The sequence below is a fragment of the Lactuca sativa genome, chromosome 5 (genome assembly GCF_002870075.4).
Source record: "Lactuca sativa cultivar Salinas chromosome 5, Lsat_Salinas_v11, whole genome shotgun sequence".
In the NCBI taxonomy this organism is placed as follows: Eukaryota; Viridiplantae; Streptophyta; class Magnoliopsida; order Asterales; family Asteraceae; genus Lactuca; species Lactuca sativa.
In genome coordinates this window covers 303,842,959-303,915,047 of record NC_056627.2, presented here as the reverse complement: position 1 = coordinate 303,915,047, position 72,089 = coordinate 303,842,959, and the positions used below count along the sequence as shown (strand labels likewise).

General features: G+C 33.2%; 2 protein-coding genes and 1 long non-coding RNA gene across 19 annotated transcripts; 2 read left to right on the top strand and 1 right to left on the bottom strand.

Moving 5' to 3' along the window:
• The first annotated feature begins 21,960 nt into the window (after positions 1-21,960).
• On the top strand, positions 21,961-22,871 carry LOC128126054 (DNA-directed RNA polymerase subunit beta'-like). Its single transcript, XM_052763779.1, has one exon. The coding sequence runs from the start codon at positions 21,961-21,963 to the stop codon at positions 22,840-22,842; it is 882 nt and encodes a 293-aa protein (XP_052619739.1). The 3' UTR covers positions 22,843-22,871.
• Positions 22,872-36,674: 13,803 nt separating this feature from the next.
• Positions 36,675-37,439, bottom strand: LOC128126053 (uncharacterized). The gene has a single exon (XM_052763778.1). The coding sequence runs from the start codon at positions 37,437-37,439 to the stop codon at positions 36,675-36,677; it is 765 nt and encodes a 254-aa protein (XP_052619738.1).
• A 5,843-nt stretch (positions 37,440-43,282) lies between these two features.
• LOC111892645 (uncharacterized) lies at positions 43,283-61,356 on the top strand. Of its 17 annotated transcripts, XR_008232604.1 has the most exons (16): positions 43,283-43,501; positions 44,149-45,688; positions 45,791-45,853; positions 46,316-46,418; positions 46,722-46,752; positions 47,203-47,339; positions 48,554-48,649; positions 51,058-51,149; positions 53,803-53,865; positions 53,979-54,041; positions 55,623-55,826; positions 56,137-56,196; positions 57,302-57,393; positions 57,527-57,570; positions 58,708-58,755; positions 59,594-59,891. It is a non-coding gene; the product is annotated as an uncharacterized LOC111892645 (long non-coding RNA). The 17 variants fall into 17 exon arrangements; XR_008232608.1 differs by lacking the exons at positions 56,137-56,196; positions 59,594-59,891 and adding an exon at positions 60,793-61,356; XR_008232599.1 differs by lacking the exon at positions 56,137-56,196.
• Positions 61,357-72,089: the final 10,733 nt, after the last annotated feature.

Here is a 72,089-nt window from a genome sequence, read left to right as displayed (position 1 = left end):
GTTGTTGTAGAAGCAAATCCTAAAGAATGAACTTTTTCCTTTATTAGCTCTTTAATTTTGTTATGAATCTTAATATCACATCTTGTTTTTTTTGAAGGGTTTTGATTTTTGAATGTCAGAGGTTCCTTATATAATTCTTTCCAACTTGAAAATTAAGGTCATTGAGTTTCTTGGTTATCGGTTTCTTGTTTTTCATCATGTTCTTCATTTTATACAGAGATAATCTTTTAATTTTTTGGTTTTATTTATTTGTAATATATTTGCTACTCTCTATTCTTTTTAAGTTCATTGTTTGAGTTTCTTTGTCAATCATTTAGAATAAAGAAGATACATAATGAAACATAGTGATTTGATTTGAGTGATGTTTGTATTTGTGGTTCAAGGTTTGGTTTGGGAATATCCCTCAATAGTTGGATTTGTCATGAATTGTATTTGTAGGTGAACTTTATTGTCCCACAAAATGATAAAGTTTTAACATCAAGATAAGTTTCATAAAACCTATATAATAAGCCCATATTTTAAAAACATTATTTTACCTCTTTTTTTTACTATTAAAGTTTTTGATTTCCATATCTGGTATTCCATCTACATATGAGTTCCTCAATCTAAAGGAATGTCTATACTTATTAAAGTGTGTTTTTTTAACTCAAAAGTCTTGACAAAACTACTATGGCTATAAGTTTCATGGTGAAAACTGTTTCTTCTTTTGTTTCTTGTTATACAACCTTAATTAATGTGGTGTGGTTTAGGTTGTTTGCTCTTTCCTCTTCCTTTTGATTTTTAACCGTTCTATTAAGATCATATCACCTCGTTTTTAATAGTTTCTATGATGACTAAATGCATGTATGCTCTACTCATATTTAGTCTTCTCATCAACTCTTTATTCAGACACTCGATTCATAGCAGTGTATAGATTATTATATTAAACTTTTGATTTTTAAGCTTAAGAGCATCTCGTGAATGAATGGTGGAAAATTGCAATTGAGATAGATGGTTTTTTCCTTTCTTATTCACCTACTTGTCTTCCATCCTCTTGAGATGCTTGGGGTCTTTTTCTTTATTTAATGAAAATTTCCATTATTAACCTTTTCATTATGAATCTTAACAACATCTAATTTATTTATACAGAGTCTATAGTGGAGGAAAACACACATATATGCTCACTGAAAGTCAGTTCTTGTCAACTCATGCTTGCTGGTAAATTGCAGTTTGTCTGGTTTGTCCATTCTTATTTACCCTTATTTTATATATTTTACATTTTTTTTTCCTTCAAATTAATCTTCTTTAAATGGTTTATGATCCAATCCCATATTAATATATCTTCATTTGCTTAATAACCTTTTAGATTTGTTCACGAGTAAGCAAGCCCAAAAAATTTATCTTCAACCCATGTCTATGTATTTCATATAAGGCTTTTTGCTTTTAAAAATCTATCATATTTTTCAACATGAAGGCATTTTCTTTTGAAAAATCAAACCAAACATGACATCATATCTTCATTTTTTACATAATAAGCACACTTCCCTTTAAAAACTCAACCCATTTATAGCATTGCACTTTTTAGTTTTATTTGTGTTAAAACGTTGCAACTCTCAATGCATTTTACTTTGGAAAATATTCATCTTTTTCTATGGTTGCTATACCAAATGTACATCATCTGTTTACTTAGATTCAGTTCTTGTCAACTCTTGAATACTGGTAAATTACAATTCAGTTCTTGGAATTTAAGATTATAAGTAACCTTTTGATTTGACCTTGTTTTCCCTTCTTTTTTCGGGTCTCTCTATAAAGTTTTATGTGCTCACATATTTAATAGTTTTTACTAGTTTCCAGTTTATTATTTTCCCTTTTTGAGTTCTTTCCATGACCTTGTTTATGTTGTTATACATGAGCTATGCAGTAATATATCTGCCTTCTTATCTGGAGATGGAAATTGTTCACTTCTCTTGAATGTGTATCATTTTTCTCGAAATCTTGATTGTTAAACTTTTAATTATGAATGCTAAGATCATTTGTGCTTTTTTCTTCAATGCATGTGGAGTTTGTTCTTGTCGATTCATAAATGGTGTTAAATTGCAATTGAGATAGTTTGTTGTTTCTTATTCGCCCACTCTATTCATTTTACTTGCATCCTATCTATGAAGCAGTGCATTGAACTTTTATCATTTTGCATTTAGGAATTTTTATTAATAACCTCATTGTTAGTGTTTGATAACATCTCATTGTTTTTCAAACAGTTTTTTTTTCTTCAGTCCAATTGATTATGAAGCTTGATAACAACTCATCGTTTTTCTGTGGTTATAAATTATTAACCTTTTGATTCTGAATCATGTATGTTTACTCATGTTGAGTTCTTGTTAACTCTTGCATTGTGTTATCCTATCTATTCCATATTAATATATTTTCATTTGTTTAATAACCTTTTGGATTTGTTCATTAGGAAAGGTAGCCCAAGTGTGTGTTCTTCAACCTTAGGAATCCTATCTAGTTATGTACCTATGGTGGAACCTAATAATACATGCATTCATGTTTACTTTGATTTGGTTCTTTTCAACTCATTTGTGGTGCAAAATTGCAATTGAGATGTTTGTTGGTTGTTTCTTATTCGTATTATTTGCCCAGTCTATGATAGCATTGCAAATGAATTTTTTCCATTTTGCACTTGAAATATATATTATTTCATAACTCATCTTTATCTTTTATAATTACTTTTTTATAACTTTTATTCTTATTATATAGTGGGTATCCTTAGCATGTTTATTACATTTTGCTTCTAGTTAATACATTTTACTTGTTTATCTGTTAAATGTGTTGTCCTTATAGAGTTCTTAAGGGGGTAGTAGATGGGGAACTACATGATATTTTGATCTAGAAAATCATAGAAATAACTATTCTATTACTCCACTGTTTTCAAAGTGATACATTGGCATTTTACTTTTAAAAATCTATCGAATTTTTCATTATTAAGGCATTTTTTTTTTGAAAAATCTACCTAGAAACAATAGCATTGTACTTTCTTTTTTATATAATAAGCATATTTCCCTGTAAAAAATGATCCCACTTGTATCATTGCACGTTACAGTTTTATTTGTGTTAAAAACATTGTAACTTTCAAGTATTTTCTTCTCTAAGGCATTTTATTTTGAAAATCATATCATTTTTTTCTTATCAAGGCATTTTACTTTGAAAATTCAACCAATTTATCTTTATGTACTTTGTTGTTGGGGTAGAAATTTAATAAGGGGATAAATGGGTATCACATTTATTTTTATCTCCATTAACTTGTCTATTTTGTGGATATATATACGGAAGAGAGGAGTTAGGTTTTGATTGTTAGAGAAGTCATTTCGTTGGGAGAGATCTGAATGATAGAAGTTGTAATGTAATTTTTTGTGTTGTAGATCTAAAGTAGAGCATATAAATATAAGAGTATTCACCTTTTGATTATAAATCTAAAGATTGCCTCATGCTCATATATTATTATATTCCTGTCAACTCTTGCATGGTGGTAAATTAATTGCAAGTGAGCTGGATCTTTTTTCAACTCTTGGATGATGGTAAATTGTATCCTATCTATTTATAGAAATGTAATAAATTATGTTATTGAAATCTTCTTAATTAATTGTTAAACTTTTGATTATGAATCCTAAGATCATATGAACTCTTTCCTACAATTGCTATTGTGGCATCTAATGCATCTATAGTATATGTATACTCACATTCATTTCTATGCATGATGGTATGTATGTATATTCAGTATTTGCCTTCTTATTTTGGAGATAATATAAGTTGTTTATATATCTCTTGTTAATGTTTTTTGGTAATGATGAAGTCTACCTCTTATAGTGACTTTCTTTTGGTTTTCCGTTTAATTTTTTGGTGAAGCAAAAAAAGCACGTGTAATGAACTTTCACCATTCTATGATTGAAAGAGTTCTTGTCAGATTAGTTATTTTTCAACTATCACACATTTTCGTTAGTTGATTGATGATATTCACCAAAGTGCTAATTACTTGTAATTTATTATAATTTTCTTTTTGGGTTTCTCTAGACAAAACTTGTATTCCAATGCTTCCTATCTGTTTATAGCAGTGTAATGGAATCTAAATTATTAACTACTGATTTGAACTTAAGTTCACTTTTTTTTCCCTCTTAGTTTTTACTAGTTTTCAGTTAAATGTTTTTTCCTTTTTGAGTTCTGGTAAACTCATGGTTTTTTTTACATGCAGGATTTTTTTGGTACTCCTAGTCATTATATCTATTTATAGCAATGTTATGAACTTTCTTCATTTTCCAATTGAGCATTTATAGATTCTTAAACTTTCATCTTTTTTCTGCAGTTGCCACAGAGGCCCCAAAGTCCATGCATGTTTACTCAGATTCCACTCTTGTCAACTCTTGCATGCATCCTGCATATTTAAATCATTCTAATCAACTTTCACCATTCTGTGCTTCATATCTATATCATATTATCAACCTTTTAATTGTAAATCTAAACATATTGCCTCATGCACAGGTTAGGTTATCTTCTTGTCAACTCTTGCAATTGAGCTTTTTGTCTTTTTTTTTTTCCACCTATCTTTAGGCATCCGATCTGTTTATAACAGACTAGTGAAGTTTCACCATTATGTTATTGAAACTTTTAATTTTGGATCATCCTATGAGTTTATCATTTTGCACTTAATGCATGTATATTTACTCTTATGTGTTTTGCTTTTTTGGGTTTGTGGTTGAAAGTTGTGGAGCACAAGCATGAGAGTTCTCTTCCATTTTGGTGAGATGCTTTCTCTCTTTTATTGCAGTGTAATGATTCTGTAAGTCAGTTTTATGGCGAAGCAGCCAAAATATAGTAATGTTGTGAACTTTCATGATTCTATATTTTAATTATATATACCTTTTGTACAGATCCTAAGATAGTTACATTGTTTTTCTACAGGAGAAGGAAAGCTTTGTGAATTATCCTGATGTAGTAAGTTTAATAATATATAGTAAGGGTATCTTGGTCATAAGTCTTAGTAAGTCAGTTTTATTCAAACAGTAAGGGTATCTTTCCATCGTCTTTAGATGCCTGGGGTCTTATTTTAATTATTTATTTCATTATTAACCTTTGTCCCATTTGTTTCACACATGTTTATCCTTGATTTTCTTTTAAATTAGTTTGTTTGTGTCTCATGTCAAGAGAGAGAGAGAGAGAGGGCTTATTTGAATGGCTTTACTATCCTATGTTAGTATATGTAATGAACTTTTACCATTCTATATATAACTGAGAATAAATTTATAAAAGCTTAATTGATTATGAATCTTAAGATCATCTCATCTTTTTTCTGTTGTTGATATGGTGGCACCAAATGTTTTATTCATATTCATAGCTCCATGAACCATTTGAGCCATACTTTTTCTCTGGTTGTGGAATTAGCAATTTCCCTCTTCTTTTAACCTAACTTAAGACTTGTACTCTAAATTTTTAAGAACCATCTAAATCAGTGCACTGTATAATCTCAGAGGAATCGACTACAGATTGTTAATATTGTTCATTTTACTCTGTTTGTGTGTATGTGTGCTTATAGTCTATGGATCAGGAACTGTAGGTTACTTGATTATATGAAATATGAATATAATGGTGTTTATGTGAATGATGATTTGTGGGTTTACTCAAAGTGTGTATAAGGAGGTGCTTTAATGACTCCTGAAAGTCATGCTTTTAGCCCATTGCCTGATTGGTATGTTGAATTTCAAGAATCTGTCTTTTTGTTTTAACTTTTTTTTTTTTCTCTAATAGGTTATTTGTAAGCTTCTCATGAAAAATAATTTGATAGGAGCAACACACTGGGGAGCACATGTTATTATGTATATAGCAAAAATGCAAGGTTCATTTATATGTTTCTTTGTGATTATTAATTCAGTAATGCTCAATGATCAAAATGATTGGTTTCATTTGTGCAGAAAGTTCAAAATCAGGGATTCCTATCCTATCCTCCAAAGCATGTTGAGAGAAACACTTCTTTTTTCCTTCACTGAAGATGAAGGAAACACTTGTTTATCTTATGATAAATGCAATAAATGACAATGTACTTTCATTGATTTGTTTATTATAGCATCATTCTTCCTATTACAACATGGCACTTTGAAATACTTACCCAGTTATAGCAATATCTTACAAATACAAAACAAATTTTACTGTTATTAATTATAATAAGGCATATTTTTCAAAGTATAATGCCCTACTAAATAAGAAAAATATCAATGCTTTAATTGAAAATACAATGTTATGAACTTATAATCGAAGGTAAGATGCTACAATACACAAGTTCAATTCATGAAAGCATTTAGCTATTTGCTTGAACTGAACATTATTGTGTTTCTACTTACAGTCCTCTTCCTTTTGATCATTGATAATACTGATAATGAATTTCTTTTCCTCTCTTTGTTTTATGCATTAATATGATCTTGAATTCCAGTTTTTGTTTCTTGTTATACAACCTTAATTAATGTGGTGTGGTTTAGGTTGTTTGCTCATTCCTCTTCTTTTTGATCATTTATCATACATCAGTCAGCATTGTTAGTTTATGTGCCTCATAGTTGGTGATTTCAGATTTATCCAGTGTACCTCAAGAGTCAAGAGCAATGCAATTTTTCTTAAATATTCAGGAGGACATAATGCTAGAATTTAAGGGGCACAAATAGGTGACTTCTCTTCTCCTCTATTAATTAATGATTTCTATAATACTATGGCGTCTTTCCTTTTTTGTATCCTTATATAGCATGTTTAATTAAGTTTGTGGAGCTGGTTTTTTTACTAATTGGTGAACTTTGAAGCATAATTGGCACCATTTTTATACTTTTACTAATTCTATGTTTGAAGTTATTAACTTTCACAATGGAGCTGGTTTTTTTCTACAGTTACATGGTGTTAAATTGCAATTGAGATAGTTTGTTGTTTCTTATTCACCCACTCTATTCAATTTACTACCATCCTATCAACTTTTATCATTTTTGTACTTAGAAATTTATATCAATAGCCTTATACTACTAAATTACAAATTTTGTCCCTATTATATAACCACTTGTTTTTTTTTAACGCTTCATGCTGCCTAAAGGTAGCCATTAAATCCATGTAAAATGACTATTTTGCCCACATTTTTATATTTTTAACAAGAACTCAGTCACAACAATGAACTTTGAAGCAAATGATTTTTACTTCTCATGAGGTGTGTAGTATGTACACTGTTTTTTTTTCCAACTATTTGTCTGTTGTACACTATTTAGTAGTATATTTCTCTTGTATGTGTATCGATTTTACTTGCTTTGAATTCCTTTCATCTTTTTAATATTTTTTCCAGTGATGTGGAAGTTCAACTCTGTTGCTGACTTTTTCTTCTTGTTTTCCGCGACAACAAAGGAGATTTTTTATGTTGTTTAATCGTTTGATGAAATATATATAAGTGTAATGAACTTTCACTATTCTACAATTAAAAACAATATTATTAACCTTTAGATTATAAATATTAAGTCCATCTCATTTTTTCTACAGTTGTGATTGTGGCACAAAATGCATGTATGTTTGTCGATTCCATGTTTGTTGATTTTAGTTTTTTTTTTTTTTCATTGTACCTCAGGAGCAATGCAATTTTTCTTAAGTATTCAGGACATGATGCTAAAATTTAGGGCACAAACATGTGACTTACCTGCTGTGTTCATATCTCTTTTTAGTAGTATCTTTTTTGCAATTAGAAATTTATATTAATAAAACCTTATAATATGAACAAAATAAAAATCAACATTTAACATTTCCTGTTAGATGAAAGAAATAACTGTATGTTGAATATTAGAATATGACTATCTACAAATCATTTTTTGGATATCTTCAACATGTGTAGTAATTAAAGAGCACAAGGGTATCAAGGAAGTCTTTCATGAGGTAAACTTCTCTAACCTTTTCTATTTTTATTTTTTGTTTGATGTAATTATCCCACCCCTTTTATTCTTTTTAATTTTGAATATTCTTACCTCTTATTTTGTTGTGTGTTCTTAAATCTTGTCAATTATAGTGGGTATGCTGAGAAACAGCAAAACACTTCAATTATTTATGCAGGTATATATTTTGTTGTGTTGTGTGTATTAGTTTACATTGATTGGCATTTCAAACCAAAATATAGCAATGCATTTTACTTATAATAGAAATCTATCAAGTTTTTACCTCATCAAGACATTTTTTTTTTGAAAACAAAAATACTATCTATAGCATTGTACTTTAATTTTTTCTTATTATAAGCATATTAATTTCCCTTTGAAAAGTCAACCCATTTATAGCTTCACACTTCTTTGTTTTCTTTCTGTTGCAAGATTAGTATTCACCTACTTGTCTTCCATCCTCTAGAGATGCTTGGGGTCTCTTTCTTTATCTAATGAATTTTTCCATTATGAATTTTAATAACTCTACTTTGTAAAATGTATTTTTTATCTCTATTTTTTTAAATTTTACTTTGATCTCCTCAACTTTGAACTTTGTAAAATGTCATTGGTTTAATCAATTGTCACTCCTAATACGTAACAAAAAAACATGCTTTATCTATACAGTATTTTTCTCCATACAAACCATTTCACCCATTCAGCCACTTTACCATGTCTGTATTTTTTAAATTTATTTGGATTTTGTTTTTTGTTGATAACAGTCTTTTGGTGAACATGGAGATTGTTTAAGTTGTTGTAGAAGCAAATCCTAAAGAATGAACTTTTTCCTTTATTAGCTCTTTAATTTTGTTATGAATCTTAATATCACATCTTGTTTTTTTTGAAGGGTTTTGATTTTTGAATGTCAGAGGTTCCTTATATAATTCTTTCCAACTTGAAAATTAAGGTCATTGAGTTTCTTGGTTATCGGTTTCTTGTTTTTCATCATGTTCTTCATTTTATACAGAGATAATCTTTTAATTTTTTGGTTTTATTTATTTGTAATATATTTGCTACTCTCTATTCTTTTTAAGTTCATTGTTTGAGTTTCTTTGTCAATCATTTAGAATAAAGAAGATACATAATGAAACATAGTGATTTGATTTGAGTGATGTTTGTATTTGTGGTTCAAGGTTTGGTTTGGGAATATCCCTCAATAGTTGGATTTGTCATGAATTGTATTTGTAGGTGAACTTTATTGTCCCACAAAATGATAAAGTTTTAACATCAAGATAAGTTTCATAAAACCTATATAATAAGCCCATATTTTAAAAACATTATTTTACCTCTTTTTTTTACTATTAAAGTTTTTGATTTCCATATCTGGTATTCCATCTACATATGAGTTCCTCAATCTAAAGGAATGTCTATACTTATTAAAGTGTGTTTTTTTAACTCAAAAGTCTTGACAAAACTACTATGGCTATAAGTTTCATGGTGAAAACTGTTTCTTCTTTTGTTTCTTGTTATACAACCTTAATTAATGTGGTGTGGTTTAGGTTGTTTGCTCTTTCCTCTTCCTTTTGATTTTTAACCGTTCTATTAAGATCATATCACCTCGTTTTTAATAGTTTCTATGATGACTAAATGCATGTATGCTCTACTCATATTTAGTCTTCTCATCAACTCTTTATTCAGACACTCGATTCATAGCAGTGTATAGATTATTATATTAAACTTTTGATTTTTAAGCTTAAGAGCATCTCGTGAATGAATGGTGGAAAATTGCAATTGAGATAGATGGTTTTTTCCTTTCTTATTCACCTACTTGTCTTCCATCCTCTTGAGATGCTTGGGGTCTTTTTCTTTATTTAATGAAAATTTCCATTATTAACCTTTTCATTATGAATCTTAACAACATCTAATTTATTTATACAGAGTCTATAGTGGAGGAAAACACACATATATGCTCACTGAAAGTCAGTTCTTGTCAACTCATGCTTGCTGGTAAATTGCAGTTTGTCTGGTTTGTCCATTCTTATTTACCCTTATTTTATATATTTTACATTTTTTTTTCCTTCAAATTAATCTTCTTTAAATGGTTTATGATCCAATCCCATATTAATATATCTTCATTTGCTTAATAACCTTTTAGATTTGTTCACGAGTAAGCAAGCCCAAAAAATTTATCTTCAACCCATGTCTATGTATTTCATATAAGGCTTTTTGCTTTTAAAAATCTATCATATTTTTCAACATGAAGGCATTTTCTTTTGAAAAATCAAACCAAACATGACATCATATCTTCATTTTTTACATAATAAGCACACTTCCCTTTAAAAACTCAACCCATTTATAGCATTGCACTTTTTAGTTTTATTTGTGTTAAAACGTTGCAACTCTCAATGCATTTTACTTTGGAAAATATTCATCTTTTTCTATGGTTGCTATACCAAATGTACATCATCTGTTTACTTAGATTCAGTTCTTGTCAACTCTTGAATACTGGTAAATTACAATTCAGTTCTTGGAATTTAAGATTATAAGTAACCTTTTGATTTGACCTTGTTTTCCCTTCTTTTTTCGGGTCTCTCTATAAAGTTTTATGTGCTCACATATTTAATAGTTTTTACTAGTTTCCAGTTTATTATTTTCCCTTTTTGAGTTCTTTCCATGACCTTGTTTATGTTGTTATACATGAGCTATGCAGTAATATATCTGCCTTCTTATCTGGAGATGGAAATTGTTCACTTCTCTTGAATGTGTATCATTTTTCTCGAAATCTTGATTGTTAAACTTTTAATTATGAATGCTAAGATCATTTGTGCTTTTTTCTTCAATGCATGTGGAGTTTGTTCTTGTCGATTCATAAATGGTGTTAAATTGCAATTGAGATAGTTTGTTGTTTCTTATTCGCCCACTCTATTCATTTTACTTGCATCCTATCTATGAAGCAGTGCATTGAACTTTTATCATTTTGCATTTAGGAATTTTTATTAATAACCTCATTGTTAGTGTTTGATAACATCTCATTGTTTTTCAAACAGTTTTTTTTTCTTCAGTCCAATTGATTATGAAGCTTGATAACAACTCATCGTTTTTCTGTGGTTATAAATTATTAACCTTTTGATTCTGAATCATGTATGTTTACTCATGTTGAGTTCTTGTTAACTCTTGCATTGTGTTATCCTATCTATTCCATATTAATATATTTTCATTTGTTTAATAACCTTTTGGATTTGTTCATTAGGAAAGGTAGCCCAAGTGTGTGTTCTTCAACCTTAGGAATCCTATCTAGTTATGTACCTATGGTGGAACCTAATAATACATGCATTCATGTTTACTTTGATTTGGTTCTTTTCAACTCATTTGTGGTGCAAAATTGCAATTGAGATGTTTGTTGGTTGTTTCTTATTCGTATTATTTGCCCAGTCTATGATAGCATTGCAAATGAATTTTTTCCATTTTGCACTTGAAATATATATTATTTCATAACTCATCTTTATCTTTTATAATTACTTTTTTATAACTTTTATTCTTATTATATAGTGGGTATCCTTAGCATGTTTATTACATTTTGCTTCTAGTTAATACATTTTACTTGTTTATCTGTTAAATGTGTTGTCCTTATAGAGTTCTTAAGGGGGTAGTAGATGGGGAACTACATGATATTTTGATCTAGAAAATCATAGAAATAACTATTCTATTACTCCACTGTTTTCAAAGTGATACATTGGCATTTTACTTTTAAAAATCTATCGAATTTTTCATTATTAAGGCATTTTTTTTTTGAAAAATCTACCTAGAAACAATAGCATTGTACTTTCTTTTTTATATAATAAGCATATTTCCCTGTAAAAAATGATCCCACTTGTATCATTGCACGTTACAGTTTTATTTGTGTTAAAAACATTGTAACTTTCAAGTATTTTCTTCTCTAAGGCATTTTATTTTGAAAATCATATCATTTTTTTCTTATCAAGGCATTTTACTTTGAAAATTCAACCAATTTATCTTTATGTACTTTGTTGTTGGGGTAGAAATTTAATAAGGGGATAAATGGGTATCACATTTATTTTTATCTCCATTAACTTGTCTATTTTGTGGATATATATACGGAAGAGAGGAGTTAGGTTTTGATTGTTAGAGAAGTCATTTCGTTGGGAGAGATCTGAATGATAGAAGTTGTAATGTAATTTTTTGTGTTGTAGATCTAAAGTAGAGCATATAAATATAAGAGTATTCACCTTTTGATTATAAATCTAAAGATTGCCTCATGCTCATATATTATTATATTCCTGTCAACTCTTGCATGGTGGTAAATTAATTGCAAGTGAGCTGGATCTTTTTTCAACTCTTGGATGATGGTAAATTGTATCCTATCTATTTATAGAAATGTAATAAATTATGTTATTGAAATCTTCTTAATTAATTGTTAAACTTTTGATTATGAATCCTAAGATCATATGAACTCTTTCCTACAATTGCTATTGTGGCATCTAATGCATCTATAGTATATGTATACTCACATTCATTTCTATGCATGATGGTATGTATGTATATTCAGTATTTGCCTTCTTATTTTGGAGATAATATAAGTTGTTTATATATCTCTTGTTAATGTTTTTTGGTAATGATGAAGTCTACCTCTTATAGTGACTTTCTTTTGGTTTTCCGTTTAATTTTTTGGTGAAGCAAAAAAAGCACGTGTAATGAACTTTCACCATTCTATGATTGAAAGAGTTCTTGTCAGATTAGTTATTTTTCAACTATCACACATTTTCGTTAGTTGATTGATGATATTCACCAAAGTGCTAATTACTTGTAATTTATTATAATTTTCTTTTTGGGTTTCTCTAGACAAAACTTGTATTCCAATGCTTCCTATCTGTTTATAGCAGTGTAATGGAATCTAAATTATTAACTACTGATTTGAACTTAAGTTCACTTTTTTTTCCCTCTTAGTTTTTACTAGTTTTCAGTTAAATGTTTTTTCCTTTTTGAGTTCTGGTAAACTCATGGTTTTTTTTACATGCAGGATTTTTTTGGTACTCCTAGTCATTATATCTATTTATAGCAATGTTATGAACTTTCTTCATTTTCCAATTGAGCATTTATAGATTCTTAAACTTTCATCTTTTTTCTGCAGTTGCCACAGAGGCCCCAAAGTCCATGCATGTTTACTCAGATTCCACTCTTGTCAACTCTTGCATGCATCCTGCATATTTAAATCATTCTAATCAACTTTCACCATTCTGTGCTTCATATCTATATCATATTATCAACCTTTTAATTGTAAATCTAAACATATTGCCTCATGCACAGGTTAGGTTATCTTCTTGTCAACTCTTGCAATTGAGCTTTTTGTCTTTTTTTTTTTCCACCTATCTTTAGGCATCCGATCTGTTTATAACAGACTAGTGAAGTTTCACCATTATGTTATTGAAACTTTTAATTTTGGATCATCCTATGAGTTTATCATTTTGCACTTAATGCATGTATATTTACTCTTATGTGTTTTGCTTTTTTGGGTTTGTGGTTGAAAGTTGTGGAGCACAAGCATGAGAGTTCTCTTCCATTTTGGTGAGATGCTTTCTCTCTTTTATTGCAGTGTAATGATTCTGTAAGTCAGTTTTATGGCGAAGCAGCCAAAATATAGTAATGTTGTGAACTTTCATGATTCTATATTTTAATTATATATACCTTTTGTACAGATCCTAAGATAGTTACATTGTTTTTCTACAGGAGAAGGAAAGCTTTGTGAATTATCCTGATGTAGTAAGTTTAATAATATATAGTAAGGGTATCTTGGTCATAAGTCTTAGTAAGTCAGTTTTATTCAAACAGTAAGGGTATCTTTCCATCGTCTTTAGATGCCTGGGGTCTTATTTTAATTATTTATTTCATTATTAACCTTTGTCCCATTTGTTTCACACATGTTTATCCTTGATTTTCTTTTAAATTAGTTTGTTTGTGTCTCATGTCAAGAGAGAGAGAGAGAGAGAGGGCTTATTTGAATGGCTTTACTATCCTATGTTAGTATATGTAATGAACTTTTACCATTCTATATATAACTGAGAATAAATTTATAAAAGCTTAATTGATTATGAATCTTAAGATCATCTCATCTTTTTTCTGTTGTTGATATGGTGGCACCAAATGTTTTATTCATATTCATAGCTCCATGAACCATTTGAGCCATACTTTTTCTCTGGTTGTGGAATTAGCAATTTCCCTCTTCTTTTAACCTAACTTAAGACTTGTACTCTAAATTTTTAAGAACCATCTAAATCAGTGCACTGTATAATCTCAGAGGAATCGACTACAGATTGTTAATATTGTTCATTTTACTCTGTTTGTGTGTATGTGTGCTTATAGTCTATGGATCAGGAACTGTAGGTTACTTGATTATATGAAATATGAATATAATGGTGTTTATGTGAATGATGATTTGTGGGTTTACTCAAAGTGTGTATAAGGAGGTGCTTTAATGACTCCTGAAAGTCATGCTTTTAGCCCATTGCCTGATTGGTATGTTGAATTTCAAGAATCTGTCTTTTTGTTTTAACTTTTTTTTTTTTCTCTAATAGGTTATTTGTAAGCTTCTCATGAAAAATAATTTGATAGGAGCAACACACTGGGGAGCACATGTTATTATGTATATAGCAAAAATGCAAGGTTCATTTATATGTTTCTTTGTGATTATTAATTCAGTAATGCTCAATGATCAAAATGATTGGTTTCATTTGTGCAGAAAGTTCAAAATCAGGGATTCCTATCCTATCCTCCAAAGCATGTTGAGAGAAACACTTCTTTTTTCCTTCACTGAAGATGAAGGAAACACTTGTTTATCTTATGATAAATGCAATAAATGACAATGTACTTTCATTGATTTGTTTATTATAGCATCATTCTTCCTATTACAACATGGCACTTTGAAATACTTACCCAGTTATAGCAATATCTTACAAATACAAAACAAATTTTACTGTTATTAATTATAATAAGGCATATTTTTCAAAGTATAATGCCCTACTAAATAAGAAAAATATCAATGCTTTAATTGAAAATACAATGTTATGAACTTATAATCGAAGGTAAGATGCTACAATACACAAGTTCAATTCATGAAAGCATTTAGCTATTTGCTTGAACTGAACATTATTGTGTTTCTACTTACAGTCCTCTTCCTTTTGATCATTGATAATACTGATAATGAATTTCTTTTCCTCTCTTTGTTTTATGCATTAATATGATCTTGAATTCCAGTTTTTGTTTCTTGTTATACAACCTTAATTAATGTGGTGTGGTTTAGGTTGTTTGCTCATTCCTCTTCTTTTTGATCATTTATCATACATCAGTCAGCATTGTTAGTTTATGTGCCTCATAGTTGGTGATTTCAGATTTATCCAGTGTACCTCAAGAGTCAAGAGCAATGCAATTTTTCTTAAATATTCAGGAGGACATAATGCTAGAATTTAAGGGGCACAAATAGGTGACTTCTCTTCTCCTCTATTAATTAATGATTTCTATAATACTATGGCGTCTTTCCTTTTTTGTATCCTTATATAGCATGTTTAATTAAGTTTGTGGAGCTGGTTTTTTTACTAATTGGTGAACTTTGAAGCATAATTGGCACCATTTTTATACTTTTACTAATTCTATGTTTGAAGTTATTAACTTTCACAATGGAGCTGGTTTTTTTCTACAGTTACATGGTGTTAAATTGCAATTGAGATAGTTTGTTGTTTCTTATTCACCCACTCTATTCAATTTACTACCATCCTATCAACTTTTATCATTTTTGTACTTAGAAATTTATATCAATAGCCTTATACTACTAAATTACAAATTTTGTCCCTATTATATAACCACTTGTTTTTTTTTAACGCTTCATGCTGCCTAAAGGTAGCCATTAAATCCATGTAAAATGACTATTTTGCCCACATTTTTATATTTTTAACAAGAACTCAGTCACAACAATGAACTTTGAAGCAAATGATTTTTACTTCTCATGAGGTGTGTAGTATGTACACTGTTTTTTTTTCCAACTATTTGTCTGTTGTACACTATTTAGTAGTATATTTCTCTTGTATGTGTATCGATTTTACTTGCTTTGAATTCCTTTCATCTTTTTAATATTTTTTCCAGTGATGTGGAAGTTCAACTCTGTTGCTGACTTTTTCTTCTTGTTTTCCGCGACAACAAAGGAGATTTTTTATGTTGTTTAATCGTTTGATGAAATATATATAAGTGTAATGAACTTTCACTATTCTACAATTAAAAACAATATTATTAACCTTTAGATTATAAATATTAAGTCCATCTCATTTTTCCTACGGTTGTGATTGTGGCACAAAGTGCATGTATGCTTACTCACTCAGATTCAGTTGTTGATAATTGTCGATTCCATGATTGTTGATTTTAGTTTTTTTTTTTTTTTTTTTTTCATTGTACCTCAGGAGCAATGCAATTTTAATTTAGTATTCAGGAGATGATGCTAAAATTTAGGGGGCACAAACATGTGACTTACCTGCTGTGTTCATATCTCTTTTTAGTAGTATCTTCTTTGCAATTAGAAATTTATATTAATAAAACCTTATAAGACTCGTAAATTACACAAATTTTATAACACTTGTTTTCGGATTGTTTTTCTTGCACTTTTTATCCTTTTTGGATTTGGTCTTTGGGCTTCATGCCGCCCATGTAAAATGACTATTTTGCCCACATTTTTTATATTTTTACTAACTCTGTACAAGAACTCATGCAATCACAACAATGGACAGAAAATCACAACCAATGACTTGTTTGAAGGAGGTCAAAGATCAGATGTTATGAAAGGTTTGTGTTCCAATATCATCTCAAGAGTGTCAATCCATGTTCATGAATGCCATTCACTTCTAATATTCCAATCATCATGTAATTATTAATACATTTCCCAAAATGCCCTTATGGCCAATAACTCCATTTATCCATCTAGGAATCAAGAAACACCTTATGTTTTGAATTATAATAATTATGATAGTATCCATTCATGATTATGAATTTCTTTTACTCATCAATTGCTCAACTAGAAAGGAGTCCATTGGTTTCGTCATATTGTCCTCAAATGCATTTCAATCCTAACTTATACACGATTCTACCATCATTGATGTGTTTTAGTATTCCAATTGTAGATTTCTAGGGTTCATGAGGGTTTTCACCGCAAATACTCAAATCCATCAATGGGACGATTGGATTGAGATTGGGATCATCAAAACAAATCAGGGAGGTTAGAAAAACAAACCCTAACAATCCTAACAAGCTAAAATCGACATTGGGGTTAGAACCACTCCACAAATCCGAATTCTAAGCTAAATGATGAGAATATTTTACCTTTTAAGCCTTCATTCCTTCTCTCCGTTGTTTGATTGTTTCATTCTTCACTTGGATCGAACCTTAGATGGAAAGGAAAAGAAAATCACCATTTGAAGATCTCTAGCATGCTCAATACGTAACTGGAAGAGAAATGAAAGGAGTGTTCATCTTATTTCCCACTTGCTCACATTTGGTCCCTCAGGTTTACTTGTTTTTGCCAAAATTCACCAAACCTTAATATTTGTCATTTCAACTTAAGTTTTGACACAATAAGTCCTCGTCCATCCATTATAAAACTTTATTATTCCATTCCATTAATTGAGTCAGCCCTTTGGTCAACTTACTTTGCCAGTTTGACACTTTTGGTCCTCGAACTTTTAAAATGTCATTATTTTCACTTTTAACCTTCTAAGCATTATATCAACTAATGTTATAATTATCCCTTGATGCTTTAACTATACAAATCATCTTTCCTTTATTCACTTCATTAATTTAAAAAACCAATCTTGAATTTTAGGATGTTACATTATCTTTAGTCTTGGACTTGCATACTCAATATGGGAGACGAAAATCACAAAGATCCTCCTTATTTGCGATGAGCTAGATGAACCCAACGTATTTTCTTCTCCGGCTTTGGCTAGGGTTGGAATAGTTTTGGTCAATTTTGGGGGTTTTGTTCGTGTTATACCACATATGACTCTTTTTAATGATTGTCCATGTAGGTAGTCACATGAGAAATATTGAATCAACTGTTAATAGTGATTGAATGTGTACAATATATACAAGTTGAAGGGGTAAATATTGACAAAAAAAAATCCAGTGACTTAATGTATACAAATTGAAAAATATCTTAACATTTTAATTTTTTTCCCTTTAATTAATTTAACAAATCTTCAAGAGGCTAGTAAAGGGTTGTGCTATAAGTACCCCTCCTTCACTCACATATAGTGTCACATCAGGGGGTGCACAAACACTATTACACTCACATGTAAGGGGTATACAACATTGGGTGGGGGTACGTATAGAAATTGCCCTAATAGAAACTGTGGAAAAAAGGGTAATGCTATAAGTACCTCCCTTATTTTCCAATTCCACCCGCTATGTGTTTTTTTTGTCTTTTGTTGTTTTTTCTTTTGTTTTTGTTTTTGGTTTTTTTTGTTTTTTCCCTATTTTGTTTTTTGTTGTTTTTAATTCTTCTTTGTTTTATATTTTAATCTTATTATTATTACTATTATTATTATTATTATTATTATTATTATTATTATTATTATTATAAATTTCGATAACCATATAAAATTCAGACAATATTTTAAAATTCGAATGACATTTTAAATTTGGACGACATTATAAATTCAGACGACATTATAAAATTCAAATGACTATATAAAATGGAATAAAAACATAGTTTGTCTTTATTTATCACATATATTAATTGGTTCGATATTACAATTGTGTGGTGTGTTATGCGGATTGAAAGCATTTAGTCGAACACTATACAATGTTTCCCATGTAACCAAATATTCTGATCTATATGTACGGAGAAGCCTGGAAAAAACATCAGACATTGGATATGCTCCCCGTAAATCAAACATTACATAATGGTTAGGGTGAACGTGGGTGATAACAACATATGCAGGATTTGGTATGTTTTGTGGGCCATATTAATGTAGGAACCATGTTGAAGAACCTTGCTTGCTTAGATAAACAACGATAACACCATATCTGTTAGCAATGAGTATAGCAGTGTCTGGCATAACCAACCAATACTCCAATACTGCAAAGCCCAATCCAGAGTAATTCAACGAGTGACTTATGCGATTTAAAAAACCAGCATCACCATAAATCATAAGTCATAACGTACTCTTGATAGTGTGATAATAACTCGTTGTATAGATCGTACCTAATTTGAAGCCAATCATGTTCACTAAAACCAAGTGCAACTGTTGTAGACTGAAATCCACAATTTCCATCTCCTTCGACATCTGTAATGTTCCAGACGTATGGATGAAATTGATGTGGAATTTCATTCATAGGTGGGTTTGAAGTATAAAATGATTGATCTTGGTTAAAGTATGATTTGAACATTGAAGGTTCTTGAAACGAGTACGTGCTAAATGGTTGATCTTGGTTAAAGTATGAATTGGACATTGGAGGTTCTCAAAACGAGTACGTGCTAAATGGTTGATCTTGGTATGGGTGGGGTGTTGTGTTCTACCTTTTTGGACTTTTTTTTTGCTCAATCGTGGTCATCCACAAGTATTTTTCTGAACATCTGAATAAACAAGTAAATTGTTAGCATATTTTTATACAAATTACTATATTAAAGAAAATAGTACCTGAATCAACAACTATAGTTGTTGATGGTGAAAATATGTCCCACAATTTTATGGCATAACTACATTTCCACTCATTTAAAAATTCCATGCCCTCTTCGAAACCAAAATTAGCATCATCAGTAATGTTGACGTTGATTAAATCAATATTACGCCAAAATTTATCAATAGATGATAATGGTATCGCTAGGTTCGCATGTGAGTATATTGCAATTTCGTGGGTAAAAGGTAACCCACAACTATGGCGCAATTGGCAACAACAATCGTCCTTAGTTATTTGATGTGCGTCAGGTCGTTCCGACTCTTGTCTGATTTTTCCAATGCATGGTGTGAAACATTTCCACACAAACCATTAAAATGAGGTATGTTGTATCGACACATTAACTTAGTTTGGTTTGTTTCTAAAATGTATTTTATCTTTGTGTGTTGTGATGCGCCTACCTTTACTATTCGGTTTAAAAATTTATCTAAGTTAGCATGGTGTGTCTGCAAGAATTTTTTCAACTTCGCATGTTGTCTCTCAACTCTGTTATTAGTGTCGTTGTGAATGTTTAAAACTTGTTTAGTCCAAGCGGACACAAAATTTTCTTTGTATTTATCCAACCATACTTGATTGAGATAATCGAGAACTTGTTTAATACCTAGATGATATGTCGCTTTTGATTCAAGTTTTGCATAATTTCTTAAATATGTTGCCAATGTTAATGAGTTAATTAAAGTATCCCAATCTTTTAAAAAAGAATTTCATTCATCATCAACATCCTCTACAATTAGTAAATATACTTTGAGATATGTGCAATTTACAAAGTATCTGAATGGCCGATGGGAATACCTTTTCACATGCATTCATCAATGCTATCTCTTTGTCAGTAACGATCACACATGAGCTATCATATCCGTCGATTATGGACTTAAGACAATTTAAAACCCAAATGTAATTGGATCTTTTTCTTTATCCATGAACCCAAAACCAATGAAAAATGTCGTGTTTGTTGAAGTAAAACCAACAATCTCCAAAAAAAGGCATGTTATACCTATTAATAAAAAAAATAATTAGTATAACAAAACATAAAAGGCATGTTACTCCTATTAATAAATACAAAACAATTAAGAATAAAATATTTGTACTTGTTAGTCTTGTAGGTGGCATCCATCATCATAACCTATGGAAATGCACGCCATATCTCCAATGACATTGGGTGAAAAAAGAACAGATCTTCCAAGGAATTGGTTGTATCATTTGCACGATGGTTAAATATATATCCTTTTGAATGCAAAAATCCGAAGACAACATGCATTTGAATTCGGTCTCCACACTCATATATTCAAAGTTTGTAACACTCATTATAACATGTTTTTACTATAGAAACATTTTTGGAATTTTGTCTCTTCAGCGCCGATAGAATATCTCGTGAGGGGACATTGTTTATCTTCATTTCTTTAATCATTTTTGATTCATTTGGGATTAAGCGCCTTGCATATAGAGCCATGTTATGGATTTATCCTTAAAAAATAAAGGTAGAAAACAGATCTTAAAATAAAGAAAGAAAATATATTCAGAAACGTTCCCTCAAAATTTAATATTTTGAATACGTTAAAAAGAAAAATGAAATATTTTACTTCGTTAGTACAAAAGAAATGTCTGTCTACATAAAAGATACTACATGATCTGTTTATTTACCACTATTAACCAAAGAACAGATAAACTGTAACCTAAAAGATATTTCCACATAAATAAGATCTAAAATTAGAATGGTCCACATCGGAGCAGTAAAAATTCTAATCAAATCTCAATTTCAAGAATGAATTAATTCTCCAATAAAAATGGACTTGATTTACGACAAGAATCAAACATCGACAAGATTGTATTCATGGTGTAGTCTGAGGAAATCTAGCTTACCAAAAATTCATGTTTTCAGTTTATCCTAAATTTGCCTTAGATCTGAAATCAACAAAATTAAATAAGGTTTTATCTTTTATTCATCACTTTGAAAGAAGTGATCTCATGAATCCAGGAGATAAACCCTTCACAATAACCTACTTCATAGGATATGCATTAACAAATAATCATCATATAATAGACTATAAAAAAGAAGAATACATAGAACTTGAAGATGTATTCTCAGAAATAGGACATATCAAAGATAAATAATTTTGTGACATAGATCCTCAAGATAGCTCTTGGGCTTTAGACATAGCAAGAAACAAAAAAGCTTTAGGAGAAAAGCTACCGCCTAGAATCTCAATAGATTCTCTTCATATAGGTGAAATATCCAAATCTTTGGAACCTACTCCAAGATATATACTCAAAAGCATAAGAAGTATGTTTTCTAGAGTTGATAATTTGAATCAAACGATTAGCCAACTAAGCGAAGTAATAAATGAGTATGATAGACCTTCCTCATATTTACAAAAAGGGTAAAGCATTGAGACTTAAAAATCTTGATGATCCTACTCAGAAAAAAGAATATGCTTTTTCTTCTTCAGGAAAAATAGGTGTTCAAACCCTAGCTAACATTTGTAGAGGTTCTATCAGACAACAATTAGCCAATCTAGATTTACGAATTATTATAGACTATTCATTGGTAGAATGGAAAGAATTGGAGGAAGAGGAACCCACAGGGAACGAATGGGAAGATCGAAAAGTTGGAAGAAGAAAAGATTTTTTGCTTAGACGCATGGAATTGGCTAAGCATTTTATTCGAACAAATATAGAACCAAAATGGATGGTTTTGCGTCTATTACCAGTTCTTCCTCCTGAGTTGAGACCAATCTATCATATAGATGAGGATAAAATAGTGACCTCGGATATTAATGAAATCTATAGAAGAATTATCTATCGGAATAATACTCTTAAAGATCTATTAACAACAAGTATAGCTACGCCAGAAGAATTAATAATATCTCAGGAAAAATTGCTACAAGAAGCCGTGGATGCACTTCTTGATAATGGAATCTGCGGACAACCAATGAGGGATGATCATAATAGAGTTTACAAGTCGCTTTCAGATGTAATTGAAGGCAAAGAAGGAAGAGTTCGCGAGACTCTGCTTGGTAAACGAGTCGATTATTCAGGGCGGTCCGTGATTGTCGTGGGCCCTTCACTTTCATTACATCGATGTGGATTGCCTCGCGAAATAGCAATAGAACTTTTCCAGGCATTTGTAATTCGTGACCTAATTAGAAAACATCTTGCTTCGAACATAGGAGTTGCTAAGAGTCAAATTCGGAAAAAAAAACCGATTGTATGGGAAATACTTTAGGAAATTGTGGATGACCATCCTGTATTGCTGAATAGAGCGCCTACTCTGCATAGATTAGGCATACAGGCATTCCTCACCGTTTTAGTGGAAAGGCGCGCTATTTGTTTACATCCATTAGTTTGTAAGGGCTTCAATGCAGACTTTGACGGGGATCAAATGGCTGTTCATGTGCCTTTATCTTTGGAGGCTCAAGCAGAGGCGCGTTTACTTATGTTTTCTCATATGAATCTTTTGTCTCCAACTATTGGGGATCCGATTTCGGCACCAACTCAAGATATGCTTAGTGGACTCTATGTCTTAACGAGTGGAAATCGTCGGGGTATTTGTGTAAATAGGTATAATCCATGTAATCGTAGAAACTATCAAAATGAAGATAATAACTATAAGTATACAAAAAAAAGAACCCTTTTTTTGTAATCCCTATGATGCAATTGGAGCTTATCGGAAAAAACGAATCAATTTAGGTAGTCCTTTGTGGCTACGGTGGCGACTAGATCAACGCGTTATTGCTGCAAGAGAAGTTCCCATCGAAATTCACTATGAATCTGTGGGGACCTATTATGAGATTTATGGACACTATCTAATAGTACGAAGTATAAAAAAAGAAATTCTTTATATATATATTCGAACCACTCTTGGTCATATTTCCCTTTATCGAGAAATAGAAGAAGCCATACAGGGGTTTTGGCAGGGCTGTTGTAATTCTATGCTACCAACGGGAATTCGAGTCTCTCCAGGTTAACTAGGACAATATAAATCAGATTTTCACAAGATGCTGGTTAAATACACTCAAAATAAATCATTATTTTGGAATTCAAAAAGATATATCAAAAAATAATAAACATTTCAATAAATTTAAGGAAGATTTAAGTCTTGCCCTTCAAAATGGAGGAGAAATTGATAACAATAGAAAAAGTGAACAACATAATAGAACATAACTCAAAACTACTCTAAACTTTTAATAAAATTTCTAAAAAATTCGATGAGTTATGGGCAACTTCTTTTAGTAGATCATCGAATTTTTTAGGAATTTTATTAAAAGTTTCTAGTAGTTTTGAGTTATGTTCTATTATGTTTTTCATTTTTTCTAACTGAGTAATTTTTTTTCAAACGAATTGTTATCAATTTCTCCTCCTTTTTGAAGGGCAATTAAATCTTTCTTAAATTGATTGAAAGGTTTATTATTTTTTGATATATCTCTAGAAATATCTTTTTGAATTACAAAATAATGATTTATTTTGAGCGTATTTAACCAACATCTTGCGACAATCTGATTTATATTGTTACAAAGGTTAGCTAGGGTTTGAATGCCTACTTTTCCTGAATAAGAAAAAGCATATTTTTTTTTTCTGAGTAGGATCATCAAGATTTTTAAGTCTCAATGATTAACCCTTTTTGTAAATATGAGGAAGGTCTATCTTACTCATTTATTATTTTCGCTTAGTTGGGTGATCGTTAGATTTAAATTATCAACTCTAGAAGACACTTCTTATAACACCCAGAATCTGAAAGACCAAGAAAAGAAAGGAAAAGCTCTAAGTCATGAGTCAACTCGTCGAGTCCAGGGAGGAACTCGACGAGTCAGAGCGGGATCCGGGGTATTGAGTAAGTGACCGACTCGGCGAGTTGGCTAGTGGACTCGGCGAGTCTGGTCTGGACAAGAAAAACCCTAATTCTAGGGGTTGTGCCCTATTTAAAGAACATTACACCCTTTCCCCAGCCTCTTTACTCCCCTTTTGAGATCAAGAAACCCTAAATCGTGAGTGAGAGTCCTTGGAAGCAATTTGGAGCCTAGATAAGTGATTTTGGTGGAAAAGGGCTTGAAGATCAAGAGGCTTGCTGCAAGGGAGTGGTATAGATCCGGGATCTACTTTAGTTGGAGCATATTTTGGAGGTAATAAGTTGTTGCTTTGGCTTTATTGCAATTAGATCTATCTTATGTTTGAGATTTGGGGCATTTTGGGCATGATTGAGATCCATGTCAAGTTAGAGGCCTAGATCTGAGGTTGCTACCTCAGATCTTGTCACACCCCCGAACCAGACGGCGGAAACGTCCGAGGGCTATTGTGACTCAATTGAATACCATCACAATGAATATACATGAAACATAACATCATACATCACCAAGTATTGAAGTATTACAACTGGTAGCGTTTACATTCAGTACATTGATCCATAACATTACATGCCCAAAAGTAAATTGTTCGATACTAATTAAACAAACAGCAAGACATTACTGAGTACATTTTTCCCTTTCGATTTACCTGTTACCTGAGAATACAAGTATTTTGAAAAACGTCAACATATGAAATGTTGGTGAGTTCATAAGTAATGTTTGAAATATAATGTTTTGTATTGTTTTGAAAACCACCAGAAAATTCGATATTTTCTGAAAAGAGCATAGTATAAAAAGTGTGAAGATCCGTAAGTATGCTTGTTTGTTTCTATAAATGTAAAAAAAGGAATTTGTTAAACTTGGTATGCATCTCGTAGGTGTATGAATTGAAAAACCCTAGGAAAACCCGATGTTTTCCTAATACTTTGAATTAAGCATCTTATATTTTGTTATTTTGTTGCGACGTGTGTATTTGATGAGTCCCGGTGACATTGGATTAATTATGGATTGTGAATTGTTATAAACACACATTAATGAAAATGACTAGTTTACAACTATACAATCGATCCCTTAGGCGTCGTTCGTACTGTTCACTTAATCCAACCACCCGACTTCTCATAGCCCCACAACCGAGGAGGAAAAGAGGGTACGAAGCCCTCGATATTTCCATAAGTCGTTCAAGGCTATCGTGAATGCAAAGGGCCCTTAGCCCGACTCGCATTGGTGAATTCTCGACTTCGCTAGCAGTACCAAAGGACCCTTGGGGCCCAACAGCACAAAAGCCGTTGAAAGTCCTTTTACACGGAATTAGCTCATATAAGACCCAACTACATGTAAGCGAGTTTCCTTCGGGCCTAAAGATCATGTCATTGGGCTAGCTAGGCCCAACAAGCACGATTTGAAACTTTCGGGCCCAAAGATGGTGTATCGACGTCTGGTGTATTCCCAAGTGTGTATTGACTTCCCGAAATTTCTGCGTGTGTATTTAAGTAGCGTCGTGTTATTAAGTTCGGATTCGTTATTGATTCGAGACCGAATCAGTTCGTTTGATAACGATTTTGGGTGTTGAAGGTGTATTATATTTCGTCGATAGTCGTGGTACTAGTATTCCATCCTAATAGATTTATTGTTTAAAATCACTAGAATTTTTCTTTTGCAGCCCCTTTCTTTTGGATAAATTTTCAATTTTGGCCCTTTGTATAAAAGAACTTCCGTTTTAGTCCTTAAACCATTTTTCTTGACACTTTAGTATCAAAACTTATTGAAAGGGTATTTTTCAGCTCAAGTTTATTTGAAAAACAGTTTTAGTCCCTCAAGATGAAGTTTTCTCGGCTGAAACCTCAATTTTCGCAATTTTTACATTTTTGGCCCAAAATAGAAATTTTTTGCATCTTTAGTCCCTTTTGAATATGAAAAGTATTTTTAACCCTTGAAATGGACTTGGAGCACTAGTAGTCCTCTGTTTTACAGAAAAATACAGATTCAGCCCCTCTAGTTTGAAAGTCTCGCAATTTGGGCCTTGTTGGGCCGAAAAGTGCATTTTTGGCCCATTAGGTTTAAAAATTTCCATTTTAGTCCTTCAAAAGAGTAATTTTCCAGAAAATACATTTTTGAAACTCTTTTAACTCATCTCAACCATCAGAATTTGTATTTTGACATTTTGGGCCCTTTAACTTTATATTTTTAACATTTAAAGTCCAAAAATGGGATTTTAGCCCAAAGGAGTTCATATTAACCAACTTGGTTATTTTTCTAGAGTTGATTTATATGAAATAATATGATTTATACTTATTTCATTCAACATAATGTATATCTCGGTTTTGAGTTCCTTTTTGACTAGATCCAACACCATAATCACATAAGAACATGTAAATAAACATAGAAATCACACAAAGCATACATACACTCATAGATCTACACATTTGCTTGTATTCTCCCCCAAAAAAAACTTATAAAAACTGAAAAATAGGGGGTATGAAGCTCACCTTGGGTGTGGTTTCGGTTTTGGAGAAGAGATGGAAAGAAATGAGGTGATTTTCGGCCCTAGCAACCTTTCCTTGAAGATCTCGAGTTTAGGAGCTTCTAAGGTGCAAGATCACAAGATTGAATGAATTTAGAAGAGATTTTTACAAAGTGAAGGGAGTTAGATCATAAGTTAGCCATTAACTTACCTTAGATGATGAATCACTTTATGAAGATCCTTAAGCTTCTAGCCAAATTTTCAAGATCTTGGATGGAGAGAGTGGGTGATTCTTGAGTAATTTAGAGAGTGTTTTTGTGAGGTGTGTGTGTGTGTGTGCTCTCGGTTGAAACAAGAAGGGAGGGAAGGAGTGAGAAGCTTGACAAGATTGTTGCATGGAGATATGTGTGTTGCATGGAAAACCTAAGGACAAAAATGAGGTGTCATGAAATAAGTCAACTCTTCCTTTTCTTTTGGGCTTGTCTTGGGCCGAGAATAAAGAGAGGAGAGAAAGGATTTTTGGGCTTTTTGCCACTAAGCCCATATTAGAGTTAGGTTGAATGATTGTTGGCCTTATAAAATATAAGTGTGATTTTTATGCTTTATTAGGCTAGATTAGGTTAATTATGGTCCATAGTAGTTCATATAATTGATTTATTTCATTCTAGGCCCAATATGGCCCAAAATGTTGGAAATAAATGAAAGTGGGTCCAATTAGAGCCCATTTAAGGTTCTAAGCCCAAGATAGCCAAGTTGGAAGCTTATTGGCCCCTTGGGCCCAATAAGGAAGTCCTAGTCCAAAATGGACCTACACAAGAACTTCTAGGGTTTCCAATTACTTGTTGACTATTTGAAATGCTTGTATGGTGTACTTGATTGAAATTTTGTTGCCATGAAGTAAGTATCTTACATGCTCTTAAGTTTTTGATTCAATATTTTACTTGAGTGTTGTGATTACAAGACACAAAATTTCTAGTTGTGACATCTAGACTTGGGATGGTCCAGAAGGTCATAAAGTTTATGTCAATAAGTTATTGGTGAATCCTCTTTGTCTTAAACCCTAGCCCTAGAGTGTTTTTGGCCTTTAGCTCCTTAGTTTCACGTAAAGTTTGCAACTTTACGTGGGGGATAGACTGTTGAAGAGTGGGTCTATGGATTGGAGCCCCTGCATGGCTCGAAAAGCCACTGTATGGATTGAGATCTAAAGAGACTCGGCGAGTCACAGGGGTGTACTCGGCGAGTTTTATAAATATGAGCGTGGACTCGGCGAGTTGGAAGAACGACTCAGCGAGTTTGTTGAAGATTGCCTTGGACTCGGCGAGTTTGGCCGCAAAATCTCAACCTTTTCTGGTTAAGACGCAGATCAGTGAGTTGAGTGGTGACTCAACGAGTTGGACAGGATGGTACTCAGAGATTGTTGAACTCAACGAGTCTTTGGGTGACTCGGCGAGTTGAGTCGTATTTGGTGAGTTTCTGAGCTTAGGGACTCGGCGAGTCTATGAGTTGACTCAGTGAGTCGAGTCAACTGGAAGGTTGACTTTGACCAGGACTTTGACTTTGACCAGAGTTGACTTAGTTTGACTTCTAGAGTTCAGTTTGGAACTAAGTGTTATATTGATAATAGTAGCTCGAGGAGCTAGTGGAGCAGCGGTTGAGAAAGTTGTCGGACAACGGCCAAAGGGTTATCAGCAACGTTCAGCAGTGCAGGTGAGTTTCCCTTTGTGTGAATGGGTCTACCGCCACAATGTCGGCCCATGTAGTTATGAGTAGGAAGACCCGCGAGTTAGCCCTAGGCATAATATTCTAGTATGACATTAGGGACTAAGGTCCAATGTTAGCGGGCGAGTGCCCAAGGAATGGTTTGTATGATAGTTATACTTGTTGTCTGTGTGATACATGTATGTGCCTGGTAGGGAGGTGAGTGTGGGCGAGGTCCTGTATCTCACCAATAGCAGAGTGTGGACGGTGTTCCATACCTCATTATTAGTAGAGCAGGGGCGAGGCCCAAGTGAGGAAAAGAGTGAGTGTGGGCTGGGCCTGTATCTCACTGTCAGTAGGGGCGTGGACGGGGTTCCATGATTCTTCAGTAGTAGGACAGGGGCGAGGCCCAAGATAGGCGAGGCCTTAGTACAGTAATCCAGTAGAGTATGTTAGTTATGTGTTGTGATATGATTGTATGTTAGTATATGTTAGCGGGTGGGGCCCGGAGACAGGCGGGGCCTAAGGAAAACAGATCTGTACGCCAAGCGGGGCTCGAAGCCAGGCGGGGCCTGGTAATGGACGGGGTCTGATAGCGGGCGAGACCCAATGCAGCGGACTGGAGCCTAGTATGTGGTTATGTGCACAATGTTATGTATGTCATGTATGGATCAGTAGATATGTGTGGTATGTGGTAGGATAGGGAAACTCACTAAGCTTCATGCTTACGGTTTTCAGTTTTGGTTTCAGGTATTTAGTTTTCAGAAGAGGAGCTCGGGAGGGTTGTAGTGCACACACCATGACAAGTTAGCCTGGGATGTTTACTCTGATAATTAAGCAAGTGTTTTGGAAATTAAACTATAATTTGTCATATAAACCCTTTTTGTATGTTTGAATGACTTAACATTATGAATTAGTAATGTTTTAAAAGAAATTTTTGGACTCGAAATTTGGGATGTTACACTTCTTATGCTTTTGAGTATATCACTTGGAGTAGGTTCTAGGGATTTGGATATATCACCTATATGATGAGAATCTATTGAGATTCTAGGTGGTAGCTTTTCTCCTAAATCTTTTTGTCTTTTTTTTTTTGCTATGTTTAAAGCCCAAGAGCTATCTTGAGGATCTATGTCACAAAGTTGTTTATCTTTGACATGTCTTATTTATGATAATATGTAACACCCCAAATTTCAAATATAAATATAACTTAACATAGTCCCAAAACTTCCAAAAATCAAGATTCAAATACTAAAGTAATTATTAATAATAATAGCGGAAGCAATTAGAAATTTAATTAAACACTTGGTGCGCCACGTCTTCCTCAAAACTTGTCGCCTTCTTCAAGTCTGAACCTTATCCTTTCCATTCCCGCTGCCACTTGCTACGTAATTTCTTGGATTGCGTGCATTTAAAGATTCTAATGGGTAAGCCTAGGCCCTAGTGAATTCGTGGTTTTCATGCATATTGACGTCAATAAAATAAAAATAATGCAACAATTTATCAATATAAATCTTTTCATTTCTTTCCACCCTTGGTGACACATTAGGGAACTACTGTCACTTTCAGGGAACGAGTCCCTCCGCCGGGCACAACAAATATGCTTACGGCTAGATAAACAGAGCGTAAGCTCTCCGCCGCGTACTAACACCTCGTACGACGACTAATAATAAGACCGTGTAAATACACCTGTTCCCTATATGTCACCCACCATTTTCACCCTTTTATATGAAATAATTCACAAAATTTCACACAAATATTCATAGCAATAACAACAGTAGCATATAATTGCAAATAATTTAGAATCAACTTTTCATGCAAACAACCACAAAATTCACACGAAACTCACCTTATTGGCTGTTAGGACTTAACCGGAGCTTGCCGCGCCACTCACACCCTACATTCCACCAACAAATATTTTCTAAGACTATAATCCTATCAAACATCCCATGCTTCCATTTTGGTTCAACCATCAACATCATTCGACCATCGTTAATTATGACACGCGTAATAACTCTTTTAGAAGATTATAATACTTCCCGTTAAAAATGCTCTAGAATAATAAATAATCAATAATTAAATAAGTGAGTGACGTTAAAATACTTGAAGGGATTATTTGTAATATCCGAAATTATTTTGAACTATATTATACCAAAGTGTAGGGCTAAAACCGAACTATGTTAAATCCTACAACTTCAAAAGAATTGGTAAGTTTATAAAACTCAGGGGTTCTATCTGAAAATTTCAGCTTCCTATATGATAGTGTCAAATAAATAGTTTTAAAAGTTGAGGGGCTAATACTGTATTTTCATATTTGAAAAGAAAATGGCATATACATCGATTTGCAAACAGGTAATAAAAAAAATGTACAGTTTGCTTCGCTATAATCACCATTTTTTTTCTAACCACATGAAAAAGTAAACAAATTATCAATAATATTAAACTCTTTTTTATTTCTAAAAGCTACAGCACACGTTGACCCTCCATACCCGAACTAGCTTTCTTCCTCACCCGACACTCTTGTTTTCTTCCTTTTCTGCCATTTTTATTAAACTGGAAAGCTTTGAAAAATATTGTAAAATTTAATTGTAAAATCACCATTAAGCATCTCCACTTCTTGTTATCAATAAAATTTAACAAATAAACTCACAATCATACAAATTTCAGGGTTCATTATACCAAAAGTTTCATTCCTAAGATTTTTATCAAATTGCTATTGGTTTGATCGAATTGAGACTGTAGGTTGAACCAAAATACGTTTACCATGCATATACATCAATCTAAGCTATTATATTAAGCTTAATTCGAATAATCATACCTTAATTTCTAAGAAAACTCTGAAATCCTTCACAACCTTCTACCTCCGATTTCTTCCTCGATTCTTCACCCTTTTTCGAAATTCCAATGGGGTTTCCAATTGATTTCTCAAGCTATATATATCACCTAAGTCTACAACTGGTGCAGCCCTTTCATTTGCTCAAATTTACAGCCCTAATGAAGATGACGGTTTTTGCCATTAATCCCCATAATTCTCCACTAATTACCTCATTATTCCTTGAATTTAATCCTTTTATTATGATGATATAATCTAATTACATATATATTTCTACATCTTAAATTTAAGTTATCACAAACTTCCCTCCTTAAAGGAATTTCGTCCTCGGAATTTGAATTAAGCAAACAAATGAGGGTATTTAGTTTTCATATCTCGCTTGGTCTCCCATGTTGCATCCGAACCTTTATGATACTTCCACTGAACTTTCACCAGTGGTATCTCCACATTCCTTAACTTTCTGACCTTTCGATCTATAATCGCAACGGGTTCTTCTGTATATCGTAGCTTCTCATCAACCTTAATTTCTTGAAGTGGCACTTCCATGGCGGTATCCGCTAGACACTTCTTTAGATTAGAGACATGGAATGTGCTATGAATGCCCTGCATTTCCCTTGGTAGCTCCAATCGATAGGCTACCTGTCCAACTCGTTCCTTAATTATAAAGGGTCCAACGTAGCGAGGACTTAACTTCCCCCGCTTACCAAAACGAACAATGCCCTTCCATGGGGACACCTTTAACATAACTTTATCACCGACCTGAAACATTATTGGCTTTCTCCGCTTATCTGCATAACTTTTCTGCCGATCCTGAGCAACCTTAATGTTATCCCTAATCACCTGGATTTTGTCGGTAGTTTGCTGAACAAGTTCAGGTCCAGCCAACTGTTTCTCCCCCACCTCATTCCAACATAATGGAGTTCTACACTTCCTGCCATATAGAGTCTCATATGGTGCGACTTTTATACTTGCATGATAGCTGTTGTTGTAGGCAAACTCAATTAACGGAAAATGAGTTTCCCACGACCCTCCAAAATCAATAACACAAGACCTTAACATGTCTTCCAAGGTCTGTATTGTCCGTTCACTTTGGCCATCTGTTTGCGGGTGGTATGTCGTGCTCAATTTTACTCGAGTACCCATTTCTCGTTGGAAGCTACCCCAAAATGTCGACGTAAAACGACTATCCCGATCCGAAATAATAGATAATGGAACTCCATGCAGTTTCACTATCTCGTCAACGTATAATTTAGCTAGCCTTTCTAACGGGTACGTCTCCTTAATCGGAAGGAAGTGTGCCGATTTGGTTAATCTATCCACAACTACCCAAATCGCGTCATAACCTTTTGGTGTCTTTGGTAACTTAGTCACAAAGTCCATTGTGATGTGATCCCATTTCCACACTGGAATCTCCATTGACTGTAACTGACCGTATGGCCTTTGGTGTTCAGCCTTCACCTTCAAGCACGTCAAACACCTTTCAACAAAATAGGCTATATCCTTTTTCATACCAGGCCACCAGTAAGATTTTCGTAAGTCTTGATACATCTTGTTTGTTCCCGGATGGATTGAGTACTTTGACATGTGCGCTTCCTTGAGAAGTAAGTTACGCACTTCACCCACTCGTGGTACCCAAACCCTTCCTTGGAAACACTTCAAGCCACGACTATCCTTTTCCAATGATTGTATTACTCCCGCCACCCTTTCACTTTTCCATTTCTCTTCCTTCGAGGCCTCCTCTTGATTCTTTATCAAATCATCTAGTAAGCTGGTGGTTATGCTAATCTTCATCATTCGAATCTTAGGTGGTTCTCTTCTTTCCTTACGACTTAGTGCATCAGCTACCACATTTGCCTTCCCCGGATGATATAATATCTCACAGTCGTAATCTTTTAATAGTTCCATCCACCGTTGCTGTCTCATGTTCAGATCTTTCTGATCGAACAGGTATTTCAAACTCTTGTGATCAGTGAAGATCTGACACCTTGTCCCATACAAATAGTGTCTCCAAATCTTTAAAGCGAACACTACTGCAGCCAACTCCATATCATGTGTTGGGTATTTACGCTCGTGAACCTTTAACTGTCGTGAGGCATAAGCAATCACCTTACCGTTTTGCATCAAAACACACCCCAAACCTAACTTGGATGCATCACTATAAACAACAAAGCCATCATTGCCTTCTGGTAAAGATAATACTAGTGCACTGCTAAGCTTTTCCTTTAAGACGTTAAAGGCATTATCTTGCTCTGGCTTCCATTCGAACTTCACATTTTTCCTTGTCAGGGTAGTTAGCGGTGCAGCTATGCGCGAGAAGTCTTGTATAAACCGTCTATAGTATCCTGCCAACCCAAGAAAACTTCGAACTTCTAATGGGGTCCTTGGTGGTTCCCACTTTTCAATCGCCTCAATCTTTGCTGGGTCCACCTTGATACCTTGTTCGTTTACAACATGTCCCAAAAACTGGACTTCCCGAAGCCAAAACTCGCACTTCGAAAATTTGGCAAATAATTTTTCTTTCCTCAATAAACTAAGTGTTAGCCGCAGATGTTGCTCATGGTCTGCCTTACTTTTAGAGTATATCAATATGTCATCGATAAAGACGATTACAAACTTGTCTAGGTATGGCTTGCACACCTGGTTCATCAGATCCATGAATGCAGCTGGTGCATTGGTCAAACCAAATGGCATTACTAAAAACTCGAAATGACCATACCTAGTTCGAAAGGCTGTTTTCGACACATCTTCTTCTCTGACTTTCAGCTGGTGATACCCTGACCGTAAATCGATCTTTGAGAAGTAACTTGCCCCCTGGAGTTGATCGAATAGGTCATCAATTCTCGGTAATGGATACCGGTTCTTTATAGTCACCTTGTTTAACTCCCTGTAGTCAATGCACATTCGCATTGTCCCATCCTTCTTCTTGACGAATAGTACTGGTGCACCCCACGGTGAGGTACTGGGCCGAATAAAACCCTTGCCGAGCAAATCTTGCAACTGAGTCATCAACTCCTTCATTTCGGTTGGTGCTAACCGATAGGGCGCACGAGCTATCGGTGCTACTCCTGGGGTAAGATCGATTCGAAACTCCACTTGCCTATCCGGTGGCAAGCTAGTTAGGTCATCAGGGAACACATCTTGGAACTCGCGTACAACTGGTATATGTGTTATTCCAGGCTTGTCCTTCTTAGAATCGAGAACATATGCCCAATAACTTTGACACCCTTTCTTTAGATAACGAGTTGCCTTAGTCACTGATATCAAAATAGAGTCCTTAATTCGCCGATCACCGTAAATTTTTACCATTCCTTTTTCTGGCATCCAAACTTGAACAATCCTATTTTCACAATCTATAATCGCTTGGTTTTTTGACAACCAATCCATCCCTATAACAATATCAAAATCACCTAGGGCTATAGGTAATAATTTTAATGGTAGCACACTACCTTCGATTTTGATAGAGCAATCATCATATTCCTCTCTTACTACTACCCAATGATCGTCAGCAGTTTCAATTTCTAAGGCATGTTCTAGAGTCTTTGCATTTCTACCCAGGTTTTTGCAAAAAGTAGAAGACACAAAAGATCTATTTGCACCAGAATCAAATAACACCCTAGCATGAACTGAGTTTACTAGGAAAGTACCTGTCACCACATCCGGGGTCTCCTGAGCCGTCATGCGAAAAGCTCTAGCTTTTGTTCTACCAGTGTCAGCCTTTTTATCCGTCGACCGATTGTCTGTTATCCTGCCTTGATTGTTGTTACCTTTACTCTGAGGACATTCCGACTTAATGTGGTTAGGGGAACCACACCCGTAACATACCCTTCCTGTCTTACATTCTATGGCTATGTGCCCTGGCTTACCACACTTGTAGCAAACTTTCTGATTCATGTTACACCCCCCCTTATGATAACGGTTACATTTCGGACATTGCTTTACTCCAGAGCTTTGATCAACCTTACGTTCTTGCCCTGAAGTCTTGCCTTTCTTCGAATCATTATTTGTACCCTCCCATTTTCTTTTCCCCAAAGCCCTGTCTTCACCTTGACGATTCTTCTCACGTTCACGACCTTCTGCAGCATCAACAGCAGACTGGAAAGTACCCGGTTTCTGAATTTGCACAAATTCACGGATAGCTGTTCTCAATCCCCAAATATAGCATTCCACCCTTCTTTCTTCCGTAGATACGTAAAATTCGGCAAACCTAGCCTTCTCCGTGAGCTTTGTGGTGTACTCCCTCACAGTCATATTCCCCTGCTCCAACCTTAAAAATTCTTCCTCCAACTGTTTAACCGCTGTACGAGGGCAAAATTTTTCTTTAAAAATTCTTAGGAAATCATCCCATGACATATTCTTGGCTGCCTCATGCCCCCTAACCTCCTTCACCATGCCCCACCAATGTATTGCCTCCCCTTTTAGCATTGTCGCAGCATAAATCACCTTGTCCTCATCCGCACACTTGCTAGTATCGAATGTTCCCTCAATCTCCATGATCCATGTTGATGACAAAACGGGATCAATCTCTCCGTTAAAAATGGGTGGCTTGCAGTTCATGAACGTCTTGTAACTACAACCCCGCCGATCGTGGTTGCCATGATGCCTTGTGGGTTGTGCAATACTTGGTTTACGACTCATATTTGGTGTACTGTAATCGTAGTCCTCTTCACCTCCACCCAAGTTACCTTCATACTCACCCATTATTGCTTCTCGTGCCTGAGCAATTACATCCGGTAAGGTGTCTCGAATTGCTCGAGCAATCTCATCAGCCAACTCCTCTCTAGTGATCGTGTTTGCCGCACGACCCCTTCCACGACCTCGACCTCGACCGCGGTGGGATCCAGAGCTACCATGGGCCGATTGTACAGGTATCGGTGCTGTAACAACACCTCGGCCTCTTCCTTTACCCCTTCCTCTTCCTTGGCCCCGTCCACGACTAGCATTCGGGTTCAGTGGGGTTTCTGGAACATCTCCTGGTGCTCTAACATAAGCTCCAATTGGGATGCGCTCTTCCTCCGGAGTGACCCTAGTGAACCTCCCAGATCTTCGTGAAGACATATCAACTACATATTTATGTTTATAACACAATAAGTATAACAAACATAAATTTTATTCCAAAAACTTCAAAAATAGGCATACGTCTTGTTCACATCAAGTCACTCAAGCCAACAACCAAGAGAAATAATAAAAAAAAAAGAAACAAAAAAGACAAATCATTGCACTCCTACTTTCTAATTTTTAAAAACGATGTCATCATATTTCAATATTCTCTTTCCCTCCTTCAAGTACTTCCTTATCTTTTTAGCTTTTCGATCTCCGGGACCACTTTGAATGACCAACACCTCGGCCTGAGGTGGCTCTCTTCCAACCACCTTATCTAGGAATCCGTAAGTCGTGGCCTTGGCTTGTTTTGCCCAAGCCACAAACCCTTCCCACAACTTAGTGATAGTCAGTTTCCTTAGCTCTGACACCTCCTGTTCCAACCTTTGTATCTTGCGTTTACTTTTCATAGCAGCATCAACCCTTATTTGGTTCTCCTGTACGAGCCTTGACCTATGTTCATCTATCTCTTCAATCTTTCTTTTTAAACTGTGAATCTCGAGCTGTGTCTGTGGCATTTCATCTTTATAAAGTCGCTCCCAGTAGGTACCAGGACTAGTTGGCGTGTACTCCACATAAGGCATATGGAACGTTTCGTATCTTTGCTCCGCATGGTACTCCACGTGATTTCCCTCGGATTCCTCCTCGGGGTCTTCTTCGGGCTCCTCCTCAGGATCTTCTTCGGGCTCCTCCTCAGGATCTTCTTCGGGCTCCACCTCGGATTCCACATCCTCGTCTTCTTCATCCCGTTCAGAGAGGCTGAGTGGGGTCGTTGGTTCCAGATTGCCTTCCGAGTCAGAGAGCTCTGACTCGGCCTTCAACTTCTCGTGGGGAAGTAACCCACTAGTACCCTCAACTGACACCCCACCATCGACGATTGCCTTTCCATGATCCATAGTACCTACAAACGAGACGCATTCCAGATTAGGCGATGTACCGCTCCTCCCGTTTAAGCTTAGGCGTTTAAACAACGACTAATCTGCTTAAACCACGCTCTGATACCAACTTGTAACACCCCAAATTTCAAATATAAATATAACTTAACATATTCCCAAAACTTCCAAAAATCAAGATTCAAATACTAAAGTAATTATTAATAATAATAGCGAAAGCAATTAGAAATTTAATTAAACACTTGGTGCGCCACGTCTTCCTCAAAACTTGTCGCCTTCTTCAAGTCTGAACCTTATCCTTTCCATTCCCGCTGCCACTTGCTACGTAATTTCCTGGGTTGCGTGCATTTAAAGATTCTAATGGGTAAGCCTAGGGCCTAGTGAGTTCGTGGTTTTCATGCATATTGACGTCAATAAAATAAAAATAATGCAACAATTTATCAATATAAATCTTTTCATTTCTTTCCACCCTTGGTGACACATTAGGGAACTACTGTCACTTTCAGGGAACGAGTCCCTCCGCCGGGCACAACAAATATGCTTACGTCTAGATAAACAGAGCGTAAGCTCTCCGCCGCGTACTAACACCTCGTACGACGACTAATAATAAGACCGTGTAAATACACCTGTTCCCTATATGTCACCCACCATTTTCACCCTTTTATATGAAATAATTCACAAAATTTCACACAAATATCCATAGCAATAACAACAGTAGCATATAATTGCAAATAATTTAGAATCAACTTTTCATGCAAACAACCACAAAATTCACACGAAACTCACCTTATTGGCTGTTAGGACTTAACCGGAGCTTGCCGCGCCACTCACACCCTACATTCCACCAACAAATATTTTCTAAGACTATAATCCTATCAAACATCCCATGCTTCCATTTTGGTTCAACCATCAACATCATTCGACCATCGTTAATTATGACACGCGTAATAACTCTTTTAGAAGATTATAATACTTCCCGTTAAAAATGCTCTAGAATAATAAATAATCAATAATTAAATAAGTGAGTGACGTTAAAATACTTGAAGGGATTATTTGTAATATCCGAAATTATTTTGAACTATATTATACCAAAGTGTAGGGCTAAAACCGAACTATGTTAAATCCTACAACTTCAAAAGAATTGGTAAGTTTATAAAACTCAGGGGTTCTATCTGAAAATTCCAGCTTCCTATATGATAGTGTAAAATAAATAGTTTTAAAAGTTGAGGGGCTAATACTGTATTTTCATATTTGAAAAGAAAATGGCATATACATCGATTTGCAAACAGGTAATAAAAAAAATGTACAGTTTGCTTCGCTGTAATCACAATTTTTTTTCTAACCACATGAAAAAGTAAACAAATTATCAATAATATTAAACTCTTTTTTATTTCTAAAAGCTACGGCACACGTTGACCCTCCATACCCGAACTAGCTTTCTTCCTCACCCGACACTCTTGTTTTCTTCCTTTTCTGCCATTTTTATTAAACTGGAAAGCTTTGAAAAATCTTGTAAAATTTAATTGTAAAATCACCATTAAGCATCTCCACTTCTTGTTATCAATAAAATTTAACAAATAAACTCACAATCATACAAATTTCAGGGTTCATTATACCAAAAGTTTCATTCCTAAGATTTTTATCAAATTGCTATTGGTTTGATCGAATTGAGACTGTAGGTTGAACCAAAATACGTTTACCATGCATATACATCAATCTAAGCTATTATATTAAGCTTAATTCGAATAATCATACCTTAATTTCTAAGAAAACTCTGAAATCCTTCACAACCTTCTACCTCCGATTTCTTCCTCGATTCTTCACCCTTTTCGAAATTCCAATGGGGTTTCCAATTGATTTCTCAAGCTATATATATCACCTAAGTCTACAACTGGTGCAGCCCTTTCATTTGCTCAAATTTACAGCCCTAATGAAGATGACGGTTTTTGCCATTAATCCCCATAATTCTCCACTAATTACCTCATTATTCCTTGAATTTAATCCTTTTATTATGATGATATAATCTAATTACATATATATTTCTACATCTTAAATTTAAGTTATCACATAATACATCTTCAAGTTTTATGTATTCTTCTTTTTTATAATCTACGCTATGATGACTATTTGTTAATGCATATCCTATGAGGTAGGTTATTGTGAAGGGTTTATCTCCTGGATTCATGAGATCACTTCTTTCAAAGTGATGAATAAAAGATAAAACCTTATTTAATTTTGTTGATTTTAGATCTAAGGCAAATTTAGGATAAACTGAAAACATGATTTTTGGTAAGCTAGATTTCCTCAGGCTACACCAAGAATACAATCTTGTCGATGCTTAATTCTATCATCAATCAAGGCCATTTATATTGGAGAATGAATTCCTTCTTGAAATTGAGATGTGATTGGAATTTTTACTGCTCCGATGTGGACCATTCTAATTTTAGATCTTATTTATGTAGGAATATCTTTTAGGTTACAATTTATTTGTTCTTTGGTTAATAGTGGTAGATAAACAGATAATGTAGTATATTTTATGTCGACATAAATTTCTTTTGTACTAATGAAGTAAAATATTTCATTTTTCTTTTTAACGTATTCAAAATATTAAATCTTGAATGAACGTTTCTGAATATATTTTCTTTCTTTATTTTAAGATCTGTTATCTCAATTTTTTGAAAGAAGTTCTTGTTTAATCATTAGTCTTCCTTGAAAACCATCTTCATTTTCAACGAAGCTTAACGAATGATCTGAAAGGTTGCTCTTCAGAATCTCCTGTACCTTTATTTTTTAAGGATAAATCCATAACAAGGATCTGAAGGTTGTTCGCCAGAATTAAAATCTTTATCAACAAGGTTTTCAGTTTTTCAGCAGATGACAAAATCTTTGGTAATGAATATGATGCCAATGAGAAGACCTTAATCTATAGCAAGTATAACAAAGAGATTTCTCCGGCCGATGAACAACTGTGCTTAGCCTTCCAAAACTGTGCTTAGACTTGCGGATTAGGTCGTACGCAACGCGTACTTATGAGTACGTGCAGCGTACTCATGCAGAATGCATGATCGCGAATAGCCAACTAGTATGTTGGGCATACGTGTGGTACGCCTGGCGTACTAGCCCATACTCCAAACCCTAATTCCATGGGTTGCTCCCTATATAAAGAACATTAAGTCCTCTTTTGCTTACCCTTATCATCCTCCAAACCTTCCCTAAACCCTAATCCTAAGTTTAGGTGATTGTGTGAGCCTTGCAAGTTCATTTAGGTGTTTTTGGTGCTTTTAGTTAAAGAAGGATACTAGAGAAAAAGGAGTGGGTGTTAGCAAGCTTGTAGATCCAGAAAACTTCCCTCCCTATGCATCATTTTCATGTATAAAGTTTGTATCTTGGAAAGCATTTCATTAGATCTCCATGTTCGAATTTTTAATAGTATTGTCCCCAAAGATTAGACCTTTATGAGTTTGGGGGTACTCCAGGGGTTTATAGATGTTCTTTCATGTATTATGGGACTTGTGGATTCACAAAAATGGTTCCTTGATCATTCCTTTTGGTTCATGCATGAATAAAGTAGCTTAGAGTGCATTAGAAGCTGAAGATTTTTATATTGAGTCCTCCCTAACCATGAAAAGGCAAGGTTTTGAAAACCAGACAGGAGACTGAACCGATCGTCTTACCGGTTCGATGGTTCAGGTGGTCCAACCGGTCGGACCGGTCTCAAAAACCGGAAAAACCGGATGATGCATAATTATATTTAATTATATAAAAAATACAAAAAATGAAAAAAAAATAAATATTTTTTAAAATTTCCGGTTTTGACCGGTTTTACCGGTTCAACTGGACCGGTTTTTATTGGTTCACATGAATACCGGTTTTTTAGCATTAAAGAACCGGATCCGCGACCGGTTCCCGGTTGAACCGGTCGAACCGGCCGGTCCGGTCCGGTTTTCAAAACATGGTGAAAAGGCTTAAAGCCAACAACTTTATGGATTAAGACATCGTACATTGGTCAGATATGTGGTTGGGTTGGTTGTCTTAATGGATTAAGACACTAACTTAGTGGAAATAGAGGCAAACGGAGTACGTCGGACTTACTATTGGCTACGCACAACGTAGCTTAATACTTCCCTGATGAAAGCTGGCCCTGTTGTACACCCTACGTAAAGATTGGTACACTCAGCGTACTCGCTGAGCGTTGGCTTTCGTTGGCTTTGACCTTTGGTCAATATTTAGGGTTTTTAGACCATGTGAAGGGTAAAATGGTCCTTTTACCCTTAGAAGGATTAGCCATGGGATTTGGATTTGCAAGTGAGTTTTTGGACCTTAATTATTAATTAGAGTTAATTATTTTGTTATCTAGGCGGAGTGTAGATCCGAAAGTTCAGGTGCTAGATTTTCGTGTCGTAGTATCTGGTGAGTCTCCTCACTTACTCTTACCTGGGTGTTAGGATAGCTGTACTTATGATAACCAACATGGTCTAGCTATTATGGTTATGTTATGCTATTTATATGTGACTGGGCCTGCTGATGCCTGATAGCTAACAGGGTTGCTGATAACCCATCAGGCGTGTTGTTAGCTCATTGGGACTGTTAATAGTCCTCAAGGTTGCTGATAACCCATAATTGTATATATATATATATATATATATATATATATATATATATATATATATATATATATATGTATATATATATGTTGTGTTGTATGTGGTATCTTGGGGAACACGCTAAGCTTCGTTGTCACGTCCCATTTTCACAACAAAAAATTTTCATTTTTATTTAAGGAAATCCTCCAAATTAGAAAACAAATATTGAGAAAAGGTTTATTCCAAATACATTTATAATAATTTTAGAGTAATATTTAAAACGCGAAGTCTTCATTGCTGTTGATGAATGTGTACATTCACGCCTTCGTCTTCCTGAGAAAACTGATGATACTTGTAACAATAAGCAACTGGGAAAGCACGGAGTTTAGTGAGTTTCTCCCAAAATATCCCATACGATAAAACATACAATCATGCATGTCGGGTCCAATCGACCATCGGGTTGGAATACCCCAGACCTAGTCAACCTCTGGTCTAGTCATCATTAGGATGGAATACCCCAGGTTGGAATGCCAATATACAAGCTTAGTGAGGCCGCTGATGAATGTGTATAATCATCCTCTAACTTACCCTATATTTCACTATAAATGGCCATTACGTGAAAGTTGATTTACAAGAATCACACCCAATGCTTATAGTTTTGTCAGTTTGAAGTGACAACATATTAGAATGTTTTACTAGATGAGAAATATTGTATAATGTTCGACTTAATTCATATATTCCACCGAATGCACCACTTAATAATTATAATATTCATGTAGTTGATGTCCTTGGTAATTAATAATATTAAAATTTGATAGTATTTGACAAAATAACTGTAAATGAAACTTGTTATTTTTATTTATTATTGTTATGAAAAAAATATGATATTATGTTTTTAATTATTCGTGTTTTGTTGTTTATTCTTTAAGGTTAAATGAAAGAATTTGGACAAATCTCTATTCATGTTTGTTAGATTCATCTTAAAATACGACTGTTAAAGACAATTTTAAAATTGAAATATTATATAAAAATCCCTATAATAAAATTGAGACATTATACAAAATAAAAATGATTGTGTAATTATATAAAATAAACTTGATTATGTAAGTATACAAAATAAAATTGAGATATTATATCACAATTCCTATAATAAAATATTTAATATGATGGTTATAAATAAAAATTTTAATAATTTCGTATATCTTTAGACCAATACTGTGAAAATTTAATATGTTATGATTAGGGTTTACTCAAAGTCAAAGTGGTTTTAAATTAGGTATCTTTAGATTCGCCTTAAAAACCATGAAAGAAGTAGAATCGTTAGTTGGATACGCGAAATAAGGAAATAAAATATATTACCGTTGCCCACATAAACCGCCTTTAGAAACCTACATATATCAGTAATCAATCTGCACTCCCTTCGATCGTTCTTCTCCAACAGCATTAGCAAGCTACCCATGATAAGTCTCTTCAAGTACCCATGTATGTCTGTATTTTGCATCTTTTAATTTTCTCTTCTGTCGATTGTCTTGTTCTTGATTCTTCTTTGACAGATTTTTTCCGAGGGTTTTCATTTTGAAAGGCTAACAGTTTCTTATACAGTTTTTTCCTACTTGAAAATTGGGGGTTTTTCCACTTCTTGGTTATCGATCAGTTTCTTGTTTTTCATCATGTTCTTCATTTTATGAACAGATAATCTTTAGAATCTTTTGGTTTTGTTTATTTGAAATAGTTTTTGATAGTCGATTGATCCTGCTCTTTAATCTTCTTAAGTTCATTGTTTGGGTTTCTTGGTCAATCATTAAGAACAAGAAGATAGAATGAATCAGAATAAATTTTTTGGGGGTTTTCCCCTTCTATCGTAGGGAGGGTTTGATGAATATGTCTGAAAATAGTTGAGAGATGTGTCTTGTTTCGTAATGCTTTGTTAGATGGGTTATCTGTTCCATATAAATACAATTTTTGAAATTGTTCATCTACAAGCGTGTTTTCTTTCTAGGTTTCTCTAGTTTATGTGCTTAATAAAGGGATATCACATATATAACAGTTATTTTTCTTCAATGATATAGGTTCAGTGATTATCTCCACTAACCTGTTTATTTTGTGGATATTATATATATACCTTACAGGAGACAGATTGGAGGCTGACTAATGATGATGATTTTGATGTATCTTTGTTTCCATATTGGTCTTTATGTGCATGTTTTCTCTCTTTTATTGCAGTGTAATGATTCTGTTCTTGAAATCTGAGATTATTAACAACCTTTTGATTGTGAATCTTAAGATCATCTCATTGAGTCATATTTTGTCTCTATTTTTACATGTTTCAGATCTAGATTATCTGTTTATAACAGTGTGTAATGAAGTCTAAATTATTAACTACTGATTTGAACTTAACTTCACTTTCTTTTCCCTTATTATGCAAGCTTTTGTGTGGTGACCTTTTTATAGTTTCCAGTTAAATGTTTTTCCTTTTCGAGTTCTTTCTGTGTTGCTCATATATGTTTGTAGACTATTTTCATGTGTTTAGGTTATTAATTATCTTTATTTTGTTGGCTAAGCTTTTAATGTATTCTGTTGTTGTTTAAAAGATAAAGGGACATCAGTGTCACTTGTAGTTTTTACTAGTTTCCAGTTAAATGCTTATATGAATCATGAGTAGTGTGGTCAGGAATTTCTTTCTTTGATGCTATGGTTTTTTTTCCAACTGATTGTGTGTTCTACACTATTTAATTAGTACCATATTCATGCTATGGAATGTATATTTAGTGTTTCTTTTTGGCTTAATGGGTTAAGCACTTAATCTGGAGAGCTATATGACTGTTTCTATTTTGAATCTTATGATGACTAAATGTTTTTTACTCATATTTAGTTCTCATCAAGTCTTCATTCAGACCCTCGATTCATAGCAGTGAGTGTAGATTGTGTGCCTTTTGAATATTAATATTAAGAGCATCACATTCTTTTTCTACAGTTCCTATGGTGGCAACAAATGCATGTATGGATCCAAAGATTCAATTCTTTGTTTATCATATGTTGTTTTTCATCTGTCACTTGTCTTGTTCTTGGTTCTTCTTTGATGGGTTTATTTGAAGGGTTTTGATTTTTGAATGACAGAGGTTCCTTATACAATTCTTTCCAACTTGAAAATTAAGGTCATTGAGTTTCTTGGTTATCGGGTTCTTTTTTTTTTCGTCATGTTCTTCATTTTATACAGAGATATCAGTATGGCTTATATAACAAATATTTTTCTTTAATGATTATCTCCATTAACTTGTTTATTTTGTGGATATATACCTTACAGGATAACTAATGATGATGATTTTGAAGTATCATCTTTTCTATAATGGTCTTTATGTGTTTCCTTTTTTATTTTTTTGGTTTCTGGTTGAAAGTTGGGGAGTTCTCTTCCATTTTGGTGAGATGTTTTCTCAATGTGGATATTCCATTCAAGTAGGTGTCTGATTTCAGCTCTTTCTTTCTCTCTTTTATTGCAGTGCAATGATCCTGTTCTTAGAATCTAAGATCCTCTCATCTTTTTTTTTTTCTTTTTTTTTTTCTATAGTTGCTATGATGACACCAAATGTACATCTGTTTACTTAGATTCAGTTCTTTTCAATTCTTGCATGCTGGTAAATTACAATTGAGTTAGGTTGTCCTTTCTTATTAGTAAGTAACCTTTTGATTTGACCTTAAATTCACTTGTTTCCCTTCTTTTTTGGGTCTCTTTATAAGGTTTTATGTGCTCACCTTTTTTTTTTTTTTTTGCAGTTGCTATAGAGGCCCCACCCAAAGTCAATGGATGTTTACTCAGAATCCATTCCTGTGATGGTGGTAAATTGCAATTAATTAAGCTTGTTTGCCTTTTCTTATTCACCTTCATATTCATACTCCTAGGCATCCTTCATATTCACAACATTCTGTGCTTGAAATCTATATCATCGACCTTTTGTTTGTAAATCTAAAGATTGATTATGTTCTTGTCAACTCTTGCACAGTGGTAAATTTCATTTTAGCTGGTTTGTCTTTTCTTTTTCACCTGAACTTTTTTTCACTTACTTAATGCACACATATTTACTCTGATTTGGTTCTTGTCAACTCATACATGATGTTAAATTGCAACTGAGATATCCCTTAAATCCATGTAAAATGACTATTTCACCCACATTTTTGTATTTTTACTAATTCTTCTGTACATGAACTCACAACAATGAACTTTGAATCAAATGGTCTTTTCTATCTTGCTCCTATTTGTTGGTTGAATCTTTCTAATCTCTAATGGTATGGGCTTTCCAGGCTATTTGCAGGAAGGACATTATGTTCAAAACAACTCGACTAATAGCCTGAATATGATGTCCCTCTTGTAGACTATTTTCATGTGTTTAGGTACCACTTTCAGGTATATATTATTCATCTTTTTATTTTGTTGGCTAAACTTTTAATTAATGTATGTATTCTGTTGTGGTTTGAAAGATAAAGGGATATATCAGTGTCACTTATATGAGTTTTACTTCTGTTCATAAATATTAATTCTCTGATTTGTAGTTTTTACTGTAATGAGGAAAAGTTCAACTCTGTCTAATTGTTCTGGTTTTCCTCGATGAGAAATGAAGGAGCTTTTTACATTGTTTAATTAAAAATGATATCATTAACCTTTTCCTTTTGATATTAATATTAAGATCATCTCATCTTTTTTCTACAGTTGTGATGATGCATGGTGACACAAAATGCATGTACGTTTACTCACTCAGATTCAGTTCTTGTCAACTCCTGTACGTTGCTAAGTTGCAATCTAGAGGGAAATTGTCAGAAAAGTCCCAATATTTTCGGAAAAGTTACATTTTAGTCCCAATTTATTTTTTTTGAACAGACAAGTCCCGGTTAGTTGATTTTACATGGTAATATGTCATTTCCTGTTAAAAGAAAAAAAGGACTTTTTTGTTAATTTGAGCCAAAATGAAATAATCGGGGCTTTTATGTTAAAAAAAATTAGGACTTAACTGTAACGTTTCCGTAAATATTGGGACTTTTCTGACAATTTCCCTCTAGATTATTAATCTTTTTGTTTATGAATCATAAGATCATATTAATGTCAAAATTTTCTACTCATATTTAGTTATTTGAAGCTATGGATATGGTGATTTTTCTGATGCTCTCTCTGTATGTGGATATATACCTTACAGGAGACAGATGGGAGTCTGACTAAATCTAATGAATTTAAAGCATCTTCTTTTCTATAATGGTCTTAATTTGTTTTGCTTTTTTGGGTTTCTGGTTGAAAGTTGTGGAGCACAAGCATGAGACTTCTCCTTCCATTATGGTGGGATATTTTCTCAATGTGGATGTGTCTGATTTCAGCTCTCTTTCTCTCCTTTATTGCAGTGTACTGATTCTGTTATTGAATCATAAGATCATCTGAGCTTTTCATATAGTTGCTATGATGACTAAATGCCGCTATGTTTTACTCATATTTACTTCTCATCAACTCTCTATTCGGACACTCGGTTCATAGCAGTGTCTGTAGATTATTCAAATTTTAGTTTTGAATCTTAAAATAGGTGGAAAAAGAAATATTAAATTAGGATTAGAACTTAAAAATTAATGTCTTCCAAAGTTAGAAGCTTTTTTTTTGTCTTCCGGAAAAAGATGTCAAAAAGACCTTTTTATATATCCTTTGTCTTCTGAAAAGCAAACAGTCTTTTTCACAAATGTCTTTCCTCCCGTAGACATAAGAGGTCAAAAAGAGCTTTTGGCAGAAAACAAACACCACTTTAGATTATATCAACCTTTTAGTTTTGAATCTTAGAATCATCTTATTCTTGTTCTACAGTTTCTATGGTGGCAACAAATGCATGTTTGTCCTTTCTTATTCACCTATTTTCCTTTCCTGGGGTCTTTTTCTTTAGTTCATGACTTTTTTTTCCCCCATTATTAACCTTTGTCCCATTTGTTTCACACATGTTTATCCTTGATTTTCTTTTAAATTAGTTTGTTTGTGTCTCATGTCAAGAGAGAGAGAGGGCTTATTTGAATGGCTTTACTATCCTATGTTAGTATATGTAATGAACTTTTACCATTCTATATAACTGAGAATAAATTTATGAAAGCTTAATTGATTATGAATCTTAAGATCATCTCATCTTTTTTCTGTTGTTGATATGGTGGTGCCAAATGTTTTATTCATAGTTTTTCTCTGGTTGTGGAATTAGCAATATCCCTCTTCTTTTAACCTAAATCAGTTATCTGTATGATCTCAGAGGAATCGACTACAGATTGTTAATATTGTTCATTTTACTCTGTTTGTGTGTATGTGTGCTTATAGTCTATGGATCAGGAACTGTAGGTTACTTGATTATATGAAATATGAATATAATGGTGTTTATGTGAATGATGATTTGTGGGTTTACTCAAAGTGTGTATAAGGAGGTGCTTTAATGACTCCTGAAAGTCATGCTTTTAGCCCATTGCCTGATTGGTATGTTGAATTTCAAGAATCTGTCTTTTTGTTTTAACTTTTTTTTTTTTCTCTAATAGGTTATTTGTAAGCTTCTCATGAAAAATAATTTGATAGGAGCAACACACTGGGGAGCATATGTTATTATGTATATAGCAAAAAGGCAAGGTTGAGAGGTATTGATGTTTCTTTTGAATGCTAGTGTTCGATTTGAGTGATGTTTTTATTTATGTTTATATTTGTGGTTCAAGGTTTGGTTTGGGAATATCCCTCTATTATTTGTTTGATTATGTGCTTTAACTATTTACTAGCTTTTCATTTAATTGATATTGTAGGGCTTAAAACTAAGTGTAAGGTCTAATGTTTTGTTTAATAAGGCTTTAGTGTAAATATGTTAAAGTGCCTTCTTCTTGACTTTTATCTTCAACTTGGAGTAGAGGTTTATATTCTTCCTAAGATTTTACATTTTTTTTTATGAAAGGTAATCTTGTTTTTTCATATTAATATATTTTTATTTGTTCAATAACCTTTTTGTTTTGTTCGTTAGGTAGGAAGCTAGCCCATGAAATGATTCATTTCTCTTCAACCCATGTCTGTGTTTTTCATATTTTGTTTCTTCATCTGTCAGTTGTCTTGTTCTTGATTCTTCTTTTGAAGGGTTTTGATTTTTGGATGTCAGAAGTGTTCCTTATACAATTTTTTCCTATTTGAAAATTAGGGTTTTTGAATTCCTTGGTTATCGATCTGTTTACTATATCAAGCATTTTCTTTTGAAAAATCAACCCAATTACAGCATTGCACTATTCACTTTTCTTTATGTCAGAGCATTTTAACTTTCAAAAAATTTCTTATTAACTTTTAAAAAATCTACCAATTCTTTTTTTATTATCATGGTTTTGATGTATGTAATGTGTTCATGGACTTGTTTTTTCTCTAGATTATGCTATTTAGGTTTGGAGATAGAATTTAGGTTTTCTTGTCTGGAAACGAGTTTACTTTCTTTTTAATCTAAAAATGTAATCAAGAATTTCAACAACTCTATTATTGATAACATAATGGAGCCTTTTTAGGTTGTTTAGTTTTTGCTGAAGCAAAATCAAATAGCAGTGTAATTAACTTTTCCCTTTCTATTTTACAGCTTTTAAGCCCTTAATCTTATGCTAGTTTTTATGGACCCTTGTTGGATAATAATATGAGGATAATAATATGACTTTTAAAGCCCAAGACTTCTAATATATAATTATAAAAATATATTTAATCTCTAAGCTTATTTTTATAGCTCATTTTCACCTTGATGCTCTTTTTTGATTTGACTATTTTAATTTTCCAACATCTAGTTTGCACTTTATTTTTGAATATCGACCAAAAATGAATTTTCTTGCATATTTGATTGTTGTAGTTTCATTTTTTTTGGATATAAACAAGAAACTCACAACAATGAACTCTGAAGCATAATGTTAACTCTCTCTCTCTCTCTCTGTTAGTATAATTGGCACTAAATGTATCCCATTTTTTTTTTATTGCAGTGTAATGATCCTGTTTTTGAAATCTGAGATTATAAACAACCTTTTGATAGTGAATCTTAAGATGCAGTTCTGTTTACATGAATGTTTCCCTTGTCCCATTTCTTTCACACATGGCTATCCTATGGTTTGATTTTTTTTAAATAGTTTGTTTGTCTACACAGAGGGCTTCTTCAATTGATTGACTTATCTCCCTCATATTATTAGTATAATGAACTTTCACGCTACTAAATTACAAATTTTGTCCCTATTATATAACCACTTGTTTTTTTATGCTTCATGCTGCCTAAAGTTAGCCATTAAATCCATGTTAAATGACTATTTTGTCCCCATTTTTAGATTTATCTTCAACTAATTGTCTGTTCTACACTATTTAGTAATATATTCATGCTATGGAATGTATATTTACATTGTCTTCTTATTTGGAGATATAAGATGTTTATTTCTCTTGTATGTGTATCGATTTTACTTGCTTTGAATTCCTTTCATCTTTTTAATATTTTTTCCAGTGATGAGGAAGTTCAACTCTGTTGCTGACTTTTTCTTCTTGTTTTCCTTGACAACACAACAAAGGAGATGTTTTTATGTTGTTTAATCGTTTGATGAAATATATATATAAGTGTAATGAACTTTCACTATTCTACAATTAAAAACAATATTATTAACCTTTAGATTATAAATATTAAGTCCATCTCATTTTTTCTACAGTTGTGATTGTGGCACAAAATGCATGTATGTTTGTCGATTCCATGTTTGTTGATTTTAGTTTTTTTTTTTTTTTTTTTTTTTTTTTTTTTTTTTTTTTTCATTTTACCTCAGGAGCAATGCAATTTTTCTTAAGTATTCAGGACATGATGCTAAAATTTAGGGCACAAACATGCGACTTACCTGCTGTGTTCATATCTCTATTTAGTAGTATCTTTTTTGCAATTAGAAATTTATATTAATAAAACCTTATAATATGAACAAAATAAAAATCAACATTTAACATTTCCTGTTAGATGAAAGAAATAACTGTATGTTGAATATTAGAATATGACTATCCTACCCTTCATGTGCAGAAATATGATCATGTCTACAAATCATTTTTTGGATATCTTCAACATGTGTAGTAATTAAAGAGCACAAGGGTATCAAGGAAGTCTTTCATGAGGTAAACTTCTCTAACCTTTTCTATTTTTATTTTTTGTTTGATGTAATTATCCCACCCCTTTGTGACAGTTTGTAATTTATGCAGTTGGTTTTATTCTTTTTAATTTTGAATATTCTCGTGGACAGTGTAAGAAGATACAACTGAGTGATTCTAAACATCTGTTATTTTGTTGTGTGTTCTTAAATCTTGTCAATTATAGTGGGGATGCTGAGAAACAGCTAAACACTTCAATTTTTTGTCCAGGTATATATTTTGTTGTCGTGTGTGTATTAGTTTACATTGATTGGCATTTCAAATCAAAATATAGCATTGTGTGTATTCTCAATGCATTTTACTTATAATAAAAATCGATCAAGCTTTTTCCTCATCAAGCAAGGCATTTTTTTTTTGAAAAAAAAATACTATCTATAGCATATTAATTTCCCTTTGAAAAATCAACCCATTTATAGCTTCACACTTCTTTGTTTTCTTTCTGTTGCAACATTATTACATTCAAAATTTATCATCTTATCAACCCATTTTATTTTGAAAAATCTACCATATTTTTCATTATTATCAAGGCACTTTATTTTGAAAAATCTACCAATAATAGCATTGTACTTTCATTTTTTTTTTCTTATAACAAGCACAATTCGCTTAAAAAAGTTATGTTTACTAGCATGTTTATGTTTTTATTTTGATTGAATACAGTGTTTATGCTGGTTTAGGTTATTTGCTCTTTCCTCTTACTTTTGATCATTGGTAATAACTGATAGTGAGTTTCTGCTGTATTCTATTTTGTGCTTGATAATTGTTGATTCCTCTTTAAGAATGTAATCTTTTCTTTGATGCTTCCATTTTTAACCTTTCTATTATGAGTCTTAAGATCATATCACCTCATTTTTATAACATCGTGCATTTTAGTTTTCTTTCAGTTACAACATTATAACTTTTAAATTTAGCCTGTCAAGGCATTTTACTTTTAAAAATCTATCATATTTTTCAAAATGAGTTATTTTATTTTGATAAACTAGCAATTCTTTATGATGACATTTACTATACTTTTTTTTTTTTTTTTAATTTATTTGGATTTTGTTAATTGTTGATAACAGTCTTTTGGTGAACATGGAGGTTGTTTAAGTTGTTGTAGAAGCAAATCCTAAAGAATGAACTTTTTCCTTTATTAGCTCTTTAATTTTGTTATGAATCTTAATATCACATCTTGTTTTTTTTTGAAGGGTTTTGATTTTTAATTGGCAGAGGTTCCTTATATAATTCTTTCCTACTTGAAAATTAAGGTCATTGAGTTTCTTGTTTTTCATCATGTTCTTCATTTTATACATAGATAATCTTTTAATTTTTTGGTTTTATTTATTTGTAATATATTTGCTACTCTCTATTCTTTTTAAGTTCATTGTTTGAGTTTCTTTGTCAATCATTTAGAATAAAGAAGATACATAATGAAACATAGTGAGTTTTTTGGGGGGTTTTCTCCTTCTAGCTTTTTGGGGTCATGCAATTTCATTTTTTGTGTAGTTTGGTTTTAACTATCAGAATTCAGATATGTGTATCATAGGGAGGGGGGTTTGATAAAGGGATATGAGTATCACTTATATAACATTAATTTTTCTTCAACGTGTTTCCTTTTTTGGGTTTCCAGTTGATAGATATAGTTGGGGAGCATAAGCATGAGAGTTCTCTTCCATTTTGGTGTCTGATTTCAGCTCTTTCTTTCTCTCTTTTATTGCAGTGTAATGATTCAGTTCTTGGAATTTAAGATTATAATTAACCTTTTGATTGTGAATCTTAAGTTCACTTTGTTTTTACCCTTCTTTTTCGGGTCCCTCTATAAGCTTTTTATGTTCTCGCCTTTTTATAGTTTTTACTAGTTTCCACTTTATTATTTTCCCTTTTTGAGTTCTTTCAATGACCTTGTTTATGTAGTTGCACATGAGCTATGCAGTAGTATATTTGCCTTCTTATTTGGAGATGGAAATTGTTCACTTCTCTTGAATGTGTACCAATTTTATTTTGTTGAAACTCTTTTTATTTTATTTTTTGACTTAATCAGCTTAATGGTTTAACTACTTAATCTGGACAGCTATAGATGACTGTTTCTTTTTTAGTTTAACCCAGACAGAATGAATCAACTTAACTCAATGTATTAAGACACTAACACTTTACATATCTGTCTTTTGTTAAAATGTTGAATATCTATTAATTTGTCGGAAATTGAGGGTAAAATTGTCATTTAGTCTCATTTAGACAGTTTATTCAGTCTAAAAAGGAAACATGCCTTATGTATACAACATTTTATCCATACAAACTTCTCTGCCCATTCTATGTCTACCTCTGTTAGTATGTTTATGCTGCTTATAAGTTACATGAGATTGATAAGCTTAGGCATGATGATGATATTGAAGTGTCTTTGTTTTTATACAGTCTTTATGGTGGCTTAGGTTATTTGTGTCTTCTCTTCCATTATTAACCTTTCTATTTTGAATCATAAGATCATCTGAGCTTTTTATATAGGTTGCTATGATGACTAAATGCAGCTATGTTTTACTCATATTTACTGCTCATCAACTCTCTATTCAGACACTCGGTTCATAGCTGTGTAGATTTTTAACCTTTTGAATTTTAATCTTAAGAGAATCTCATTCTTTTTCTACAGTTTCTATGGTGGCAACAGTAGTATGCATCCAAAGATTCTGTTTTTGTCAACTTGTGTGTGGTGGTAAATTTGTAATTGAGATGGTTTATCCTTTCTTATTCACTTACTTCTCTTACATCGCCTTTAGATTTTCATTATGAGTCTTAATAATAAAATCTAATTTACTTATGATACAGGTGTGCTATATATAGTTGAGCAAAACTGAAAGTTAGCTCTTGTCAACCGATGCTTAATTTGTGGTAAATTGCAGTTTGTGTCTGGTTTGTCCATTCTTATTTTATCACATGTTAATATATTTTCATTTGCTTAATGACCTTAACTTTCATCTGTCTATTCAACTCGTGTCTTTGTTTATCATATTTTGTTTTTTCATCTGTCAATTGCCTTGTTCTTGATTCTTCTTTGATGGATCTTTTCAAAGGATTTTGATTTTTGAATGGCAGATGTTCCCTTATATAATTCTTTCCTACTTGAAAATTAAGGTCATTGAGTTTCTTGTTTTTCATCATGTTCTTCATTTTATACATAGAAGAATCTTTTAATATTTTGGTTTTATCTATTTGTAATTGTTTTTGATAGTTGAAATGTCTATCATAGTGAGGGTTTGATGATTTTATCGGTTTCTTTTTTTGATTTAAGTAATTTCTTATTATAAGCATATTTCCTTTGAAAAATCAACCCAATTATAGCACTGCACTTTTTAGTTTTCTTTTTGTTACAACATTAATACTTTTAAATTTTATCTTAACATTGTAACTTCCAAGTATTTTCTTATCAAGGCATTTTACTATGAAAAATCTATCTTATTTTTCAACATGAAGGCATTTTATGTTGACAAATCTACTAATCAATTATAGCACTGTATTTTTAGTTTTCCTATAAAAAGCACATTTACCTTTGAAAAATCAACCAAATTGTACCTATTAAAATTTCCTTAACAAGCCATTTTACTTTAAAAAATCCAAGCAAAAGTTTTATTTTCAATAATTATTGTTGTAAGCTCAGTTTCTTTTGAAAAATCAACCCAATTACAGCATTGCACTATTCACTTTTCTGTATGTTAGAGCATTTTAACTTTCAAAAAAGCTTCTTATCAAGGCATTCAACTTTTAAAAATCTACCAATTCTTTTTTATTACATATACTTTTTTATTATCATGGTTTTGATGTGTGTGTTCAGGGACTTGTTTTTTTCTCTAGATTATGTTTATTTAGATGAGCTATTTAGGTAGTATATTATATTCATGCTTTTATACTTTGTCTTCTTATGTGGAGATAGAAGTTAGGTTTTCTTGTCTGGAAACGAGTTTACTTTCTAAAAATGTAATCAAGAATTTCAACAACTCTATTATTGATAACAATCTTTTTGGTGACAATGGTGCCTTTTTAGGTTGTTTCAGTATCATTAACTTTTCCCTTTCTATTTTACAGCTTTTACATTTATATATAAAATTAATATAATATCATTTGTTTGATAAAATTTTGGATTTATTCATCAATAAGTGTTTCTGTTTTGACAAGATGTTTTCACCATTATGTTCTTGAAATCTTGATTGTTAAACTTTTAATTATGAATCCCAAGATCATGTGAGCTTTTTTGTTACAATATTAATCCTAAGTAGCACTTAATGCATGCATATTTGGTCGTGATGCCTTGGTTATTTAATGTCTCATGTGAAAAATGTTGTTTTTGATCATGATGTTACATGTTTCTTGATGTGATGAGAGATTTTAAAGCTCAAAAGTACGTGATTTTCTATTGAAAGTATATCATTCAACAACATTGAGTCAACCTAATTGAGAATTATATATCTGATGCAGAATTGATACCACTGATCATAGCAAAGGCGAAAGAGACCATATCAACCTCTCCAAACTTTCCTTTTTTTAAAAAAATAAAAAAATATAAGGACCCTTTTAAGCCCTTAATCTTATGCTAGTTTTTATGGATCCTTGTTACTTACTGTAGGTTTAAACTCAGAGCAGGATGAGGATAATATGACTTTTAAAAGCCCAAAGCAGCTGGTTTGCTTTCATCCAAATTCTAAATTGCTTTCTTAATACATTAAAAAACCTCTCTTATATAATTATAAAAATATATTTAATGTCTTAGCTTATTTTTATAGCTCATTTTCACCTTAATGATCTTTTTTGATTGACTATTTTCATTTTCCAACCTCTAATTTGCACTTTGTTTTCGAATATTGACCAAAAATGATTTTTCTTGCATATTTGATTGTTGTAGTTTCATTTTTTTTTTTAAATATAAGTTAGCTGTTAAATCCATGTAGAATGATTATGATGATTTTGAAATCATGTGGTCTTTTTTCTACAGCTGTTATGGTGGCACAAATTCATGGTTGAGCCTAACTTATTGTCAACTCTTCTTTGCATGGTTATTTTTTGTACACAAGTTATGCATTATTAATATATGATGTTTTTGATTAAGCAAGCTAGGAGGCATCCTGAATTTTTAGAGCAATCTAATGAACTTTCATCATTCTATGCTTCAACTTATTAACTTTCACAAATCACAATGGCGCTGGTTTTTTTCTACAGTTCTTGTCAACTCATAAATGGTGTTAAAATTTAAATTGCAATTGAAATAGTTTGTTGTTTTTTATTCACCCACTCTATTCAATTTAATACCATCCTATCAACTTTAATCATTTTTGTACTTAGAAATTTATATCAATAGCCTTATACTACTAAATTACAAATTTTGTCCCTATTATATAACCACTTGTTTTTTTTTAATGCTTCATGCTGCCTAAAGTTAGCCATTAAATCCATGTTAAATGACTATTTTGTCCCCATTTTTATATTTTTCTTCAACTATTTGTCTGTTCTTCACTATTTAGTAATATATTCATGCTATGGAATGTATATTTACATTGTCTTCTTATTTGGAGATATAAGATGTTTATTTCTCTTGTATGTGTATCGATTTTACTTGCTTTGAATTCCTTTCATCTTTTTAATATTTTTTCCAGTGATGAGGAAGTTCAACTCTGTTGCTGACTTTTTCTTCTTGTTTTCCTTGACAACACAACAAAGGAGATTTTTTTATGTTGTTTAATCATTTGATGAAATATATATAAGTGTAATGAACTTTCACTATTCTACAATTAAAAACAATATTATTAACCTTTAGATTATAAATATTAAGTCCATCTCATTTTTTCTACAGTTGTGATTGTGGCACAAAATGCATGTATTTTTGTTGATTTTAGTTTTTTTTTTTTCATTGTACCTCAGGAGCAATGCAATTTTTCTTAAGTATTCAGGACATGATGCTAAAATTTAGGGCACAAACATGTGACTTACCTGCTGTGTTCATATCTCTTTTTAGTAGTATCTTTTTTGCAATTAGAAATTTATATTAATAAAACCTTATAATATGAACAAAATAAAAATCAACATTTAACATTTCCTGTTAGATGAAAGAAATAACTGTATGTTGAATATTAGAATATGACTATCCTACCCTTCATGTGCAGAAATATGATCATGTCTACAAATCATTTTTTGGATATCTTCAACATGTGTAGAAACTAAAGAGCACAAGGGTATCAAGGAAGTCTTTCATGAGGTAAACTTCTCTAAGCTTTTCTATTTTTATTTTTTGTTTGATGTAATTATCCCACCCCTTTTATTCTTTTTAATTTTGAATATTCTTACCTATTATTTTGTTGTTGTGTGTTCTTAAATCTTGTCAATTATAGTGGGTATGCTGAGAAACAGCAAAACACTTCAATTATTTATGCAGGTATATATTTTGTTGTGTTGTGTGTATTAGTTTACATTGATTGGCATTTCAAACCAAAATATAGCAATGCATTTTACTTATAATAGAAATCTATCAAGTTTTTACCTCATCAAGACATTTTTTTTTTGAAAAAAAAAATACTATCTATAGCATTGTACTTTAATTTTTTCTTATTATAAGCATATTAATTTCCCTTTGAAAAGTCAACCCATTTATAGCTTCACACTTCTTTGTTTTCTTTCTGTTGCAAGATTAGTATTCACCTACTTGTCTTCCATCCTCTAGAGATGCTTGGGGTCTTTTTCTTTATCTAATGAATTTTTCCATTATGAATTTTAATAACTCTACTTTGTAAAATGTATTTTTTATCTCTATTTTTTTAAATTTGACTTTGATCTCCTCAACTTTGAACTTTGTAAAATGTCATTGGTTTAATCAATTGTCACTCCTAATACGTAACAAAAAAACATGCTTTATCTATACAGTATTTTTCTCCATACAAACCATTTCACCCATTCAGCCACTTTACCATGTCTGTATTTTTTAAATTTATTTGGATTTTGTTTATTGTTGATAACAGTCTTTTGGTGAACATGGAGGTTGTTTAAGTTGTTGTAGAAGCAAATCCTAAAGAATGAACTTTTTTCCTTTATTAGCTCTTTAATTTTGTTATGAATCTTAATATCACATCTTGTCTTTTTTGAAGGGTTTTGATTTTTAATTGGCAGAGGTTCCTTATATAATTCTTTCCTACTTGAAAATTAAGGTCATTGAGTTTCTTGTTTTTCATCACGTTCTTCATTTTATACATAGATAATCTTTTAAGTTTTTGGTTTTATTTATTTGTAATATATTTGATAGTTGATTGATGCTACTCTCTATTCTTTTTAAGTTCATTGTTTGAGTTTCTTGGTCAATCATTTAGAATAAAGAAGATACAGAATGAAACGTAGTGAGTTTTTTTGGGGGTTTTCTTCTTCTAGCTTTTTGTGGTCATGCAATTTCATTTTTTGTATAGTTTCATTTTAACTATCAGAATTCAGATATTTGTGTATCATAAGGTTTGATAAAGGGATAGGGGTATCACTTATATAACATTTATTTTTCTTCAACGTGTTTCCTTTTTTGGGTTTCCAGTTGATAGATAGTTGGGGAGCATAAGCATGAGAGTTCTCTTCCATTTTGGTGAGATGTTTTCTCAATGTGTAATGATTCAGTTCTTTCTTTCTCTCTTTTATTGCAGTGTAATGATTCAGTTCTTGGAATTAAAGATTATGATTAACCTTTTGATTGTGAATCTTAAGTTCACTTTGTTTTCCCTTCTTTTTCGGGTCTCTCTATAAGGTTTTATACATTTTACTTGTTTATCTGTTAAATGACTTGACCTTATAGAGTTCTTAAGAGTAGTAGATGGGGAACTACATGATAATTTGATTCAGAAAATCATAGAAATAACTATTCTATTACTCCACTGCTTTCAAAGTGATACATTGGCATTTTAATTTTAAAAATCTATCGGATTTTTCATTATTAAGGCATTTTTTCTTTGAAAAATCTATCAACTATAGCATTGTACTTTCCTTTTTTATATAGTAAGCGTATTTCCATGTAAAAAATGATCCCATTTGTATCATTTCACTTTACAGTTTTATTTGTGTTAAAAACATTGTAACTTTCAAGTATTTTCTTCTTAAGGCATTTTATTTTGAACATTATATCATTTTTATCTTATCAAGATATTTTACTTTGAAAATTCAACCAATTTATTTTCATGTACTTTGTTGTTGGAGTAGAAATTTAATAAGGGGATAAATGGGCATCACTTATATCACATTTATTTTTCTTCAATGATTATCTCCATTAACTTGTCTATTTTGTGGATATATAATCTAATGATGATGATTTTTAAGTATCCTTGTTTCTATAATGGTCTTTATGCAGTACTCTTAAGTTTTATTTATTTATTTTTTAAATCTTCTATTTCTTTTGATCATGATGCCTTAGTTTTATCTTTTTTCTACAGTTGCTATAGTGGCACCAATTGCACATATATATTTAGTTCTATTCCCTAAGGCTCACTTACACAAGAACGAATAAGACTTAGAGTTTACTATGTTCGAAAATCTCATGTTAGTAATGAGTAACTTTCAACTGATTTGAGGGCAATTTTGTCATTGTGTGTCTTTTATATACGGAAGAGAGGAGTTAGTTGGAGGTAGGTTTTGATTGTTAGAGAAGTCATTTCCTTGGGAGAGATCTGAATGATAGAACTTGTAATGTAATCATATTCAGCTATATTGGAATACAATTGAGCCCTATAATTCTTGTGTTCTAGATCATTCACCTTTTGATTATAAATCTAAAGATCGCCTCATGCACATATATTATTATGTTCCTGTCAACTCTTGCATGGTGGTAAATTGCAAGTGAGCTGGATCTTTTTTCAACTCTTGGATAATGGTAAATTGTATCCTATCTATTTATAGAAATGTAATAAATTATGCTCTTGAAATCTTCGTAATTAATTGTTAAACTTTTGATTATGAATCCTAAGATCATATGAACTCTTTCCTACAATTGCTAATGTGGCACCTAATGCATCTATAGTATGTATACTCACATTCATTCCTATGCATGATGGTATGTATGTATGTATATTCAGTATTTTAATACATTGCCTTCTTATTTGGAGATAATATAAGTTGTTTATATAGTTTTCAGTCAAATGTTTTTTTTCCTTCTTGAGTTCTAGTACACTCATGCTTTTACATGCATGATTTTTTTTAGTGAAACATCCCAAACGTAGTAATGTAATGAACTTTCATGCATCATTCTATACTTGAAATCTAGATCATATACCTTTTATAGCAATGTTAATGAACTTTCTTCATTTTGCAATTGAGCATTTATAGATTCTTAAACTTTCATCTTTTTTCTACAGTTGCTACAGAGGCCCCAAATTCCATGCATGTTTACTTAGATTCCACTCTTGTCAACTCTCGCATACATCCTGCATATATAGATCATTCTAATCAACTTTCACCATTCTGTGCTTCATATCTATATTATATTATCAACCTTTTAATTGTAAATCTAAACATTGCCTCATGATCTAAACGACTTACTTTAAATGCAATTATATACAACCTAAGTGCAATAAAAAATAAAAGATAAGAACACCTCTCCCCAAGCTTAAAATTAAGCATTTTCCTCAATAATTAGGATGAGAGTAAGGAAAGATCATACCGAGATCAAGGTGGTGGAGGCACGCGAGGATGGTACGGAAGCAACACATGGGTCGTACAATGATGTGTGGGTGGAGTTCTTGTCCGCCTAAATACACACGGGTGAAAGCTTGGTCGCGCAAAGGAAGCCGGTGCAATGATTCAGAATTTTCTTATGAAGTGACAAATTTGCGCGGATGAAGGGGCAGTCATCTTCTACTGCTACAAGGTGGAAGTATCTCTGGAGAAGATGATCATGATTCCTTTAGATGTTGCGGGTATGTCATCTTCTACTGCTACAAGGTGAATGTCGGGAAATTGCACCACTTGGGAATTTTGATTGAGTTTGATCAAGGAGTGTCATATGCCATCTCGCAGCGCATCACACTATGTTTTCCGCACAATAGATCTTTGGGATAACTCTGATATTGTTTTATGATAACATATTTTGATTATTGACACTTTGGTTTTGATATGGGATGTTTTTATACTGTTGGATTTATAATAACTTAACTAGAAACGAAATTTTTAGTCTTAAATTTTGGGATGTTAAAATGCCAAATCAATTTTTTTGTTATTAAAGAAAATGAAAAAGATAAAGATAAAGATAAGTCAAATTATACCCAAGCCTTTGGCTCCAAAGGCAAATCCATTATCCAGAACCGACACTTTCTTTATATTGTTTTTTTTTTTCACTTTTATGTTGTTTAAATAATATCATTGGACGAGTAGTGAGTTGTCTCTTTCTACTTATATGAATATATTTTTGAAAGAAAGATTGTTTATGAATGAATGTGATGGACACATGGACGACAAGAAGCTTTTTTATCCAATATAAATTTGCATTTGCATTTATAGTGTAATTCCACTATGAAAAATAAGTTTTTTTTTATCAATAATAATAATAATAATAATAATAATAATAATAATAATAATAATAATAAGTGAGCTTTTTATCCATTATGAAAATATCTTACATAAAAGTTTTACGAATAAGTAAAATTACACTTTTCAATGTGAAATTGTATCTGTAGTGTAATTCTAAAAAAATAAGTTTTAATTTTTTTTTAAATAATAAGAATAATCTAATAAATAAAAGAAAAGAAAAACAATAAAACAAAAAGGAAAACAAAACAAAAAACAATGTCAAATCAAAGGGCAAATGATTGATTAGATTGAGATTAAAGGGAATAAAAAAGATTAAAAAAAAGGTACTTATAGCACAACCCAAAAAAATCAATAAAATATTAATTTAATAGACCATAAAGAGAAGATGGTCAACACTAAAAGCTTAAAAACCGAGTGTTGTTATTCATACCTGATTTTGTATCAAAACCACATTTTATAAATTGAAAACCACTTTGACTTCTAAACCCAAATTGAGATGACATTTCAATTTATTAAATATTAAATATAAACAATATTATATAAAAAGATCAATTTAAAACCACTCTCCATAATATTTATGATTTTCTTTTTTATCTTTTAAAATATAATCAATGTAATATATAATCTCACCCTTTACATCTGTAACGTCCCGAAAATCAGGTATATTTATTATCTCTTGAGTCTTTATTAAAAATGGCACATTTGGACCTTTGAAGAAAAATACTCGTGGATTAGGTCGTACACAGCGTACTCATGCAGAATGTATGATCGCGGATGGCCAGCTAGTACATTGGGTGTACGTATGGTACGCCTAGCGCACTAACCGAGACTCTAAACCCTAATTCCATGGGTTGCTCCATATATAAAGAACATTAAGTCCTCTTTTGGTCATCCTTATCAGCCTCCAATCCTTCCGTAAACCCTAATCCTAAGTTTGGGTGACTGTGTGAGCCTTCCAAGTTCATTTAGGTGTATTTATGATAACCAGCAGGGTCTAGCTGTTATTGTTATTTTATGCTATTTATATGTGACTGGGCTTGCTGATGCCTGATAGCTAACCAGGGTTGCTGATAACCGATCGGACGTGTTGTTAGCTCATTAGGACTGTTAATAGTCCTCAAGGTTGCTGATAACCCATAATTGTATATGTATGTTGTGTTGTATGTGGTATCTTGGGGAACACGTTAAGCTTCGTTGTAATGTCCCATTTTCACAACAAAAAAATTTCATTTTTATTTAAGTAAATCCTCCTAATTAGAAAACCAATATTGAGAAAACCTTTATTCTAAATACATTTATAATAATTTCAGAGTAATATTTAAAAAGTGAAGTCTTCATTGCTGTTGATGAATGTGTATTGTGACATCCCCAATTTCACGGTCAGAAAAGACCAATTTTTTTATGCTTTGTTTTTAAAATCAGAGTAATCTTTTAAAGAAAACAGTTGTGGAATTTGTTCCCAAAACAAAAGATGATAAGAATTTATCAAAGCATTTCGTTAAAGAAATGTATTTTCATTATATAACAAAATCTCGGGATGTCATGTTTCGATACAGACCAAAAGCATAAATAATATAAAATAGACCTTACAACAGTTATTTATAACCACTAATCTATAATCCAAAATCTCTTATCAAGTCCATCAACTTATACTCTTGTGCCATTACCTGTAATGCAAAGAAAACTGAGTGGGTCAGGCTTGGGAGCCTAGTGATCATATAGGGTTATCAACCCACAGTAAGATATTATGTTAATTATATTTAATCATCAGATAATCAACCCAAATTACCCATCCCCATTATCTCCTTTTGTTTCTTAAAGCTTTACCTTAAGAGTCAGTTGTCCTTCATTCATTCATTCCTAAGGATTGACCTAAAGGATTGGCACAAAGTCCATTTGCTACCACGGTTTATACAACAGGCACTACGTCACATAGTCGCCAGGGTTTATACAATAGGCACTACGTCTCATAGTCACCAGGGTTTACACAATAGGCACTACGTCTCATAGTCCCACCCCTTTGTGACAGTTTGTAATTTATGCAGTTAGTTTTATTCTTTTTAATTTTGAATATTCTCGTGGACAGTGTAAGAAGATACAACTGAGTGATTCTAAACATCTGTTATTTTGTTGTGTGTTCTTAAATCTTGTCAATTATAGTGGGGATGCTGAGAAACAGCAAAACACTTCAATTATTTATCCAGGTATATATTTTGTTGTCTTGTGTGTATTAGTTTACATTGATTGGCATTTCAAATCAAAATATAGCATTGTGTGTATTCTCAATGCATTTTACTTATAATAAAAACCTATGGTGGAACCTAATAATACATGCATTCATGTTTACTTTGATTTGGTTCTTTTCAACTCATTTGTGGTGCAAAATTGCAATTGAGATGTTTGTTGGTTGTTTCTTATTCGTATTATTTGCCCAATATATCTATGATAGCATTGCAAATGAATTTTTTCCATTTTTCACTTGAAATATATATTATTTCATAACTCATCTTTATCTTTTATAATTATTTTTTTATAACTTTTTTTATTATAATATAGTGGGTATCCTTAGCATGTTTATTACATTTTGCTTCTAATTAATACATTTTACTTGTTTATCTGTTAAATGTGTTGTCCTTATAGAGTTCTACGGTCTGGTTACCATCAACTCAAAGTCCGGGAAGAGGATATTCCAAAAACCGCTTTCCGAACTCGTTACGGACATTATGAATTCGTTGTAATGCCCTTCGGTCTAACAAATTCCCCTGCCGCATTTATGGATCTGATGAACCGAATATGTCGACCATTCCTCGACAACTTTGTCATCGTCTTCATTGACGACATTCTCGTCTATTCCCGAAGCGAGGAAGAGCATGGCCAACATCTCCGACAAATCTTAGAAACTCTGCGAACAGAAAAGCTATACGCAAAACTCTCCAAGTGTGAGTTCTGTCTCCGTAGCGTGAACTTCCTAGGTCATGTTGTTAGCCAAGATGAAATTCATGTGGATCCCTCTAAGGTCAAAGCCGTTGAAGGATGGGCAGTCCCGACAACACCCACAAAAATTCACCAATTCTTAGGCCTAGCAGGCTACTATAGGAGGTTCATTCAAAACTTATCTAAGATCGCCAAGCCACTTACCTCGCTTACACAAAAGGGCGTACCATTCAAATGGATGGACAAACAAGAAGTTGCATTCCGAACCCTGAAGCAAGCCCTTTGTAGTGCCCCGGTACTATCTCTACCAGAAGGAACGGAAGATTTCGTGGTCTACTGTGACGCGTCGAATCAGGGCTTAGGTTGCATTCTCATGCAGCGTGGAAGAGTGATAGCTTACGCGTCCCGCCAACTAAAGACACACGAAGTGAATTATACAACCCATGATCTGGAATTGGGAGCGGTGGTCTTTGCTCTAAAGATTTGGAGGCATTACCTTTATGGTACGAAGTGCACCATCTTCACGGACCACAGAAGTCTCCAGCACATCTTGAACCAGAAAGAGCTGAATATGAGGCAACGAAGATGGGTTGAATTATTAAATGATTACGAGTGTGAAATCAAGTATCACCCAGGCAAGGCCAATGTAGTAGCTGCTGCATTAAGCCGGAAGGAGTACTCTAATCGTCGTGCAAAAACTCTCTCGATAACCATCCAATCTCACCTAACCACTCAGATCAGGGTAGCCCAGTCAGATGCCATGAAAACGGAAAACAGAGCAAGCAAAGCATTACGCGGAATGGAGAAGAATCTAGAGGTAAAGGAGAACGGAGTATACTACTTCATGAACCGTATTTGGGTCCCTAAACTCGGAGGATTTAAGGAGGTAGTCATGAATGAAGCTCACAAAACGCGATACTCCATCCATCCTGGTTCGGATAAGATGTACTTGGATATCAAACAACAATATTGGTGGCCTAACATGAAGGCAGAAATTGCCACCTATGTCAGCAAATGCCTTACTTGTGCCAAAGTAAAGGTGGAGTACCAGAAGACCTCGGGGTTATTACAGCAACCGGTGATTCCCGAGTGGAAATGGGAAGGGATTTCTATGGATTTTGTGACCAAACTACCTAAGACGTCAGATGGACTAGACACCATATGGGTAATAGTCGACCGACTGACGAAATCCGCTCATTTCCTGCCAATAAAAGAATCCTACAAGATGGAAAAACCGACACGATTATACATTCGAGAAATCGTGAGACTCCATGGAATACCAGTGTTTATTATCTCGGATAGAGACAATAGATTCACTTCACGTTTTTGGCAATCACTTCAGAAAGCACTTGGAACCAATCTCGACATGAGCACCGCTTATCACCCACAAACGGACAGTCAAAGCGAACGAACCATCCAGACGCTCGAAGACATGCTTCGTGCATGTGTGATAGACTTTGGGAAGTCTTGGGATACCCACTTACCCTTAGTCGAATTCTTGTATAACAACAGTTACCATTCGAGCATCAAGGTCGCTCCTTTCGAAGCACTATACGGGCGTAAGTGTAGATCACCGTTGTGTTGGGCTGAGGTGGGTGACACCCAGCTAGCAAAAACACTCGCATCGAACAAGGCACTAACGGGACCGGAGATCATTCGTGAAACCACAGAAAAGATAGTTCAAATCAGAGCTCAATTACAAGCATCGCGCGGCCGACAAAAGAGCTACGCCGATAAACGGCGAAAGCCCTTAGAGTTTCAGGTCGGGGATCGAGTGCTGTTAAAAGTTTCACCTTGGAAAGGAGTCATTCGTTTCGGAAAACGGGGAAAACTAAACCCACGATACATTGGACCTTTCGAGATCGTTGCCCGAATAGGTCCAGTGGCGTACAAACTGCAACTACCCGCTGAGCTAAACAATGTACACCCCGTGTTCCATGTCTCTAATCTAAAGAAGTGCCTATCAGATGAAACACTCGTCATTCCCCTTGATGAGATTGAAATCAACGAGAATCTCCTGTTCGTTGAAGAACCGGTCGAAATCATGGACAGGGAAGTGAAGCGTACTAAGCAAAGTCGCATCCCGATCGTGAAAGTACGGTGGAACGCGAAGCGTGGGCCATAATTCACGTGGGAACGCGAAGATCAAATGAAGCAAAAGTACCCTCACTTATTCTAGCATTCTCAAATCTAGCTTTCAAAAGAATTTCGGGACGAAATTCCCTCTAACGGGGGGATGATGTCACAATTAGGAATTTTGTGCCCTGTAACTACAACACTTAAGTCAAATTATGAATCAAAAACATAAGAGCATGTATGATGCTTACTCTATGACAACAAAATTTCAATCAAACACCCCATGCAAGCAATTCAAATAGTCGTTAAGCAATTGGAAACCCTAGAAGTTCTTGTTTAAGTCCATTTTTGGACTAGGACTTCCTTATTGGGCCCAATGGACCAATAAGCTTCCAATTTGGCTATCTTGGGCTTAGAACTCTTAAATGGGTTCTAATTAGACCCACTTCCATTTATTTCAATATTTTAGGACATATTGGGCCTAGAATGAAATAGATTAATTATATGAACCATTTTGGACCATAATTAACCTAATCTAGCCTAATAAGGCATAAAAATCAATTTATATTTTTTAGGGCCAAAAATCATCCAACCTAGCTATAACATGGGCTTAAGGGCAAAAAGCCCAAGAACCTCCTCTTACCCTCCCCATTCTCGGCCCAAGCCCAAAAGAAGAGGAGAGTTGACTTTGTGAGTGACACCTCACAATTGTTCAAGGGACATCCATGCATGAAGACCCAAACATCCATGCACTCACATACTTCCAAGTCTAGCTACTCTTTTCTCCCTCTCTCTCTTGCTCTCGGCCGAGTCCAAGCACACACACACACACATTTCACTCACTTTTCTCTCAAGGAAACACTCTCATAACTCATCCATATTTTGAGATCTAAGAAGGAATCAAGGGGATTTTCACACAAAAATCATCATCTAAGGTAAGGAATCTCTTAGATCCTTAAGCTAGCTACTTCATTTCATCCAAAAATCACCTCTTAATTCATTCAAACTCATGATCTAGCACTTAAGAAGCATCCAACTTCAAAATCTTCCAAGGAAGGTTGTTAAGGTCGAATTTCTTCTCATTTTCTTCCAAAAACCGAAACCACACCCAAAGGTGAGCTTCATACCCCCTCTTTTTTGGTTTTTATAAGTTTTGTGGGGGAGAATACAAGCAAATGTGTAGATCTATGAGTATATGTATGCCTTGTGTGATTTTTATGCTTATATGTATGATCTTGTGTGATTGTGATGTTTATACTAGCCACAAGAACCTAAAAACCGAGATCTACAATATAATGAATGAAATAAGTATAACTTATACCATTTCACACTAATCAAATCTAGAAAAATAACCTAGTTGGTTAATATGAACATTTTTGGACTTAAAACCCATTTTTGGGCTCAAAATGCTAAAAATACAAAATTAAGGGGCCCAAAACAATAAAATATAGATTCTGAAGGTTGAGATGAGTCTAAACAGTTTCTAATATGTATTTTCTGAAAATTAACACTTTTGAAGGGTTAAAAATGTGAATTTTAAACATAATGGGCCAAAATGGACTTTTCGGCCCAATAAAGCCCCAAATTGCGAGATTTTTGATTTGGAGGGTCTGAAACTGCACATTTCTGTAAAACAGAGGATTACTAGTGTACCAAATCTATTTCAAGGGTCAAAAGTGCTTTTCAAATTAAAAAGGGACCAAAGATGCAAAAATTTTCCATTTTGGGTCAAAATTGTAAAAATTGCGAAAATGGAGGTTTCAACCGAGAAAATTTCATTTTTGAAGGACTTAAGCTGTTTATCAAGTAAATTTGTGCTAAAAATGTCTTTCCAATAAGTTTTGATACTAAAGTATCAAGAAAGATAGTTTACGGACTAAACCGGAAATTAGTTTATACACAAAGGGTTAAAAGTGTGAATTTTATCCGAGAAAGGGCTTAAGAAGATAAACTCACATTCTTAAAACAATAGATCCCTTAAAATAAAAATACGAGTACTACGTCTACCGGCGAAACGTAATAATAAATACACCTTCAACACCAAAATCATTACCAAACGAATTGATTCGGTCTCGAATCAATAACGAATCAAAAAATCAATAAACAACGGTACTTCAATACACACGCGGTAATATACGAGAAGTCAATACACATTCTTTGGGCTCAAAAGTTTCAAATCTTGCTTGTTGGGCCTAGCTAGCCCAATGACATGATCTTTAGGCCCGAAGGGAACGCGCTTACATGATATTGGGCCTTATATGACCTAATTTCGTGTAAAAGGACTTTCAATAGCTTTATTGTGTTGTTGGGCCCCAAGGGTCCTTTGGTACTACTAGCAAAGTCGAGAAGTCAAATGCGAGTCGGGCTAAGTGCCTTTCGCATTCACGATAGCCTTGAACGACTTATGGAAATATCGAGGGCTTCGTACCCTCTTTTCTCCTCAGTTGTGGGGTTATGAGAAGTCAAGGTGGTTGGATTAAGTGAGTCTTACGAACGACGCCAAAAGGATCGTTTGTAATTGGTAGTTATAAACTAGTCATTTTCATTAATGCGTGATTATAACGACTCACAACCCATAATTAATCCAATGTCACCTGGAATTATCGAATACAAACGTTGCATCGACATAACAATAAATAAGACACGTAATTTGATGTATAAGGAAAACATCGGGTTTTCCTAGGGAATTCAACACTTTCACCTATGTGATGCATACCAAGTCTAACAATTATTCACACTTACAAAAATCAACAAGCATACTTACGGATCTTCACACTTTTTCTTATATACAATACTCTTTTTAGAAAATATCGGATTTTCTGGTGGTTTTCAAAACAACACAAATCATTACTTTTCAAACATTACTTATGAACTCACCAACATTTCATATGTTGACGTTTTTCCAAAATACTTGTATTCTCAGGTAACAGGTAAATCGAAGAAAATGTATCCAGTGATATCATGATGTTTTGTTTAATTAATATCGAACGGTTTATGTTTTGGAAATGTAATGTTTTAAAACAATGTACTGAATGTAAACACTATCGGTTGTAATATTTCAATGCATGGTGATGAATGATGTTATGATTCATGTATAATCATTGTGATGGTATTCAATTAAGTCACAATAGCCCTCGGACGTTTCCGCCGTCTGGTTCGGGAGTGTGACAGGTGTTTTATGTCTGGCTCCTGTCTGTACATAGTGGCTGAAGAGTATTGTTTAATGCTTATATAATAGTAATAATTTCTAGACTATTAATTAGTCTTGGTGAATATTAGACTAAACCCTAGAGGTAATGATACTAAGTTTTGTCGAAGGAAATTGTTTTGAGATAACGAAGTGTTGTCCAAGTACCAAGTCACCACCTTTGCAAGTGAGTGCATAGTTACTTTCATCTTACACATAGATATGAAGTATTTTATATAAACTACGTGCTATGTGTGCATATTATCTGTATACTTGCTATCTATGCTGGATGAACGATTTTATACAAGTTTTAAATGATTTAAACTGTACATGTATTTTATATCTACGAATATGTTGGGTAAAACATGGTTAGATGAAAGAAGAGAGATGAAGGATGATATGAGTGAACATAGGCAGCTATAGACTTAGTGCCTAATAAATAATGTGATATCCCCATTTTCACGGCCCAAAAGACCAATTTTTGTTTATGCTTTATAAAAATCAGAGTACATTTTTTAATAAAAATGTTGCAGAATTTGTTCCCAGTAAAACATGAGAAATATGTTATCAAAGCATTTCCGAAGAAAATTATTTTTATTCATTTTAAAACATTTGGGATGTTATCATCAATACAGTAACATAAGCATAAACAGAACTTACATTCATTATTACTAGTGATTTATATCTCTTTAATCTCTCAGTGTAATGTGACTTCATATCAACACATGTAATATAAATAAACTGAGTGGGTCAGGTTGGGAAACCTGGTGAGTACATAGGGTTTTCAACCCACAATAATATAATTATTCTGTTAAGCATCAAGCAATGAGCCCAATTACCCATCCCCATTATCTTCTTTACTCTTAAGGATCTACCCTAAGATTCAACTATTCCCCGTTCGTTCATTCCTAAGGAGTATCCTAAGGAATCGACACTAAGTCTGCATAGTCACCAAGGTTTATCTCGTTTATTGATAATATCGTTTTCGAGAGTCCAATGGCAATACCTGTTAATGGGTTTTTAGAGTACACTGGGTGAACACATCGTCTACAACACCTATAGGTTGCGAGTTTGTTAGTGTTCCACTAGACTGTCTAGAATAGTCCGTGATTGTCATCCACAGCTAGATGATGGGGCCATCGCTTGGGTCATCGTTTGGCTCATCGTTTTGGCTCATCGTTTTTGGCTCATCGCTTTGGCTCATCGTTTTTGCACATCGCTCATCATTTATCTCATCTTTCATCGCTCATCATTTATCTAATCTTTCATCGTTCATCATTTATCTCACCTCTAATCTACCCATGTTTTACCCCAACACATTTTGTAGATATAAAATATATATATACAGTTTAGATCATTTAAAACATGTATAAAACGTTTCATCTAGCATAGACAACAAATATTTAGACAGTATACACACATAGCACGTAATTTATATAAAATACTTCATATATATGTTTAAGATGAAAGTAACTATGCACTCCCTTGGTAAGGTGGTGATTCCGAACTCAGACATCGCTTCTTTACTCTTCAAACAATTTACTTCAACAATACCTAGTATCAATACCGCTAGGGTTTAGTCTAACGTTAAGCGCGACTAATTACTAGTCTAACTCTTATTACTATTATATAAGCGTTAAACAACACTCTTATATAACTCATAATAATAGAACAAATAGTTATTTTAAGGTCCTAATAATGTTACTATAACTAATTAGAAGCTATATTAAAAATAGCGTAGGCGTAACTCACTTACAGCGAGTTTTTATTAAAAAAAATCGGGCTTCGCTAGAGCAGCATTTCCGAGCCGAAAGTTTTTCTTCTCGGAGCATTCAGGCGCTCCGGGGCTTCCTTCTCGTGCTAGGAAGGTTCCCTAGACTTGGGAGGGGTTTAAGGAGGCTAGAGAGAAGTTAGAGAGAGAAAGAAAGGTTATGGTGAGAAGAAATTATGAAGGATTCATCCTTTATTTATAGGGATTTTATCGTAGAGTAGCCCCTAAGCTTCGTCCGTATCTTCCGCGTACGAGCTCCATTTTCTAAGTTGTTTATATCCACGCGTTGGTATTTACGATTACTACAACTTTCATTTAGACCTCGTCGGCTAATTCTCATTCTATCTTCGATTTGCAAAACTGTATCGAATTTATCGCGCTCGAAGAGTAGGGACTAAGTTTTGTCGATATCTTTCGCATACGAGCTCTATTATCGAGG

What these genes read in the sequence shown, in the direction of transcription:
- LOC128126054 (XM_052763779.1), top strand. Translation starts at nt 21,961, where the DNA reads ATGAGTATGATAGACCTTCCTCATATTTACAAAAAGGGTAAAGCATTG.
- LOC128126053 (XM_052763778.1), bottom strand. Translation starts at nt 37,439, where the DNA reads ATGGATCATGGAAAGGCAATCGTCGATGGTGGGGTGTCAGTTGAGGGT.